Genomic DNA, 72,089 nt, shown 5'->3' with positions numbered 1-72,089 from the left:
AGGTGGAGGTCTAGTAGGAGAAGAGGAAATCATCAGTGTTCAGGATTCACTATGATGATGCTATCCTGCTAGTTGCTTCTGCAGTTTAGCAATGATGCTATCTCTGTTCCTTACCTCTTCTTGAGCATTAGTGTAAGCCTTTACAACTATCTCCAATTTAACTTGGAGATCTACCTTTTCCTTAGCTTCCCTTTCTGCCACTGCAACACTAAATTTAGCAGTTTCTAATACAATGCTAGCAGCTTCCACTACTCTAGTAGTCTGCACCCTCTTCACCACCATCCCCCCAAGGTAACTTGACATTGAGGTTTCGCTTTTCTTCTTATTTTCATCTCTTTTCAGAGACCACATAACGAATGCAACATTGTGTTTATTGAAAGTGACTCCCTCCATAGGTTTAGTCTCCTTTCTTACTGCTTCCAAGACTAGTTCTGATGTGATGAACTTGTCATCAGCTAAGAAATCTTGACTGGCTCGCTTGATCTCAGGGTCCCATTCTTGACCTTTGAATTCACTAGTGGTGATATTCATTTTAGCAGCTAGGGGCTCTTCTGCCATTCCTTCCTCTACTTCATCATAGTTGCAGGCAATTTCCCCTAGACTGCCTAATTGCAATAGTTGCTCAGCTACTGCCTATTCATCTCCTATATGGATAGGTGATTGTGATGGGGAATACACAGGTTCTTCAGGTTGTATCTCTTTTCCCACTCTTTGTTTCTTTGGGCTACTAGGGATGTCAATGACATCGTGTATCTTCCTTTTCCCTTTAGAGGCAGAGGGCTCGCCTGAAGCAGGCATAAGTACACTATTATTAGACTTCTTATGTAACATATAATTACCTGGAGGGATCGGCCTAGCAGATGAAGACCTAGTCAAAATCAATCTTGCTTTCTCAGGGTTATTCTTGATTACAACCTCCCTCTTTTCTTTTAGTGTTTGCATCACCTCCTCAAAACTAAGAATCAAAAACTTCATCTTGTCTGCAAAGGGGTAAAAGGTAGACAAAGGGTCATAGCTTATGTCAAGTAGGTGCACCAAGTCTAAGGCCTTCTTATAGGCTATCCACTTTTCCTTTCTTAGCTCTTGTTCATCCAAATCAAATTCATTCCTGATGAGATCCTCAGGGAACTGAAATTGATGAGGTTTGGCCTTGCATACAGCCCTCTTCCTAAACATACCATTGAAGAAATCTTCGAGGTCAGTACACCGAGAGACTGCAGTTGATAAATGATATGGCTGGACGAAATCTCCAAAACATTTCCAACCTCCTTTGGTTATTACAAATTGGTGTGCCACGGTAATTGTAGGGAAAATTGTCCATTTGCCTCTACCTGTCAACTCTACCTCTTGCACAACACCGATTTGCCTAAGTATCTCTGCAATTCCTACTTTAAGAGGGACCTGATAAGGTAACAAAAATGGGGTACCTGTGAAACCATATATTCTAAAAACTATTGAAATAGGGTATAGGTAGATATCACCCCAATTGTGGACAATTTTTGTGTCCTCTACAAACTCTTGTGGCCTAATGAATTTGAAAAGCACCTTAGGGACTCTTGGGTTTTCCAAATAGATAAGGGTCCTGATTTTTGATGCAAAATATTTAGGAAACCTTAGGAAGCTTGCATCCTCTCTGTCCCATGACAGAACAATACTCCATAATTGTACTGGCATTTTTTCTCCTTTCTCTTTGACAAGGTCCAATCCACTTGCAAAATAGTCACCACCATTAAATAAAAACAAATGCATAAGAATGGAGTACTAGCCGAAGGGCCTATCTACTTTCCTGTTCCTGATCCCTATCAATCCATTATGAATAGCATCAGTTATAAAAGAAGCATAATCAAAAGTTATTGCCACAAAAGGATTCAAAATCTGAGCAACCATCAACATGTAATGTGTGGGCATACTTTCTATCTTCCCCTAGGATTTGGCAGAGTGACCAGTATAATCCTTTAGCCCTAAGGGTAAACAAATTTAGAGAGAAGAGCTCTTCGGTATTAGGTCCCACAACAGTTAGTCCGCCTATCTTCAAAAAGAATTCTTTGAGAGGCCCATTTCTTAAGTGATTTCTTTGCACATTATACACCTGAGCTGGTGATTTAAAATCAATAGGCTGCAAAAAATTAGTGTATTCACTTAACCCAAAGGCATTCCTGAATTCTTCATTGTTAATTTCAATGAGGGTCTTCCTGTTGATATCCTTTACACTTCTTGAAGTTGGGTCATAGCTATGTGCAATCTGAGTCAGAAGATCTGCATCAAACAAAACCCCTGGAACCACCAACTTTCCAACATCTAATTCCCATATACTGTTATGAGGGGCTAGAGAATTTCTCATACTGAACCTAACCTTGAATAATCCTAACCCAGACATCCCTACTTGGGGGTCTCTTAACCAATTTCCCTGATCATATAAACCCTCTCCTATTTTCAGGCGAGAAGCTCTTGGCACCAATTCTTTCATTTTTGAAGCCACATTAGTTGATAATGTCAATTGCTCAAGGAAATCATCACAAATTGCCCTCTCGTGATAATTGACTTTTCCTGAGAACTCTCTTTTAGGTGCCATCTCTTTTAGAAAATTAAGCAAGTGATTCAACAATTTCTTTCAATTGTTCTATGACAAATTAAAATCTCAGTAAAACATACACAATTAAAAGAAAGATGGCTGAACAAGAGTATAGAGAAACCTGCTTGGACTCGAAGGAATTAACTCTACAATTGAAGAAGTCCACTCTGCAACTGTTTCTTTACAAGTGCTCTTCAAAATGATATCTCAATTCAATTGATACGAGATCATATATGGTGGCTGGGCTCTTAATTCTGACATTGATTCCACATGCTTGGCCATTCTTTCAGAATTGAATTCATGAAAGAATTCAAAGTTTTCGCTCCAACGGGTCACAACGCCCATGCATTTTTCTTTTTGCTATTTTGCAAGAATTAATTTCTTGGCAACTTTACTTCGCGAAGTAACGCAGGCCGTCCGATCAAATGAGAGTTGATCGGCCTTTACACTAGCTTAATACTTACATCCTTTTCACTAAGCCTTATTTCGTTTCCCCATTTCGCAAGTGTTATTCAGTGAGCACTTTTACCTTCGCGAAACTACGCCGGGTGTTGGATGGGACCTGAACTGCATGGCCTTTAACCTTTACCTAGACAGTTAACCTTTTCACTAACCGTGCCTTCACCTAACATCTAACGGTTTTTCGCTATTTTGCATAGCTTAAATTGCATTCAACTTTAGGCCATGAAACAGTGCCAACCGTCGGATCAAATCATACTTGATTTCCCTTTAAAAGAATACTCTTACACTGACTTGCTTACTCTGCTTCTCCTTTGGTTACTGGATACCACCTGGCACCCAACCTATGGCCCTGGGGAACTTACTACGTTTAAAATCTGAGTCAGCCGCATACTGTACCCCTTTTTAAAACTGCTGGTCCCACCCTTGCACCTTCAATCACTGTGGAAGACACGTGCTCATGTACACGTCACCGTTTAGCCTGGCATAGAAATGAATCTCCTTTACTTTCGCGATTTCGTTGAGCATATCCTTCAGGCATCTTACAAGCACGAAATAGCGCCAACTGTTAGATCAAACCATACTTGATCATCGTTTACACTTCATGTTTATTTCGCCTTTAAGAACGAAAAACCTTTTCGCCATTTTGTGGGGGGTTAACACGTGAGCACTTCACCTTCACAAAATAATGTGGGCCATCCAAACAAATGAGAGTTGATCGGTCTTTACACTCTAAACGTTTCCCTGCAAACGTGGGCCCTCTGACTTGACTTTGAAAACCTGGCATCCAGTCATCCTTCAAGCTGATATGTCAATCTTTGATTTACCAATAAAAATATCGAGTTCCTCTCTATTTTCATCACCTGTATCTGTCAGGATGCCTTTATATCTCATGGTATCTTTCTTCTCTAGGACCCGCCTTCTTTGAAACTATCGGACCCACTTCACTGACTGTTGCACTTTCTGCCACATGCCATCAGCTTACTTGCCCTCAGGACTAGCCAGACCATCTGATTGGAATGCCACATCATTTCACCATTTCACGGGTCTTAAACCACGAACCATTTTGTCTTGCGAAACAACGCAAACTGTCTGATCAAATGAGACTTGATTAGCCATTACACTAACAGCCTTGCTTCCGCACTGGGTCCCACTTCTTTATTGACTACATGCTACCACGTGGCACTCGACCACTAGCTTAAAAAACCTTTACTATTTGACTCAATGTTGACTACGTGTCCTTTTTTATACTGTCGGTTCCACCTTGGTGGGCCCACAGCTTTCTTCTAAGACCACGTGTCCATGGACACGTTACCATCTATCAAGACACATGGATGGTCCTCATTTACTTTCGCTGTTTTGCAAGGTATAAAACACAAGCATCTTACCCTTGTGAAATAGCATGGGCTGTCGGATCACCTTTTAGTTGCTTGGCGCTTAACCATCTAAATAGACTCCAGGAGGGGTGGGCCCTCTGACTTAACTTTGAACACCTAGCATTTAGTCACCCTTCAGAGTTGACATGTCATTTTTTCATTCACCAAGAGAAAGCACTGGGCTTTGATTAATTCTTTGACACCTATATCTACCAGGTCACCTCCCCTCCTGCGGTCTGACTCACCTTCGGGACCTACCTTTTAACTTTTAATCCCGACTTGCTAATTGTTGTAGGTAGTGCTACGTGCTACCATTTTACTCGCCTTCTTAACCAGCTAGACCCCCTAGGTGGCATGCCATGTTAGTTTCGTGACTTTGTTGGTTTTAAACCATGCGCAACTTCACCTAGCAAAATAGCGAAAACCATAGATTGATCTGCGAGATGCACACTACTTATTGGGGCTGACAACTTTAGGAGGGATACACATAAAGCATAAATTTTTTGTGATTAATTCACATGACCACCCAGGCAAAGAAAACAAAGGGGGGACACTTCCTACGATCCCATGACCCATTACTTAAGTGGATAAAGTAATGAATTAATAGAAACCAGAGGGTTTTTTATCAGATATTAGGTGATTTAAAATCAAAAAACCATAAACCCTTGAGGCCTAAAACAAAGCTGAAGCAATTGAAAATGCGCCTTACTCAATATTTCAAAAAAAAACATAGCCAATTATGAGAAAAGAAAAACCCATTTTTAATCAGTGATAATAGCGGCTCTAACTAGGGATGGTTGATCGCAAGGTCAACACAAGAAAACTCAGAAACTCTGGAGAAACAGACCAAAACACAGACCCAAATAGAAAAGAAGGAAAGAAACAACATATGTACAAACAAAGGACCTACTGTGCATGGACGTTAAGAGAAATAATGCTTCAGGAATTGTCCATGCATTGGGAATTCCTGTATTTCATCATTTATATTCTTCAAGAAATATGAATCCTTACCATTTAAGTCACAAACCACAAAAGGGCCAATCCACATTGATTCAAATTTCTTGTGCTTTCCCTTATCCTGTCCTTTTGCATTCCACTGAAGAACCATGTCATCAATTTGAAATTTCCTTAGTGATGTCCTTTTATCAAAAAGGTATTTTGACTGCAACTAGATCTTCTGATTTCTCTTATGGGTAGAAGTTCTAAGCTCTTCCATCTCTACAATTTGGATCATTCTATTCTCCATTGGTTCATATATTTCCATGTCCTCATTTTGCAAAAACTTATAAACTGGAAGAAGATTGTTTACTGGCAATCTGGCTTGGGCACCATAGACTAGTTCAAAGGGTGACATTCCGATGGATTTCTTAACTGTTATTCCATCTACCCACAGAGCTAACTTCAATTTTTGATCCCATGATCTTTTATTCTCTTCCAGGATTTTCTTAATGATATTCAAAAGGCTTTTATTGCTGGATTCTGCTTGTCCATTCCCCTAAAGGTGATAGGGTGAAGAGTATGACATGAGTATACCATGACTGGTACAAAAGCCTACAAACTCTTCTGATCTAAAACACATGGCATTATCCATCACCAATTTTGCAAGTGTACCAAATCTAGTTACAACATTATCCATCAGGAAATCAATGACAACTTTACTAGCAACTCTTCTTGTAGGGATAGCTTCTATCCATTTTGTGAAATAATCAGTGGCCACTATGATCCATCTATGACCTCTCCCTAACTTCTCAATAATCTCTCCAATAAAATCAATGCCCCACTGGACAAAAGGAGCTTCTACAGAGATTGGATTTAAGGGTAAGGCTCCTTCATACTTCAGCTTGGATGAGAATTTCTGACATGGGTCACATTTCTAAACATATGCATGAGTATCCTTAAATAGAGTGGACCAATAGTATCCAACCCAGATTATCTTACCAGCACTAGTCTTAGCAGAGTAGTGACCTCCACATACTTTGTCATGCATTCCAGTCAACACCCATTTAACTTGGAATTCATCCAAACACATTAGTAGCTCTCCATCTCTTTTCCTCCAGAAAAGATCACCTTGAATAAGCACATATTTTTGGGACTTGAGTTTTAGAGTTCTTTTCTGATTATGTGTCATTTCTTCTGGGAATGTAGTACCTCTCAAAAATTGGACTATCTCAGTGTACCAGGGTTGCCTCTCAATACTAGTGACTAAAGAATCTCTAACCTCAACATTATGTACTTCTATATTCATGAGATTAGCCTCAGTCATGAGCTTGGCCAAACCTAAACCTCTCACCAATTTGGTGATCTTTATTTCCAAGTCAAAGTCTTGAATTCTGTTAATCCATTTGCATCTCTTCCCGGTAACCTCAGACTGAGACAAAATATCCTTAACTGCAGCATGTGGGACATAAATATGGCCTAAAAGCCTTAACAGCTTTAACTAGAGCATAAGCTTGTTTCTCCATGGTCTCATATTTCAATTCTGCTACTTGCAAAGACTTGCTGTAGAAGGCTATAGGATGTTCATAACCTTCCTCATCCTTTTGTAACAATACTGCTGCTACTGTATGATATGAAGCGAAGGAAAACAAAGAAAAAGGCTTACTGTAACTAGGAGATTTCAACACTAGTGCCTCTTGGATTGCTTTCTTAATTTCAACAAAACCTTTTGAGGCTTCTTGATCTCAATAAAATTTGGTATCCTTCTTGAGGAGCTTGACAATAGGCTTCACTATCTCTGCAAAGTTTGCAATGAATCTTCTAACAAAATTTATTTTGCCTAAAAAAGATTGAATACCTTTCACATTTCTTGGTTCAGACACCTTATTGATTTCTTCAATTCTTTTAGGGTCTATCCTTACCCCTTCCTTGGAAACTATGTGTCCCAATAGCTTTCCTTCAGTGACCCCAAAATGACATTTCTTGGGATTTAGTGATACACCAAATTCCAAGGCTTTATTGAACACCTTCTCTAGATGTCCACAATGATCATCAGCCTTCTTAGAGAAACAAGTTAGGTCATCTTGATAAACCACCATGATGATGTTAATGAATTCTTTAAAAGCTACATCCATAGCTCTCTGAAATGTAGCTCCAACATTTTTTAATCCGAATGGCATTCTCACATAAACATAAGTTCCCCATGGAGTAGTGAAGGTTGTTTTAAATTGTTCATACTCCTTTACTAACACTTGATTATATACTGAGAAACCGTCCATCATGGATAAAATATCACATCTTGTCACTCTCTATAGCATGGCTTCCATATTTGGGGATGAGTAGTTATCCTTCAAGGAAGCAACATTTAAATTCCTAAAATCTACACACAATCTGATGTCCCCATTCTTCTTCCTTACTGGGATCAGATTGGAGACCAATGAAGAATGCCTTATAGGTTTGATAATCCCCCCTTCCCTTAATTTAGTCAGCTCCTATTGCATCTTAGCTTCTAATAAGGGATTAATAGGTCTCTGTTTTTGCCTAAAAGGCTTAGCATCTGGAAGTAAAGGAACCTCATGCTGAAAAAGATCTTGTCTATATGCCTTTAGGTGTTCATAAGACCAAGCAAAAACATGTTTATACCTTTTCAATAAATTAATAAGGTTAGTCCTAACATGAGGAGGTAATTTTTTGCCAATATATACTAACTTAGGGGATGACTCAGTCCCCAAGTTTACCTCCTCCAACTCTTCTAATTTAGTGGTAGATTGCTAACATAAATGACTATCATTGTAACTGAACATGCTCTTTAGCTCTACCAACCCTTTAGGTATTTCATTAGTTTCCAACTGGACCACATCATTTCCAAACACTGTCTCTCTATTGTCTACCACTTCCACCAATGCATTACAATCAATCTTTTGTCCATCATAATCATCAACACATTGAATAAACCTAAGAATGTCTTCATCATCAGCAAAAACTTGCCAATTGTACACATTGTCAGGAATAGCAAGCCTAGATTTTATTTCCATAGTGGAGATACCGGTTAGGGATGCATCATCATTTTTCAAAGCAACATTAGCTAGGAAGTCTGCCATAATATTCTTTGCTCACTCTATCCAATTAATAGAAAATGCATCAAAATGCTCAATAACATCCCAAACAACATGCTTATACTGCTTTAATCTATCATTCTTGGATGCATATTTAGATCTGACCTAAGAGACAACCAATTCTGAATCCCCCATTACTTTCAACAGTTGGATTCCATGCTTTTTTGCAACTTCAAGTCCCAGTAATAGGGCTTCATATTCTGCAGTATTATTTGTGCATTGGAAGGCTAGCAAAAATGAATATTTAAAAGTTATACCTAATGGGGACACAAAAAGAACCCCTGCTCCTGATCCTTCCTTGGAGCAAGCTCCATCAAAATACATCTGCCATAGTCCACACTGTTGCATTTGTAATTCAATCACAATAGGGCCAATATTCTTCAGTTGAGGTAAAATTGGTTGAAGCCTAAAGTTATCTAGATCTATATATATCATACAATTGAGCATACTAGGGTCTACATTTTCAATTACCCTAGGAGCTCGTGGCTCTCTGTACAATTTGACCTAACTTCCATTGATTGGAATAGTAGCATAGGATAAGTCCAGTTGAACATTTCCACCTACTGCTGCTGCCCACTGTTTGGAAAGTAACATACCATAATGGGGTTTAGTGTCTGTAACAATAACATCCATTTTGTAAGTGGCATCAGGGAATGCTGCTATTTTTACCTCAACATCTTTCATTGTGCCTATCACAGGCACTTTTCTGTTATCCATGGCATAGCACTTCCCATACACAGTGGTTACTGATAATCCTAATTATTTCATAACACCATAAGGCATTACATTAGCAACAACCCCTAAATCTATCATGCAGTTTTTAATCAGCCGATTATTGACTAATAGGGTAACATAGAAGGGATCTACCTATGAGGGCTCTTGAGTGATAGTGGTTCCAACATAAACCTCTGGGGTTTGGAACTCTTGATCCTTTCTCACTCTAGCTAAACCGGTGGGTAAGACTGTGTCACTGTCAGATATACTAGAGAATAGAGACAAAGCTGCATCCTTATGTTCTTTAATATTTAGTAATTCTACTAAGGGAACAGTGACCTTCATTTGAGTAAGAGCTTGGGCCATGTCAAATGTAGAACTATTGCATGTTTCAGTGTTAGTTCTAACCATTTTTGTCTTGAACTGGCTTGCCTTTTTCACTGTTGCTGCTCCTTGTACATCATCAACATTTTTATCATTTTTGCCTTTGGGTACCTCTTTAACTTGTTCCTCTTTCTCTTGACCAACCTTGGGAACAATGGTAGCACTACTTGATGCCCCCCTTCTTAGTGACCTCCTTTACGAACATAGAACCCGGCTCACCTTGATCAGTATCTCTCTTAGTGCTTCTCAAGTTATAATTGTGTTTTGCTTTGGCAATTGCAGCTTTAGTGAGATTTCTAACTTCTTCCTCACTAGGCCTCCTAAGATGAACCTCTTCATCCTCAATTGTTACCACATTCAATGTAGGATGCCAAACTAAGGTTAACTGTCCTTGCACTAACCTTTCATTATCCAGCACATCAGTGTATCCACTTTGCATAAATTCCTCATCACTTTCTATGATGGTTTCAAACATATTAATGTCAGGCTCTGCTTTTGGTCTCATAGATTCTTCTAGAGCCTGAGCCACTACACACTGATGAGGAGAATGTGGTCCATCACAAGCAATACACCAAGGAGTATTTTCTATATTGTGAACAGTTTTCCCTTTCAAGGGATCTAGAGTGTCTTGACTTTGGGCAATTTTAGGCTTCTCAATTTGGGGCTTGCCATCTTTCCAATTGGTATTATATGGCATATCATGCAATCTAGGAGGTATATCTTGCCAGTTATAATGAGGTTTATCATTTTTGTTAACCTTGGCAGTCAGATCCTTCATAGCAGTAACCAATTTCTCTATCTTATCATCGTCCTTAGCAACCTTATTGGGTTGCTATTTTGTTTCTTGCCACAATCTACCATCTGTCCTTCTTCCTAACTTCTCAGATGCTTTTCTATTACTTTCTACATTAATGGCAATTATAAAAGCATCTCTCAAGTTATGTGGGTTCTTGTCTCTCAAGATATAGGCCATCTTAGAATCAAATGCATTGTAATATGTATTAAGACACATGTTATCATCTAGCCTCATCACTTGATACAATCTGTGCATGGCCTTCTGGAATCTGGCATTGAAATCAGTGACCATTTCATTTTTAGATTTTCTGATATTGTTGAATTCATTTAGCATGAAACTCACATTAGTCTTGTCACCATATTGCTCTTGAAAACAATTTTTAAAATCTTCCCATGACCCTATACTATTAACTGGGAGACCTCTGTACCAATCTCTTGCATCATCAACCAGGGATTGAACAAACAGTTTCATAATAACATCTTCATCTATTATCTCATAATCATTTATTAGATCCCCAAAAGATTTCAGATGTTCCTCAGCACTAATTGCATTTTTCCCAGCAAATTTATGGAGTCTGTCTCTTAACTCAGTGGGAACATGATTGGGATATCCCAGGATCCCATCAAAGAACAATTGTCTATATTGTTCTAAATTGATTGGTCTTCTTTGAAAAGGGGTAGTAGCATTATTATTTCCCATGGTCATTTTAGCTTTTGGGATTGGAGATTGTGGTATTTGAGTGTACTATTTATTTACAGGGATTTGGCTATTAGTTTGCACTGCAGGTTGAGTATTGGCCTGAGGAAGGGAAATGTGTTGAGGATTAGGCTTTCTAAGATATTTTGATGGAAATGTAATGGGGGGAGCCTTTAAGTAGTTGATTATTCTTTTTACGTCTTGATTAGCTGCTTCTAACTCAACCTTTTCTAATTCCATTTGGAGATCTTCCTTTTCTTTCCTCATCTTTTCCATTTCTCTCTCATGTGCCAGAAGCTTATGAGATATCTCTTCTGTAGTTTTAGATTCTATTCCATCATCTACCCATTTCTGTTTTCCTTTATCCATATTAGCTTTAGGAAGCTGGGAGTCATTGAATACTTCCCTAGTTGGCTGAATTACTGATTTACAAGCTTGTTTAGTTCTGGGAATTAGAATCTCTCTAATCACAAGGCCTTCCTCATCACTCTTTTCTTTCTCCTTAGCAAGTACTTCAAGATCAGCTATCTGTCTAAGGAGCCTATCCCTTTCCATTAATTTGGCTTTGACTTCCTTCTCCTTATTTGCTTCCTTTTGGGCTCTTAGGGAGATTAAGTGATGGACTCTTCTATTTAAGTCTTCAATATCTTGAGACACTTTATCCTCATTAGGGAAGTTTTCTTCAGAGTCTGATGCATTAACTTGATCTATGTCGATCAAACTATTGTTCCCATCAATTGTCCTAGAAACAGAGTGTCTAATTGCATTTGAACTGGCTCTATCTCTTGCAGAAACACTAACATGAGATAAATCTTGATTTAAAATAGGGGCATCATCAATATTTCCAAACAATCCTGAATGGAAACCTAATATATCATGTTTTGAATCTCTGGAAGATGAATTAGACTTTGCATAAACAGGTCAATCAGGCATCTTACCAGTATTATTATTTTTTTGTATCCAAGCAGCATTCGATGGTTCATGCAACATAGATCTTTTTTGGCCTCTCTGTGACTATTTTGGCAGACCTTCTTGCAAGGTTTCATGAGGATGTTTCTTCATGAATGATCTTGTGCTTTTTGCTCCTTGCATCTCGCTTGTCTTCCTTTTAAAAATATTTGTATTTGACAAGGACAGGTTCAAAAGTAACAAAGTTGCCACCCACAAAACTATGGGAATTATGAAAACAAGCAGTCAAATCACAAATACACAACAATTTTCTTTATAAGCTTCAACACAAATCTGTGTTTATATCCTTATTGTGACTCTCCCCAGCAGAGTCGCCACTTTTGTTGTCTTCAAAATTTGACTCACTTCAACACCCTTATAATAAAATGATCAAACTCTATGCAAGAGGGATGTTAAGGGGAAGGAAACTCTTAGGACAACATATGACAAGGTTTAATTCAACCTTCTACACTTTAGACTTATTTAGAGTCCAGGTGGGTATACCTTTGTGAACCAAATTCACACTTTCAAAAGATAAATCCATGGCAAACTAGTCCAGAAAACCAGTGGATCTATTCACCTTGAAACTAATTGAAACAAAGGAATGAAAATTATACTCAAATTCAGTATTTCGATCAATAAAACATGCAATAAACAACTTCAATCAATACCAGTGCCTTATCCAAGGTCACAGAGTCATCTAAAACTTAGATAATACTCCTCAAACAAAATATCTTTACGCATCCCATTGGCTTGGTTTCAATTAATCCTTATACATGCCTAACACTTATAAGAATTTATGCATCCCAAATTAAACTATGATCATCAATATTCAAAGTTTCTCCCAAATAATTTACTGGTATGAGTGATCCTCGCATCTTTAATTTCCCTCCTAAAGAGAAAAGCCAGCGAACACATCTACTGAAAATAGCCTCGCCACCCCATTCAAACAAAATAACCCTGGATTATTCAGAATAAAAATAGTAAACAAATTGTAAGCACACTCGAAGATGACACAAAGCTTTACTCAAAATTGATGGTCTGTATATTGATATTATATTAAAAAAAATATTACAAGAAGTTTTTGAATATTCCCCATTAGACTCAGAAAAGCTCATATAAATTTTTCCAGCGTTTTCTTACAATTCCTTTTGCGATCCCTTTTCCTCTAGTCCTGGTATCCATTTATAACAACATGGATGCACAAAGCTTCGGACTTCTCGAGGAGAGTTTGTTACAATCATTTCTTTCAAAACAAAGAAGTTACAAGCTTTTCACAAAAATAGTTACAAGCTCTTTTTGGCCTCTGTAGTTTCTTCAACAGGCTGTTCGGTTATAACTTCTTCTACCTTTTCAGGGGCACTCTCCAACTATTCTGAATCATGGGTGGCATACTTAGTTGTCCACTCATTATACACATCATCGGTCGGCCATGAGAATTTAATCACTTTAGCCTTATCTTTGGTCAACCTTTTCCAAGAGTTTCTCATTTTGTTGACTTTTGAATTGAGAAAACTATAATGTGCCTTAGTTTTCTCTATCTCCTGTATTGTTATAACAAAGAAAGAAGCATCATCTAGATCAATAATTCATTTAATTCTTGCTGATAGTTTGGCTTCTATCTCCTTAAGCCACATTTGTTTGTCCTTCAGTTGATCCGGGCTAGCAAAAACTCCTGGGAGCAACTCAAAAACATGATCAGCATATTCCTTTTTGTACAAATTAAATTTCCTATCAACATTATCCACCCTTGCTGCTAATTGTACTAAATCTTTAGTGATGTCAGAAGTGGATCTAATGATAGGATTAGCCTTTGCTTCATCACAAGATACACACATAAACTCTAAATCTTGCTCCCTAGGCCTCCATTTGTCAAAAATAGGTGTCAATATAGCCTTGTCTCCCCTGAGCTCATTCCATATATCCAAAATTTTACCTACATTATTGTATAGCAATGAGGCATTCACGGTATTTGCAAAACTAGTAATAGTGGCCTTCACTCTATCCTCATATTTCTTTGCATACATGGCTTGTGCGTGTTTTAGATTCTCTAACTCTTGAGGAGTAATCTCAATCATTTGAGAGCTAGAAGGTGCTAGAGATGGTGGGAACTCAATGATAGGGCTGGTAGGTGGAGGTCTAGTAGGAGAAGAGGAAATCATCAGTGTTCAGGATTCACTATGATGATGCTATCCTGCTAGTTGCTTCTGCAGTTTAGCAATGATGCTATCTCTGTTCCTTACCTCTTCTTGAGCATTAGTGTAAGCCTTTACAACTATCTCCAATTTAACTTGGAGATCTGCCTTTTCCTTAGCTTCCCTTTCTGCCACTACAACACTAAATTTAGCAGTTTCTAATACAATGCTAGCAGCTTCCACTACTCTAGTAGTCTGCACCCTCTTCACCGCCATCCCCCCAAGGTAACTTGACATTGAGGTGTCCCTTTTCTTCTTATTTTCATCTCTTTTCAGAGACCACATAACTAATGCAACATTGTCTTTATTAAAAGTGACTCCCTCCATAGGTTTAGTCTCCTTTCTTACTACTTCCAGGACTAGTTCTGATGTGATGAACTTGTCATCAGCCAAGAAATCTTCACTGGGTCACTTGATCTCAGGGTCCCATTCTTGACCTTTGAATTCACTAGTGGTGATATTCATTTCAACAGCTAGGGGCTCTTCTGGCATTCTTTCCTCTACTTCATCATAGGTGTAGGCAATTTCCCCTAGACTGCCTAATTGCAATAGTTTCTCAGCTACTGCCTGTTCATCTCCTATATGGATAGGTGATTGTGATGGGGAATACACAGGTTCTTCAAGTTGTATCTCTTTTCCCACTCTTTGTTTCTTTGGGCTACAAGGGATGTCAATGACATCATGTATCTTCCTTTTACCTTTAGAGGTAGAGGGTTCTCCTGAAGTAGGCATAAGTACACTATAATTAGTCTTCTTATGTAGCATATAATTACCTGGAGGGATCGGCCTAGCAGATGTAGGCCTATTCAAAATCAATCTTGCTTTCTTAGGGTTATTCTTGATTACAACCTCCCTCTTTTCTTTTAGTGTTTGCATCACCTCCTCAAAACTAAGAATCAAAAACTTCATCTTGTCTGCAAAGGGGTAAAAGGTAGACAAAGGGTCATAGCTTATGTCAAGTAGGTGCACCAAGTCTAAGGCCTTCTTATAGGCTATCTACTTTTCCTTTCTGAGCTCTTGTTCATCCAAATCAAATTCATTCTTGATGAGGTCCTCAGGGAACTGAAATTGATGAGGTTTGGCCTTGCATACAGCCCTCTTCCTAAACATACCATTGAAGAAATCTTCGAGGTCAGCACACTGAGAGACTGCAGTTGATAAATGATATGGCTGGAGGAAATCTCCAAAACATTTCCAACCTCCTTTGGTTATTACAAATTGGTGTGCCACGGTAATTGTAGGGAAAATTGTCCCTTTGCCTCTACTTGTCAACTCTGCCTCTTGCACAACACCAATCTGCCTGAGTATCTCTGCAATTCCTACTTTAAGAGGGAATTGATAAGGTAACAAAAATGGGTACCTGTGAAACCATATATTCTGAAAACTGTTGAAACAGGGTATAGGTAGATATCACCCCAATTGTGGATAATTTTTATGTCCTCTACAAACTCTTGTGGCCTAATGAATTCCAAAAGCACCTTAGGGAATCTTGGGTTTTCTAAACAGATAAGGGTCCTGATTTTTGATGCAAAATATTCATCAAACCTTAGGAAGCTTGCATCCTCTCCGTCGCATGATAAAACAGTACTCCATAATTGTACTGGCATTTTTTCTCCTTCTTTCTCTTTGACAAGGTCCAATCCACTTGCAAAATAGTCACCACCCTTGAATAAAAACAAATGCATAAGAAGGGAGTACCACCCAAAGGGCCTATCTACTTTCCCATTCCGGATCCCTATCAATCCATTATGAATAGCATCAGCTATAAAAGAAGCATAATCAAAAGTTATTGCCACAGAAGGATTCAAAATCTGAGCAACCATCAACATGTAATTTGTGGGCATACTTGCTTCAGCATCTTCCTCTAGGATTTGCCAGAGTGACCATTATAATCCTTTAGCCCTAAGGGTAAACAAATTTAGAGAGAAGGGCTCTTCGGTATTAGGTCCCACAATAGTTAATCCACCTATCTTCAAAAAGAATTCTTTGAGAGGCCCATTTCTTAAGTGATTTCTTTGCACATTATACACTTGAGCTAGTGATTTAAAATCAATAGGCTCCAGAAAATTACTGTATTCACTTAACCCAAATGCATTCTTGAATTCTTCATTGTTAATTTCAATGAGGGTCTTCCCATTGATATCCTTTACACTTCTTGAAGTTGGGTCATAGCTATGTGCAATCTGAGTTAGAAGATCTGCATCAAAGAAAACCCCTGGAACCACCAACTTTCCAACATCTAATTCTGATATACTATTCTGAGGGGCTGGAGAATTTCTCATACTGAACCCAACCTTGAATAATCCTAACCCAGACATCCCTACTTGGGGGTCTCTTAACCAATTCCCCTTATCATATAAACCCTCTCCTATTTTCAGGTGAGAAGCTCTTGGCACCAATTCTTTCATTTTGGAAGCCACATTAGTTGACAACATCAATTGCTCAAGGAAATCATCACAAATTGCCCTCTCATGATAATTGACTTTTCCTTAGAACTCTCTTTTAGGTTCCATTTCTTTTAGAAAATAAAGCAAGTGATTCAACAATTTCTTTCAATTGTTCTATGACAAATTAAAATCTCAATAAAACATACACAATTAAAAGAAAGATGGCTGAACAAGAGTATAGAGAAACCTACTTGTACTCAAAGGAATTAACTTTGCAATTGAAGAAGTCCGCTCTGCAACTGTTTCTTTACAAGTGCTCTTTAGAATGATATCTCAATTCAATTGATACGAGATCATATATGGTGGCTGGGCTCTTAATTTTGGCATTGATTCCACATGCTTGGCCATCCTTTCAGAATTGAATTCGTTGAAGAATTCAAAGTTTTCGCTCGGATGGGTCAGAACGCCCATGCATTTTTCTTTTCGCTATTTCACAGGAATTAATTTCTTGGCAACTTTACTTCGTGAAGTAACGCAGGCCGTCCGATCAAATGAGAGTTGATCGACGTTTACACTAGCTTAATACTTCCATCCTTTTCACTGAGCCTTATTTTGTTTCACCATTTCGCAAGTGTTATTCAGTGAGCACTTTTACCTTTGCAAAACTACGCCAGGTGTTGGATGGGACCTGAACTGCATGACCTTTAACCTTTACCTGGACAGTTAACCTTTTCACTAATAGTGCCAACCATCAGATCAAATCATACTTGATTTCCCTTTAAAAGAATACTCTTACGCTGACTTGCTTACTTCGCTTCTCCTTTGGTTACCGGATATCACCTGGCACCCAACCATTGGCCCTGGGGAACTTACTAAGTTTAAAATCTGAGTCAGGTGCATACTATACCCCCTTTTAAAACTGTTAGTCCCACCCTTGCACCTTCAATCACTTTGGAAGACACGTGCTCATGTACACATCACCGTTTAGCCTGGCATCGAAATGAATCTCCTTTACTTTCGCCATTTCGCTGAGCATATCCTTTAGGCATCTTACAAGCACAAAATAGCACCAGCCGTTAGATCAAACCATACTTGATCATCCTTTACACTTCATGTTTATTTTGCCTTTAAGAACGAAAAAACTTTTCACCATTTCGCGGGGGGTTAACATGCGAGCACTTCACCTTCGCGAAATAACACGGGCCGTGCGAACAAATGAGAGTTGATCGGTCTTTACACTCTAAACGTTTCCCTGCAAACGTGGGCCCTCTGACTCGACTTTGAAAACTCAACATCCAGTCATCCTTCAAGCTGATATGTCAATCTTTGATTTGCCGAGAAAAATATCGAGTTCCTCTCTATTTTCATCACCTGTATCTGTCAAAATGCCTTTATCTCGCCGTATCTTTCTTCTCTAGGACCCACCTTCTTTGAAACTATCGGACCCACTTCGCTGACTATTGCACTTTCTGCCACATGCCATCAGCTTACTTGCCCTCAGGACTAGCCAAACCATCCGATTGGAATGCCACATCATTTCGCCATTTCGTGGGTCTTAAACAATGAACCATTTTGTCTTGCGAAACAATGCAAACCGTCCAATCAAATGAGACTTGATCAACTGTTACACTAATAGCCTTGCTTCCGCACTGGGTCCCGCTTCTTTATTGACTACGTGCCACCACATGGCACTCGACCATTGGCTTTAAAAACCTTTCACATTCGACTCAACATCGGCCATGTGTCCTTTTTTATACCACCGGTTCCACCTTGGCGGGCCCACAGCTTTCTTCTAAGACCACGTGTCCATGGACTCGTTACCATCTATCAAGACACATGGACGGTCCTCATTTACTTTCACTATTTCATAGGGTATAAAACATGAGCATCTTACCCTTGTGAAATAGCACGGGCCGTCGGATCACCTTTTAGTTGTTCATCACTTAACCATCTGAATAGACTCTGGGAGGGGTGGGCCCTCTGACTCAACTTTGAACACCTGGCATTCAGTCACCGTTCAGTGTTGACATGTCATTTTTTTATTCGCCGAGAGAAAGCACTGGGCTTTGATTAATTCTTTGACACCTGTATCTGCCAGGTCACCTCCCCTCCTATGGTCTGACTCACCTCCGGGACCCGCCTTTTAACTTTTAATCCCGACTTGTTGATTTTTGTAGGTAGTGCCGCATGCCACCATTTTACTCGCCTTCTTAACTAGCTAGACCTCCTAGGTGGCATTGCATGTCAGTTTCGTGACTTCACTGGTTTTAAACCACATGCAAATTTGCCTAGCGAAATAGCAAAAACCGTAGATTGATCTGCGAGATGCACACTACTTACTGGGGTCGACAACTTTAGGAGGGATACACATAAAGCATAAATTTTTTGTGATTAATTCACATGACCGCCTAGGCAAAGAAAACAAAGGGGGGACACTTCCTACGATCCCATGACCCATTACTTAAGTGGATAAAGTAATGAAAGAATAGAAACCAGAGGGTTTTTTATCAGATATTAGGCGATTTAAAATCAAAAAACCCTAAACCCTTAGGCCTAAAACAGAGTTGAAGCAATTGAAAATGTGCCTTACTCAATATTCAAAAAAAAAAAACATAGCCAATTATGGGAAAAGAAAAACCCATTTTAATCAGTGATAACATGGTCACCTAGAAAGAATGAACCACCACTTGTGCTCTTTCGATCATCAATTCAACCTACCCAATCAGCATCAGTGTATGCTTCCAAGATAAAATCTCCTTGTTTAGGATACCACAAATCATAGTTGAGCATTCCTTGTAGGTACCTAAAATTCTGCTAACAACATTCATATGTGACTACTTTGGTGTAGCTTGGAATCTGGCCACCATACATACTGCCTGAACTATATCTGGCCTTGAAGCAGTTAGATACAATAGACTGTCTATCATGGATCTATACAAAGTTTGATCCACCATTGATGATTCACCATTCTTGCTCAATTTGCTGTCAGTCACCATGGGAGTACTTACTGGTTTACAATCTTCTAGTAGGAATTTCTTCAATACTTGATTTGAGAGATAAAGATTCCTTTATCTTGCTATAATATCTGCAAACCAAGGAAGTATGTCAATTCGCCAAGCATTGACATCTCAAATTCTGACTGCATTTGATTAGCAAAATCCTTGTAGAGGGTATCCTTGTTGCCTCCAAAGATAATGTCATCTACATACACAACCACAATGATCATGTGGTTCTTATCTTTCTTTATGTACAAATTGCTATCGACACTTCCCTCTTTGAATCCCTGCTCCTTTAGGTACTAATCTAATCTTGAATACCATGTTCTAGGAGCTTTCTTTAGACCATACAAGGCCTTCTTCAGCCTGCACACAAATATCTTATTATCATGCAGCTCCATATACACTTCTTCCAAATTTCCATTTAGGAAGGCAAATTTTACATCCATTTGTTATACTTTATAACTTTTGTGGGCAGAGAAGGCTAGAAACATTCTAATTGATTCTAATCTAGCTACCGGTGCAAATGTTTCTTCAAGTCAATTCCCTCTACCTGAGAGTATCCTTTGCACACTAGTATAGCTTTATGCCTAACAATTTTACCTTCTTCATTCATCTTATTTTGGTAGACCCATTTTGTGCCAATGATGTTCTTGTCTTCCATTCTAGGGACTAATTCCCAAGTCTTGTTCTTCTCAATCTGTTGCAGTTCTTCTTCAATGGCATCCATCCATTATTGTCTTATGTTGGCCTCATTGATTATTTTGTGTTTAACTTTAGTCATGTGGAATAGGTTGACTTGTTCATCATTCCAAGCAAGTCTTCTTCTAGTCTACACACCAGCACTCTTATTTCCCAATATTTGCTCTTTCGGGTGATTCAGCTGTACATACTAGTTGGGAGTCTTCTTGGATGCTACCTTTGGTTTAGTATCTTACTGAACTTCATTATCTTCATCACCGGAGTCATCATACTAGTTAATCTATGTTTGACATCCTTTGTGCATATCTTCATCAACTTTAACATGCACACTCTCAATGACTCTTCTTAGTCTTTTATTGTAGCATTTCTAGGCCTTGCTACTAGAAGAGTATCCAAGGAAGATTCCTTCATTACTCTTGGATTCAAAACTTCCTAGACCATCCATATCTTTCTTGATAAAAAACTTGCTTCCAAATACTTTGAAGTATTTGACTAATGGCTTTTGGTCATACCACAACTCATAAGGTGTCATTTTGTTGTTTGTTCTTAATTGAACCCAGTTTAAGGTATATGTAGTTTTATGAACAACTTCTTTCCACTATGTGTCCGACAAAATGGCCTCATTTAACATGGTTCTAGCCATCTCCTTGACTGTCATGTTCTTCCTTTCTACCACACCATTTTGTTGTGATGTCCTATGAGCAGAGTATTGCCTTCTAAGTCCATGTTTTTCACAATAATCTTCAAATTTATTTGATGTAAACTCTCCACCCCTATCTGATCTTAGGAATTTTAACCTGTACCCACTTTCCTTTTCCACTATCTTTCGAAAGATCTTGAATCTCTCAAATGCTTGTGATTTATCTTGCAGAAAGGTGACACCATGTCATTCTTGAGTAGTCATCAATAAAAAGCATAAAATATCTTTCACCTGCAAGTGCTCTTGTCCTAGTTGGACCACACAGATCTGTATAAACAATTTCAAGTGGTCTTGAGGTGTTGTGCTCTTTTGTTCTGAAGCCCACTTTAGTTTTCTTACCTTTTACACATTCATCACAAAATATATTTACCGGTTTTATGATAGGTGGAATATCCCTCACACACTCCTTTTTCCTTACTACAACTAGGTTATCAAAATTTATGTGTCCCAATATTTGGTGCCATAGCCAACTTTCATCTACTTTTCCTAACATACATTGGGACTCATAGAATTCCATTAGATTATAGACATTTCCATATGTTCTCTTACCTTCTTCTACAACTTTACCGGTACTATCTTTCTTTATCTGGCAACCGGTTGACTCAAAGGTGAACTCGTAACTTTTGTCACACATCTGACTCACACTCAAAAAATTGTGCTTTAGGCCTTCCACATAATATACATCAGGTGCCTTCAGTTTTCCATCAATACTTAGAATTCCTTTTCCCTTTATTTTGATGGAAGAATTGTCTTCAAACCTTACTGATCCACCATTCCAGTGTTCAAGTTTAATGAGTTTATTTTTGTCACGAGTCATATGGTTTGAGCAACCACTATCTACCACCCATAGATTTTTCCTTTCAGTATGTAAAGCAGTCTGTATACTATGAGACTTGATTCTGCCTTTTCCTTTTCTTTTTCAACTTGAACTGGTTTGGTCTCCTTCTTATTGTCAGTTCCTATATTTAGCTCAAGTTCAGTTACCAGCTCTTGATCAGGATTTGTCTTCTTCTGCTTGATCTTTCTATGTTTACATAACTTTGCTATGTGTCCAAACTCTTGACAGTTATAGCATTTTACATTTTCATTTAAGGGGATGTCCTTAAAATTATTGTAGGGTACTGGTTTATTCTTCCTAGAATCAAAACTCTTATGATCATATCCATTGCATTGATAGAAGACAACATTCATATCCTGGAGTGCATTAAATGGATTTCTATTTTCATAACTCATAGAGGGCTTATTGATTAATCTACAATCAGCTATTCTATGCCCAAATTTGTTGCGTCGGTAACAGTAACCATGAAAGTTTGGAACATACCAGTTAGGTTGTCTTGGTCTGTTAGAGTAATTGGGTATTTACTTGATTAATTGAACAATATTTATTTAATTCTTTAAGTTCCCTATTATCTTTTTACACTTAAGCTAACATTAGGTGCATAATAATTAATTCTTTTATTAATTATTATGTGCATGCCTAGGTTTTCCCTTTTAGGGTTTCTTGACCTATTATAGGTTATTTTTCTTTTCTTTGTATCATTATGTCATTACACATTTTGGTGAATATTGAGCTCTCCTCTTTTGAGCATATCTTTTTTGTGTTTTGTTCTTTAGATTCTTTTGCATCATTGCTTCTCCTTGTGACAAATTGTTTTAGCTTGTAGAAGATCTTTAGGCTCTTGTGGTGTTGTGTTTCTCAACTCCAACATGGTATCAGAGCTCAGATCTGCAGCTATCTGTTCTTGTTTTTAATCTAAATGTCAAAGAAGCCTTTTGTAGGTAGTGAGAATCCCTCCAAGCCTACTCCTAAGTCTGAATCTAAACCATCATTTCCTCCCAATCATGGGAAATATTCACAGTGTGGTGAGTCTTCCTCCAAGACTAAGAAGAAATCAAGAAATACTTGCAATTTTTGTGGCAAGGAAGGACATCCTGTTTCCAAGTGTTGGAAACATTTAGAGGCTTTAGAGGAAGCCATGCAACAACATCACATCTCCTCACCTCAGACATCTTCTCCTTCCACAGGGAAAGGTCATGCTTTCACTGCTCGAGCTTCAACCTATGGGTCCACATGGATACTTGATTCTGGTGCTTCTCACCTTTTGACTCACACTCAGCAGTTGGTTACTTCTCTTTCCTCTTGTGGTACTTCACAGATTGTAGTGGGTGACTCAGTTCATCTTTCAGTCTTGGGTTCAGGTTCTGTCTCATTGGATGGGGGTACTCTATAGGATGTTTTGGTTGTTCCTAACATCTCAATGAACCTCTTGTCCAATTATCAGATTTGCCACTCTAGCTCTGGTAAGACTATTGAGTTCTCACAACATGATGTGGTTATTCGGGACCTCCATGACTCTGATTTGGTTGTGGCTATTGGGAGTGTAGATACTGCATCTTGTCTATATAGATTTGATAGATTTGAGCCCTTTGTGGGTGCTGGTTTGTCTCTTATAGCACATGCAGATTCAGTGAGTAAGCTTTGGTATGAGCGCTTGGGCCATGTCAATTATCGATATCTTTAGCAGTTGAGTACACAAGCACTTGTTCTTGGGCTCCCATAGATTTTTTGCACTGATGGTGTTTGTCATGGTTGTATGCATGGCAAGCATCACAGAGATCCCTTTCTGAAGGAAAGAGCCCCTCGTGCTTTGGCATCCTTGGAGTTAATTCATAGTGATCTCATGTCATTTCCCACTCCTTTTTCTGGGGCCAATTATGTGCTCACTTTTATTGATGACTTCTCCAAATGCACATGGGTGTACTTTCTTAAGTACAAGTTTGATGTCTTTGATTCATTTTGAATCTTCAAGACATTTGTTGAGAAGTAGTCAGGTTGTTCTATTCGATGGATACATATAGATAATGGGGGGGAGTATGTGAATCAGGCTTTCAGATATTTTTGCATTGAGCATGGTTTGCAGCATCAGTTTACTGTTCCCTACACCCCTCAGTAGAATGGTGTCACTGAGTGTAAGAATAGAACCTTATGGGAGATGGCGAATTGTATGATTCAGTCCAGGTCCATGGATTCATCTTTTTGGGCTGAGGCAATCAATTGTACCAACTATATTTAGAATTGGATGCCTCACAAGGCTATTCAACATATGACTACTGAGGAGGCTTGGTCTCATGACAAGCCCAATGTTTGTTTTTTCCGAGTGTTTGGCAGTGAGGCATGGGCTTTTATTCCTAATTCTTAGAGGAAATCCATGGAGTGGAAGAGCCGACCACTCAGTTTTGTTGGCTACTATGAGGATGTTAAGGCATATAGGTTGTTTGATCCTGATTCCAGAGAGGTCTTGTTTTGATGAGATGCTTAGTTTGATGAACACCTTCCCATAATGGATACCCCAACTCCAGTGTCTACTCCTCTACCTACTCCTTCCACTTCATCTCTTCAGGATCTTTTTAAGCATGATTCTGATGATGGTGTTGATGATCCACCATCCCCACCTCCACCTGCTCCACCTCAGATACCCAAGTGGGTTCACTTTACTATTGAGGCAGCAGGTCCTCTGGCCAGTGATCCTTCAGATACTCATTGGACCCGTTCTCATACTATGGGTTCTAGTCTTTTGAGTCATGCTATTTCAGATGATCCTCAGAAGTTTTTAGAGGCTACTGGTCATCTTGAGTGGGATTCTGCTATGGAGGAGGAGTATTCTTCTTTGATGAGGAATCATACTTGGGATCTATGTCCTCTTCTTAAGGGAAGAAAGATGGTTAGGTGCCGCTGGTTGTATTGCACCAAGTATGTTGTTGATGGTTCCATTGATAAGTACAAAGCACATCTTGTTGCGAAGGGTTTCTCATAGGTTGAGGGTATTGATTACTCCGAGACCTTTGCCCCTGTCACCAAGATGAACTCTATTCACTTTGTACTATCTCTTGCAGCTTCTCGGGGTTGGCCTATTTTTCAGATGGATGTGAAGGGTGCCTTCTTACATGGGGATCTACAAGAGGAAATCTACATGGAGCAGCCTCAAGGATTTGTGCAGGATAGTTCTTTGGTTTGTAGACTTTGGCATTCATTGTATGGTCTCACACATGTCCCTCGGGCTTGGTATGAGAAGATGGATTCTTTCTTTCTCTCCATTGGGTCCACCCGTAATCATTCTAATCACACAGTGTATATTGAACTTCTTTAGGGTGAGATCCTGATTCTTGTGCTATATGTTGATAATCTCCTCATCACCAATAGCTCATCCTCTATGATTCAGCATACTCAGTGAGCCTTGATGGATCAGTTTGAGATGATAGATCTTGGTCTTCTGCACTATTTCCTTAGTCTTTAGGTGATTCAATCTTCTGATGGGATCTCCATTTACCAGCAGAAGTATACTCTTGACATGCTTCGGCGCTTCGACATGCTTGATTGCAAGCCTTCTCCCACTCCATTTTAGTTAGGGGTTGTTTTGATCTCTGTTGGGACCAATTAAAATTCAGTCAAGTTTAGAGGCCCAATCCAAAAATTTGCTTTGCATACCTAAATGAGTCAGTTTGAAGGGCCTAGTTTGCGAGAGGGTAAAATGGAGCCAGTTGATTTTCAGGAGGTAAGGCTCGGGGTTTATGTCCCACACATTTCATTTGGCCTATTCAGTGATTTAAAACTTTCAGAATTCAATTTGGATAAGTTTATGAGGTACTCATTTTGAGGGGTGATCTGAAAGTGCATTTTAGGCATCAAATGCAGATTTTATTGAGTGGCTTACTTTGAGTGATTACATCTTTTGCCCTATTGATCATCATGGAAAAATTCAAAATGGATTAAATTGTATGCATAAATGTGAGTTAGTCTACAAAATTTCAAGTCCTAACAAATCCATTTTCTCAATTTTCAAATCCAAATCCGTTTGCAGTTTGTGTGGTTTGACTAGTCCTTGTTTCGACAGCTAGTCGGAGCCCTGTTTCACATAAGTGTGAAAGTTGCCTCAGTAAGCGTCATGTCAGAATGTTTGTTCCAGACTAATTTTGGTACAAATGATGAGCTACGTTTCAAATTTCAAGCCTCTACCAATCCGTTTGATCAGTTTTCAAAAGAGCTCATTTAGCTATCATTTTCAGTTATCTGCACTTCCATTATTATATCAGTTAATGTAGCCATTTTTGTGAGCACGCTGTTTGCATCCTGTCAGTCTGGTGATCAAACTGAGAACTAAAAGATTTAATATGTACTTTAAGGTACCTATGTTCCAAATTTGAGGACCTACGGAGGTCGTTTGGTATTTTTGAGAAAGGCATCATGTGTTGCCAGGACATTGACTTCATCAGGTCCACAGTGTCGACAAAGCCAGTTGGGCATTTTCAAAAATTAATATCTCTTTGCTCGGGACTCATCTTGAGAAATCGTTTGGTAGATTTAATGCTTGCATATCAGAGTACGTGCCTGTCAGATGGCGAGCTCCAGAAAGGTGTTTTGACAAGTTTGAAAATTACGTCTTCGCGATTAAATGCAAAAATGTGGCATAATTGCCTAAAAGTCGCGAAACTCAGTTTAATGATCCGAAAATGATGCCGATCGTTTCCAGAGGTGTGTTTAAAGTTCCTAAATCATTCCAGAGGTCAGTTGCATGAAATCAAAAATTTATTTAGTAGGACCCACTTTGGGGCCCGACCTGGCTCATGCTCACAAATTGATTTTATTGGCAACTTTGTTAAATAAAAGATTTTCAGAATATCTAAATGCGGATTTTGATTATGAGACATGTTATAAGAGTGATGATGATAAAATTCATCTCCTGTGCAGTCGCAATAAAGAGGCACATTTACTAAACCAAATTGCAAATTTGCAGTTAACAAAAGAGACCGTAGATACTCCCAGGCAAGTATGTGACAGAGTAAAGATATTATTGGGCATTGTTGCAGTAGTGTGATAATAAATGGAGTATTGCAAGAGAAAGGATGATGCCTCAATAATTATGTGATAGAATCCTTCCTGGTTTATGAGTGGCTGTCATCAGATTATCTTTAAATTGTAATCTTCCAAGTTAAATTCTAATATGATAGATTTTAATCTATTCTATGCAAGTGGTTGTGTAAAAGGGCGTTGGTATTATCAGAAACCAAGTCCTCTATGTGGTGTGGTCTCCCATCTTCTCTTTGCTGTGCATGGCATGTGAGAAAAGCAATAAAAAAAAAACTTTCAAACCAATGGCTAACAGTTAATCCTATCTTCCTGGAGTTTTTTTTCATGAAATGGGCATTTATAAACCAAGACCAAATGCAGTGAGTAGCAAATGGAGAATATGGAGGATTTTAATTAAACTTCTCACCAAATGTAATATGGCAGGTATAAAGTGGAGTTTATAGAAAGCAAAAAAAAAACTTTTAAGCATATGCTTTAAACTACAGTCTCTCCTCCATCCCGTGGTTGTTTGGAAGTCAATAAGATGCAATGGCAATTACAGTTAAACTCATCTCTCACATGCCCTCCTTTCTCTCCTTCAAGTTGTGTGTATTTTTTGGAAGGCAAAAACTACAGCAAGTAAATTACTGCAGGCACTGTGGTAGACAAGGAAGCGAATCAGATTTTAATCATGCAAATGGTGTTTTCTGCAGTTTTCCTTCCATCACGTGGTCTCCCATCTACCATCTCCTTCCTGCTAGACGTGGTTGAAGACAAGAACCAGGAGAAGTCATTAACAAACAAGTTAATGGGAAGAGAGGGCAGTGTTGAATTTTAAAACCAAGGTGCAATGTCATCGATCTTTCCCCAACGTGGCTTTGGCAAAGGGCTACAGAAGCTTTTAGAGCAGATGTAAATGGTTCGAACTCCCCCATGTGTTGCACAAAAACAGTTCATGAATATTAATCATTGAGCTGGAGATGGTATAACATGTGCAGCTGCATTTCTTGGGCAACATTCACAGAGGGTTGTAAGTCAATTGCAGCTGGTATAAATGCAATGGAGTTAAGACATTAACTTTCAAATAAATTGTAACTGGTTCCTAGTCACATTCTCCCCTCACGTGCCTCCCCTCTGCATAGTATTTGAGCACTTAGGACTTTCCTAATAAATTAAAAAGGGCATTGAAGATTTTAAGCAAAAACCAGTCGCCATTAAACTCAAGGAAAACCTCCAAAGTGTAGTCCCAAGCCAAGTCTTTTATCCCACATTGGCTGGGAAATGAACTTTTTTGATATTTAAATATAAAGTTCCACAGTAGTAATATGTCTAAGCCATAAAGGCTTTTGATGGATGGTGCCTATGGGCACCCAAAGTGGACCCACGTGCAAGCATAGATCCCGAGGTGACTGAGGAGGTGACTGAGCGGCGACCAGGTGGACCTCACGCAAGCATGCTTCCTAAGGTAAACAGGCAAAATTTTGTAGAGGAAGGCTAGCTTAATGAGTGAGCAAGTTCGAGATGGATCAACGGTGTGCATAGTTTCACGAAAGCGAGATGCACGAAAGTTAAGCCCTGCAAAGTTGCGAAAAGGGTAAACGTTGAGCATGTTAGATGGAGATCGACGGCCCACATGGTTTCGCAGATTGAAGATGCACGAACATTAGACCCTATGAAGTTGCGAAAGCTAGGTGGCGCACAGGTGGTGGGTACAGTCAGCAGTCCAGCAGGCGGGCCCCGGTGAGGTGGTGATGATGTGGTGTAGAGATGGCGATGACGTGGTGCTGAGGTGGTGTACACATGGCAGCCAAGTGGCAGTGACAAAGCAGATGACGTGGTAGTGATGAGGTGTCATCCCAAGTGGCGTCTGGTCAACCCCATCGACCAATCAGAGGCCGCCACGTGGAAAAGCGTCAGGACCAAATGGAGGAAAAAATCAAATTTAAAATGAGTAAATGATATAGTCTAAACTATATAAAATTTCGAAAAATTTAAATGATTTAGCACATTGGGGAATTAATTTGCCTAGGGTCTAAATTTTGGCCAAAATATAAAGTGTTATATGTTTTCGGAAAGCTCTCAGAGTGAGGAATCCGATTATGATGTTAATTTTGACAAATGTGGGATATTTTGGAAGCAGTTTGGCCGGGAGTAAAATTCACTTAGAGGGAAGATATTTGATATTTTCAGTTGCAGATTTGATTTTCTTCCCTCCTCTTTTTATTCCCAATTCTTCTCAGCTGTAATGGTTCCAGAAATTTGAAAAAATGCTCCAGATTTGATGGCTTCCACTTTTTGAATGTCATGACCTAAGTTTGTAAATGCTTCTGTTTGGTTTCAGGGTATAGAGATTGCAGGGCAGTGCTGTGAATGTGGTTTTAGTTGCAGGTCTTACTTATGTCAGGCATGAGTAATTTCCCATGATATTGTCTCTATGTATGCATTTAATTGTTATGAATTGAATCCTCAAGGAGGCTTATAATTTGTCATCTCAAAGAGATTGTATGATTGTTTGTAGGCATTCTTCAATGAAGAGTTTAAATTCTATAATCAGTCATAAACAATGGAATGTGTCCCAGATCTGATAATTTTATGAATGGATTGAGTAATGCATTAGTACAAGGTATTAATGCAGGGATATGCTGTAAGGAAAACCAATTTGCATCTATGATTCATATTTGTAGTTCTGTCGGTGACTCTATTGCCCAATGAACAAGGCATTGGTCTTGCTAGTTTGGGGATGGTTTCAGATATACATTTAAAAAGATAAATCTATTTCCCTTTGTGTTTAGGGGTGTGTGTTCCATTCTTTCCAAGCTCTGTTTCATCCTATTGTTTGTACAGATCTAGCCAATCTGTAATGTTTCCTAATATGTTGAGCTTGTGAAATGATCTATCTGCTTAATGTTAATGCCGTTATGTGTCTTTAATTGTTGTATTTAGTGCATCAAAAGGGTGTCCCCCCCTAGGTTTAGCAGAACCTGAAGTGCAGGAGGATCAATTAGGGTCCTATGTTATGTTGTCCAAGCCCTGATGTGTTTTGTAGATTGAAATTGGCCATTTCATAGAAATATTTGCAGGTGTTCTTGGGTTATCACTTTTGGTGAACAACAATCTCCACTTGCCCCACTCCTTCAGTAGATTCTACACTTTACAGGCAGTTGGTAGGCAGTTTGTTGTACCTGATTCACACCCGTCCTGATATTTCCTTTGCGGTTGGCCTTGTCTCTCGATTCTCCCATGATCCTCATGAGAGTAATTGGCAAGCAGCCAAATGTATTTTGTGGTACATTCAGGGCTCTAGTTCTCATGGCATTCACTATACATCAGGGGACCCTCACATTGTTGGCTACACTGACTCAGATTAGGTTGGTGATGTCACTAATCGAAAGTCTACTTCTGGCTTTGTTTTATATCTTTGCTTTGGTCCTATCACATGGTCTTACAAGAAGTAGACTGCTCATGCATTATCATCTACAGAGGCTGAGTACCGAGTTGTTATGCTCGCCAGTCAGGAGATCTAATGGCTTAAGCAGTTGATGACTGAGTTTGGTTTTCATCCTGATAGTCCCACTATTCTTTGGTGTGACAATCAAAGTGCTATTCATATTTCCCGCAACCTGGTAGAGCATCAGTGGACAAAGAACATTGATCTTCACATGCATTTCATCCACCAATTGATTCAGGATGGTGTTCTCATTTTGGAGTACATTCCCACTGCTGAGTAGGTTGCAGACATCTTCATGAAACCTTTTGCATCGCTGCACTATCTTTAGTTGCACTCTATGCTTGGGGTGAAGGAAGTTGTCCTTGGGGGGTCTTTATGAGGCCTTCCTTCTTCTTCTTTCAGCATGTTCTTTTATCTCTTTTTGGAGAGGAGTTTTTTCCCACTGGGTTCTCTCCTTTGTCTCCATCTCATAGAGATTTCATTGTATTTGGGTACCTGATCAGGCCTTGTTGCCGGGACCCATTTTTCCTGCTTTTAGTAGTTGTTCTAGGTTTTAGCTTCTCCCTAAGTCTAGCTTAAGGGGGGGTGTTAGAGTAATTGGGTATTTACTTGATTAATTAAACAATATTTGTTTAATTCTGTAAGTTCCTTATTATCTTTTTAAACTTAAGCTAACATTAGGTGCATAATAATTAATTCTTTTATTAATTATTATGTGCAAGCCTAGGTTTTCCCTTTTAGGGTTTCTTGACCTATTAGAGGTTATTTTTATTTTCTTTGTATCATTATGTCATTACACATTTTGGTGAATATTGAGCTCTCTTCTTTTGAGCATATTTTTCTTGTGTTTTGTTCTTCATATTGTTTTGCTTCATTGCTTCTCCTTGTGACATATTGTTTTAGCTTGCAGAAGATCTTTAGGCTCATGTGGTGTTGTGTTTCTCAACTCTAATATTCCTGAATGGAACTGCCTCATTTGAGGTCTTCCCTTCATGTTTTTGAGTTTGGTGAATCCTTCACAGTCAATTCTTGCATTTCTTCTTGGATCTGCATGTTGGTGCAAGAAGTGTGAGCTTCGATTTATTACCGTATACCGATTTGAGTGGTGATTTCCAACAACATCTGCATCTGTCTTTTTGTCGGTATCCTTTCCTATAGTGAATGTCTTCTTTTCTTCACCTTTAATTGAAGAGGTGAACATTATTTCTTTGCCGAATTTATCTTTGTGGGTTGAACTTTAACCTTATTCAAAGCCTAAGCCACCAGTGTATTTGGATTGCTTCTGTTTGCTCAACATCTTATCTAAGGCCTTGGTGCCACCTTCATACTTGCTCCTTATTTTTATTTCTTCATTACTTTCTTCAAGATCCTTTCTAAGTTTTACCATTTTTGCTTCCAAATATTGACTCTCCTTTTCCTTATTTTTCAGATCGGAGGCTGTAGCTTCACACATCCTTTTATTTTCTTCCAGTTGTAATTTCAGCTTAGATATAATTTGACCAGACTCATCTAGATATTGTTTCAAGAGATCTTGTTCATCTACTATAGCAAGCTTGACCTTTTTGAGTTCTCTTATTATTTTAATCAATTCTTCAAGAGCACTGATAAGCTCACTCGCCAAGTCCACTTCAGCTTCAATATCCTCCTCTTCCTCATTTTCATCAACTGGTTCACCAAGTGTCATGAAGAGATTTATTTTTCTATCATTTTCATGGTAATCATCTTTGGATGCATTTTCATCATCTGTTGTGTCATCCTCAATAGTACATAGGCTGTTCTGATTTTGGTAGCCTCTACTTCCTTGGCAGTAGGTATTTCTTTCTCTATCTTTGCTAGTAGATTTGCTAAACTCTCTTGACTCATCTCCACCAGTTTCTTTATGGGGGTATTTTGCAAAAAAGTGACTGACCTTTCCATAGTTGAAACATTTGAGTGGGAGCTTCCCTTTATACCGGCCAGATCCTCTCTTGAGCCTCCTGACAAAATTAGCTACTTTAGCATCAGAGTCTTCACTGGATTCTTTATGAGAAGTTGCTTCTTTGCCCTTTTTGGTGATGTTGAATGATGCTTCTTTTCTTAAGGTAGTATCACCGGTTGTTCTCATCTCATAGGCTATTAGAGAACCAAATAACTCATCCATTGTAAGTCTTCAAATCCTTAGCTTCTTCTATGGCTAACACCTTAGTATCATACTTGGGTGTGAGAGATTTAAGAACCTTCTTGGCAAGAATCTCATCTGTAATCTCTTTACCAAGTCCTTTGATGGTATTCACAGTTTCATGAAGTCTATGAAGATAATCTGCAACCTTTTCATCATCTTTCCTCTTGATACTTTCAAGTTGGCCCCTCAGTGCTTTCAGCTTGGCCTCTTTGACTTTTGCATCTCCTTCAAACAACCTCTAAAGTTTATCCCAAGTCTCCTTGGCTGATACATAGTGCATGACTTTGACAAACTCATTATAAGACAACCTGCTCAAGATAGCATATTTGGCCTTAGCATTGTTCTCATACTCCTTTTTGGTATTCAGATCAGTAGGAGGAACACTAGGCACAACATATCCATTCTTGATAGACATCCACACATCAAAACCCATGGAGGAAATATAGGTCTCCATTCTTCTACTCCAGAAGGCATAGTTAGATCCATCAAACATAGGGGCTTTAGAGGAAGCAGACTCATTTCTTGTCATTGTGTTCAAAGTGTAGAATCTACCCACAGTTTAAAGATAACTGGGAACATCGGCTCCGATACCAATTGTTGAACATAGAGTATCACTGAGAGGGGGGTGAATCAGTGATTCCTGAATCTTTTTGACTTTCAAATCAACTTCTAAATACTAATTAACCACTCAATCTCTAAGCACCCAAACTGGTAAAGCAAAAAGGAAAACTAAAGAGATCAAACACACAAATGCAACTCACAACATCAAATATACAAGGAAAACCCAATATGGGAAAAATCTCAATGAGAAATGTTGTTGGAGACTACTGCTCCAATCCAGCCTCACAAGTAAAACACTGAATTACAAGATTTAGGGCACCAACCCAAGGAGTTCCAACCCCTACACTTTTAGGGCACCAACCCAAGGAGCACCAACCCCTGCACCAAGCTTCAACTTGGTGTTGTATATTGAAAAATAATATTTGAATACAATTAAGGCTTCTTGTTGCAAATGAATTCTGCAACACTTAGATCAAACAACTTACTGTCAGTTGATAGTCTTTCCTCCTCCACTGAATTTCACACTACCGGTTGTGAAATTACTTTCTTCTGATTCTTGGCCTTTGTTATATTTTTCTCCCTCTCTCACACTGTCTCTCCATACACTGTGTCACACTTGGATGCTACTTCCTCTGCCACACCTTGCCGGTTAGGCTCAAAATACAAAACTACAATTATGTCGGTAGAATCATCTCACTGGTATGCTTGCTCATACACACTGCAACTTTCTTAAAAAAATTTCTAAGGCTAAAAATTCTTCTCCTTACTAACTCTCACTTGTCTCTTCTCCTTCTTCGCTACATCATCACTTCTCTCTTGAGATCTCATCTCTTATACCGTGATTTCCTGCCAGAAGGCAATTCAAACTTCAAAGTGGTTAGGGTTTCCTCTTCCCGACATGATCTTCATGAGATCCGATCCAACCTATCTTGGATCGATCACCTGTCCTTGAAGGATGCATCTATACATGGTTTTCTTTATCCAACACACATTTTCTGGATAAAGCAATCTGGAACAAGATCTTCTGCCTTGAAATCTATCGACAAATAAAACACTTCAATTTTTTCCTTTTCAAGCTCTTCCTAAATCGGATTTCCCTTACATTGATCCAGGCGCCAACTACTCCCTTATCTTCCTCTATCATTCTTTCTTCCTCGAGCCGCAATGGTCAATTATAGTCCCGTGATTTATGACTATTTCATTTATATCGATAGACAGTTCAACCAACCATGTCGATGATGGTTTTATCAACCTCTACCTATTTGCCACCTTGACTCCACATGGCATTCACATGGACATTCCTTTTATTCACCGACACACAGTCGGTGCAAAATTGAACATTCAGCAAACCCATACTGGTACACTCCTTTACTGGTAAGATCTTTTTCTTTTGCTAAGAGGTAGTGCACACTATACCGGTTTCACCTCCATTGGTTTGAGACAACTTTAGGGCAAGTGCAAGGTAAAGAGTCACAAATTCGCAGAAGTCTGCGCATTGGAAAATGCGCTCTTATAAACGGGGGCCCGTTTTCAAAAAACGGGGGCCCGTTTGTGCTTCGGGCTCCCGAGCCGAAAGGTAACGGGGGCCCGTTTTGTTTAAAAACGGGCCCCCGTTTTGCTATAAAACGGGGGCCCACTTTTAAACAAAACAGGGGCCCGTTTTTTAGAAACGGGGGCCCGTTTTAAAAAACGGGGGCCCGTTTCTAAAAACGGGCCCCCGTTTTGTTTAAAAGCGGGCCCCCGTTTCTAAATGGCATTTTTCCTTTTTTTCCACAATCCGCCCTTGTTTGAAAATGGGGGCCCATTTTGTGGAAGTTGATTCCACAACCCGCCACTTGGCTCGGGATTAGGCCCGGGATAGGCCTGGGATGGCCACACCTAAGACATGGACCTGCAAATTCAAATCTCCATGAATGAAAGCACAAATATGAACTTCAGAAATAGTTTACACGCCTCTAATTAGAGAATTTTTATACAAAATTAAAACCCATTTCAGATTATACTGTTTAGATTCTAAATATGTAAATTTATTTAAAAATTGATTATTTTAACTATTTTTCATTTAATTTATACTAAATCAGGTCCATAAATTTGAAATATTAACTAATTTTGTTAATTTAATAACTTTTTTATTTTAAAGAATTTTGGAAAAAAAATTATATGTCATCAATCTACACAAAATTCTTTTGTATTTAAAAAAAAAAAAAATCAAAAAATGTTAAGTTTACATCAAATTATGTGGGTCGTACACGTCAAATTTTTAAAAAGATAATTACGGCAATTAAAAAATTAATTAAAAAAAAAATATTAGAAAAAAAAATACAAAAAAATATGCTCATCAATCTTCAGTGTGTTACAAACCATTTCCCAAAACGGTTTGAGAAAATAATTTTAATTGTGTCAAAAAGTGTGGGTCGTACACATGCATGGTATGGTTCTGAAACAGGCATTTTTAAAACATAGTTTTCAGAACTCCATTTAAAAAGTTATTTTTTATTATGTGGGTATAAAATTAAATTATATATTTGGAAACTATACTCAGAGGGCTATCTTTTATATTACTGACTTTTTCCAAGATTCAATCTCTAAGTGTTTCAAAATTTAAGCTCAAATGAGACAAAATCTGAAAATCAAGGAAAACACTTCCACTTTTTGGCCAAAAAGTGGACTCATCTTCTTGCACTGACCCTTTAACATTCTACCTCTTCATCATAAACAAGCAGCTATCCTTCAGACCGGTTTATGCCTTATCAGTAACCCTTCATTTTGTCTGCTCACACTCATGCCGCTATCCATCATGCCGGTTGACATCAATGACAATTTAATGACAAAATGCCAACACAAAGATTGCGATGGTTAAAAGAAAGACTATCATGAAAACAAGAACCATTCCATTTGATCCACAACTTAATATCTTCCCAAGGAAGCCATATGCTTTTGGGAACTAAAGTTCCCTCTATGTGAACAATATCCTTCATAATAAGGAGGGTTTCAAAACCAATTTCTTTTCAAGTAGGCTTGTGAACTAGATAACTTAAAGAGATACATGTCTGAGATGAACTTTCCAAGCTTTCAAGACAAAAATGGCTCGTATGATCCATTTACCAAATAGAGAAGGCCCCTTTTTTTGTGTAGAAAGCAGACCAAGGCCACTAGATTCTCGAGGGAGACAAAAAAAGTTCCAAGCGACTCTGTCAAAGCTATAATTTGCATGGGAGGAGGTCCATAAAAAGTTTGTCAAAATCTTCTCAAGCTTCAGATATGAAGATTTGAAAGGAGCCCAAGAAGAAGAGTAATACACATGGATGGTGACTAGAACCTTGGAGAAAATCTAAAATTTCCCTATAAGAAAGAGGGGCTTAGTGATCTAGTAAGAAAGCTTCTTCTCAAATCTAGCAAGGACCACATTCCACAAATCCATTGGGGATCGTTGAAAGGAAAAAGGGATACCCAGAAATCTGAAGACTTCACCATGATTATGCTGGCAAGAGACACCATACCGGTAGAGATGAGTGTTTGGGAGTTGTCATCGATGACAACCCACTTTAGATATTTCATCCGAACTATATGGATTCATCCTATCGGAAGTCATAAGTCCAATTTTGCTTAAGTCTAGAAAGTGGAACATAGTGGTTGACAAAATGAGAATACTGATAAACTTATAAAGTACTGAGAGGGGGGGGGGGGTGAATCAGTGATAGCAAAAATAATAACACTTTAAACCTAGACCAGTGAAAAATTTAACCAGTTTACTTAAGACCTTACATGCAATCCAAAATGATATACAAGCATCCACAATAAGTAAACCATTCACCATAACACAAGTGTTTATATGCGGAAAACCCAACTGGGAAAAGCCACGGTGAGATGGGACTTACAAGTTAACTATCTATAGAAATAGATAACTAACTGGTTAACGTCTACAAAGTGCTCTACTAGGAGTGAATCCTGTTAAAGGTCCCAATGCACAATTAGGAGCTATACCCGATTAAAGGTAATACCCTTTTAGGATTAACCTCGATAGAGGATTTCAAATCCAAGCTAATGGATCACCTGGTTAGAGGATTTGAACAATGAAGCTTGTTAGAGCTTACTCAGTTAGGGGATTTAATTGTTGTAGTGATTAGCAAACAATAGGTGGTTGATCTAGAAATAACACATCTTTCTTATATAGATCCTTTTCTTCTCACTCAATTCTGCATCACCGATATACTCTACAACTCCTTCAATAAATCACATCAACTCTAATTCATAACATCACTTGCATCTTGTATATCAAAATAACTCATCACAATGTCTTTTTATAGACATTAGATTTCATGTTGGCTCAAGAACCTCAACACAATTTCCTAGGTGCAGTGAATCTAGACAATCTTCCATAAGACAACACAAATCAATACCAAAAATGTTAGTCATAACTCATCACGACTAGTGATAACTCATCAGACAATCTATGAAACCTGTTGGAACATCAAATATCGGTTGAGAGTTAATCGCTTCCAACTCATATACCGATTGTCTCCATGTGCCTCCTTGTCTCTCTCTATTGTATCTTGAAGCTGGTGTTAGTGGAATAGATCAAAACTAAATGTCTTTACTGCAATAGAGAGAGAAGGGTGGGGAAAGAATGGAAGAGAGAGAGAGAGAGAGAGAGAGAGAGAGAGAGAGAGAGAGAGAGAGAGAGAGAGAGAGAGAGAGAGCTAAGAGAGAGGGAGAGAGGAGTGAGAGTGAGAGAAGAAGGGGAGGAAGAGAAGGAGAGAGGGGAGAGAGAGAGGGATGGGGAGTGAGGGAGAGGGAAAGAATGGGAGAGAGACACCTAAGAGAGAGGGAGAGATAGAGAGAGAGAGAGAGAGAGAGAGAGAGAGAGAGAGAGAGAGAGGGAGAGATGGAGAGAGAGAGACAAGGAGAAAATGAGAGAGAGAAAGACACCTATGAGAGGGGGAGTGAGAGAGAGCTAGAGATAGAGGGCGAGAGGGAGAAGGGGGTTGGGAGGAAGGGAGGTAAAAATAATTAGAGGTAAAGAGATAGAGACCATATGGTGTCCTAACGGGTCATATGGTGTCCTATGACCTCTCATATGAACCCTTAGGACACCATATGGTGTCGTTATGAGTTGTATTGTGTCCTAAGGGGTCATATGGTGTTCCATGATCCCTTAGCACACCATATAGCCCCTTAGGTGTCATTAGGGGTCATATGGTGTCCTATGAACCCTTATGACACCATATGGCATCATTATATGTTGTATGGTGTCCTAAGGGATCATATGGGGGTCCTATGACCCTTTAAGCCACCAGATGACCCCTTAGGACACCATGTTGTGTCATTAGGGGTCATATGGTGTCCTAAAGGGTTATATGGTGTTCTATGACCCTTTAGGACACCATATGATACCTTAGGACTCCATATGGTGTTGTTATGGGTCATATGGTGACCTAAGAGGTTATATGGTGTTTTATGACCCCTTAGGACACCATAAGACCCCTTAGGATACCATTTGGTGTCAATATATGTTGTTGTTCTATGTTGTATGATGTCCTAAGGGGTCATATGTTGCTCTATGACCCCTTAGGAGACCATATGACCCCTTAGGACACCATATGGTGTTGTTATGGATCACATGGTGTTTTAAGGGTTCATATGGTGTCCTATGACCCCTTTAGACACCATATGACCCCTTATGCGTCATTAGGGTCATATGGTTGCCTACGACCCCTTAGGACACCATATGACCACTTAGGACTTCATATGGCATCGTTATGGGTCGTATGGTGTCCTAAGAGGTCATATGGTGTTATATGATCTCTTAGGACACCATTTGGTGTCGTTATGGGTTGTATGGTTTGCTAAGGGGTCATATGGTGTCCTATGATCCCTTAGGACTCCATATGACCCCTTATGTGTCGTTATGGGTCATATGGTGTCCTAAGGGGTCATACAATGTCCTATGACCCTTTAGGACACCATATGACCTCTTAGGTGTTGTTAGGGGTCATATTTTTTCCTTAAAGGTCATATGGTGTCCTATGAGCCCTGAGGACACCATACGACCCATAATAACACCATATGGTGTCCAAAGGGGTCATAGGATGCCATATGACCCCTTAGGACACCATATGACCCATAACAACACCATATGGTGTCCTAAGGGGTCATATGGTGGTATATGACCCATTACGACACTATTTGGTGTCGTTATAGGTCCTATGGTGTGCTAAGGGATCATATGGTATCATATGACCCCTTAGGTGTTGTTAGGGGTCATATTGTGTCCTAAGGGTCATATGGTGTCTTATGACCCCTTAGGACATCATATGGTGTCATTATGTGTCGTATGGTTTCATATGACTCCTAGGAGACTATATGATTCCTTAGGACACCATATTGTCTCATTAGACATCGTATGGTGTCCTAAAGAGTTATATGGTCTCCGATGACCCCTTAGGACTTCATATGGTGTTTTTATAGGTCGCATGGTATTCTAAGAGGTCATATGGTGTTGTATGACCCCTTAGGATACCATTTGGTGTCGTTATGTATCATATGGTGTGCTAAGGGGTTATATGGTGTCTTATGACCCCTTATGTGTTGTTATGGGTCATATGGTGTATGACACCATATGACCCCTTAGGACACATACATGGATCCCTAGGATACCATATCTCTTGTATCTCCCTCTTAGTCTCTATCTCTCTACCTCACTCTCCTCCTCTCTTAGGTGTATCTCTCTCCCATTCCCCCCTCTTTAGGGTCATATGGTATACTTAGGGGTCATATGGCTAGGGATCCATGTATGTGTCGTTATGGGTCATATGGTGTCCTACACCATATGACCCTAAAGAGGGGGGAATGGGAGAGAGATACACCTAAGAGAGGAGGAGAGTGAGGTAGAGAAATAGAGACTAAGAGGGAGATACCAGAGATAAATGTGTGTGTGTGTGTGTGTGTGTGAGAGAGAGAGAGAGAGAGAGAGAGAGAGAGAGAGGTGGATGGAGGGATTGTGAGAGAAAGAGAGACCTAAGAGGTGGAGGGAGGGAAGGAAGGTGAGATAGAGACCTAAGAGATAGATGGAGGGAAGGTGAGAGAGAGATAGAAATAGAGGGTGAGAGATAAAGAGAGTCTAAGTGAAAGAGAGGAAGGGATGGAAGGAGAGTACAAGAGACTAGAGAAAGAGAGGTGGGAAGAGAGAGAGAGGGAGAGAGTGAGAAAGAGAGGTAATGAGAAAGTGAGAGAGGGATGGGAAGGAGAGAGGGAGAGAAAGAGAGAGAGAGAGAGAGAGATACACCTAAGAGAAGGGGAGAGTGTGATAGAGAGATAGAGTATGAGAAGGAGAGAGAGAGAGAGAGAGAGAGAGAGATACACTTGAGAGAGGAGGAGAGTGAGATAGAGAGATAGATGCAAAGAGGGAGAGAGACTTAAGAGAGAAAGAATGGGATAGAAAGAGAGGGAAAGAGAGTAAGAGAGAGAGAAATAATGAAAGAGAGGCACATCTAATAGAAGAGGAGAGAGAGATAGATAGATAAAGGTTGATAGCCAGAGACTTGATAGAGAGAAGGAGAAAGACTTGAGAGAAAGAGAAATGGAGAGAGAGGGGGAGAGAGAAAGATAGTTAGAGGGAAAGAAATACTTGACATAGGAAGAGAAAGGGAGGGGGAGAGAGAGGGAGAGAATGGGAGCAAGAGACATTGAAGAGAGGGGGAGAGAGAGTAAGAGATATAGATATTTGAGAGAGAGACGAAAGAGAGAAAGAGGGTGAGGGAGATGAGAAAGAGAGGGAGAGATACCTAAGAGAGAGAAGAAAGTAGAGAGGGAGAGGCCTAAGAGACAAAAAGGTATGGGTTAAGGAAGAGAGGGGAATATAGGGAAGAGACGAGAGAGATAATGTTGATCCTAGCATGTTGATTACTGAAATTTGACTAAGTTTGAAATTTATAAGAATACTCAAAAAACTAGAATTTGCATTATAACTCTTAGAGATCTAGAACCACTCTCAAACATCTTGACAATATATACATAAAATATAACTTTTAACATATGAATTCCACTTATACTTAAATATTATATTTTATGTATATATCTTGTCGAAAAACCTAATGGAATGCTAAATGAATTACATACAAGTCCATATTACTAATTCAAATTTTATTGACAGACAAACACATACATAGTTTACAAACTAAAACCGCATACAGGGTTTTAGTTTCTAAACCACGTATGCAATTAGTATACTTTAAACCCCATATGTGGTTTAGCTTTGATTAGGCTTAGCAAAATGAGGTTAAAGGTGTACGTGGTTTTTTTAATCTGAAATAGCTCGTGCACGTTTTGTGTTTTTTCATGTTTTTTTTGGGGTGTATCCACTTTTTTGCACACCATCTTGGTACATACACTCCTAGTTGACTTGAGATCTTATTTTCATTTTTGTCTTTTGTGTTGTGTGTCTTTTGATTTTTGTCTTTTTATTTTGTCTTTTTCTTGTGTTTGTGCCCTTGCATGTGATTGTGTGAGTTAAGATCCTAAGATTTTGGGGTTTCTTCCTCGAAATCAGTGATGTCTTAACTCCTTGGGATTGCGCTCCTATCTCTCATCTTTTATTTACTTTACCATGAGTATTTCCATAGGCTCATACTCCCATTAAAGTGGGGGCTAAATGTAGCATCATAAATTATCATTGGTCCAAATTTACACCTCATGTTTGTGCTTCCAATTAAGCGTGATCTATCCTCATCCCATCTCTAGGTCCAATTTCTACTAATTACCCAACTTTGATGTCATGTGAACTACCTATTGTGGGTCTCACAAAGTGGTACCCACCTCCCTAACACCTTATTTTGGTCCCCTTTATAGTGGCATCGGGGTGTGGTACATCCTAGTCTAGACAGTGGTGCCCTAAAATGTTATGGTACCCCTCAAAGGGACCCAATTTTTAAATAGGGCAAGTGTTGTATTTCCCTGGTGGGAGTTCATGCCCACAACTATACTTGACCATTAGAGGTCAGCCTAATCGATAATTTACCTTGAAAACCCTATATAAAGACATTATACCATTTTAATTTATATCTAAGTCTCCATCTACAAGCAATCTAACATTTGTTCATTTGTTAAGCATTCATCATGCATTTTTAGAGATATTCAAGGCTACATATTAATCATTCAACCATCATAGAGCAAAATTATACCAATCTTATGCAAGCATGTGTGTGTGATTAGAGTTTTGTGTTTGTCATGTGATTTCATACATTTGTGATCACATCCAAAGAGAAAAGAATCATCATCAACAATTGCAAATCTAAGGTATATCTATTTAGCATTTATTTCAATATTTGCAAATTATTTCATTCAAGATTAATTTCTAAACTAGGGTTTGATTTAGGCAAACCCCTATTCCCAACAATTTCCTTTTTCTTTCTATGTGTAGGAAACAAGTACAGAGCTACGTTCAAGAGAATCGACAAAATTCATAGAGATGGTTAACTTTAAATTTTGATGACGAGAAATTTGAAGGACCATGGCAAATTGATACTACTTGGTCTAAAAAAATTAGGCCAAACTTTTGGGAACAATTTTGAATTATATTCTTTTTCCCAAATCCAAGTTGGTGGCTTCGTACGAAATCTGTAGCTCACTATTTCTATCAAGTCCTGCTTCAATAATCACCTATTTCTCCCTAATCTTTAACAATCAAATTCAATTCAACTGAAGGAGGATAAATCCCTATCAAAAGTAATGAGGAATCTTATCAAAATCTTGGTCTTGCAAGCCTAGATGTATTAGATTTCTCTCTTTAATGTAATGGTTAAATAGGTAATTTAGTGATTTTATTATCTTAGTTTAACCCTAACCCTAATTTTTTTAATCCAATCACTAATGTTTTGGATCTGATCATGCTTAAGATTAATCTCACCAACACAATCTCTTGAATATTCATTAGGTGTCATAACTTCCACTTACATTGTAGGTTCTAGCAACTTTGAGCTTGTCCTTCTCATTGTTTTCTTGAAAGTGCCACAATTTACAAGTTGGAATGCTAGTACATTATAATTTGCATCGAGATATGACTAATCTCTAAGGATAATCTTTGACCTCCATAAATTTTTTTGAAACAACCAAATTTTCCCACACCCACACACTTAAATATTGAATTGTGGTCCACCATCATACATAATAGTGTACTCATGTGTAGCTTAGATATAATTTACGATTCTTCCATCATAAAATCCTTTTGTCAAGAGGCCACCATGTGTGGACACATGTACCGATACCATTAGATGCAACTATATTTGCACAATGATCAATAGAGAGGAAATAAATATTCATGGTGAAAGCTCCATTTGAAGTCTCTTTGAGACCACAAGCATTATGTAGATATCCATTTTGCAAGGATCTTGAAACATTTGTTTTCTTAGGCCACAATTTTATTGCCACATCCAAACACAACCTTTGTCTACTAGGTTTTGCTCCTAGAATACATTTACAATCTATTGCACCATACTGAGATTGTTGATTGGTACCAAATTTAATAATTTGGGACAAATTCCTTTTCATTATATTACTCTTGGCAAACACCCCAATTCGTTGTGTCACCATGCCAATTCTCGTGTCACCAATATTCTACCATTTTTTAAGCTTGACATTAGATTGGCAATTATGATCAAATATATGATAACTTGTTTTCTTTGAGGGTTACATCAATGACCATTCATTAACAAATCTCACACAAATAGAAATTGGTTTTATCCCACTCCTTCATGTTCCAAAGTTTTTTTGTTTTTTTAATAAGTTTTATCACCAATAACTTTTCCAACATACTTCGTTGAGAGTTCGAAAGTTCCAACTTAAGATTAAAAATAGCCATCTTTCAAAAACCAAGTTTGGAAGAGGTTGATATTATTGAGTTTCAGTAAGCATCATAAGTGTAGATGAATTTTAATGAATTGAAAAGATAATAAGATGTCGTTTTCTACACTCTTTCTTTGGCAAAAATATGAGGGATTGGAATACGGCATTTATCCTTCCCATTGCATTTTCTTGAAAAATTTAATAGCGTTTTCAACAAATCTATAAATGGTGAGATCACATTTCTTTGAGGCGTGCCATGTCATACACTTCATATGCCTTGTTTAAGCTTCCACATTTTGAAAACCCTGCGGTCACGACTGCAGTCTTGAAACGTGAAAATTTCTTTGACAGCACAAACTAGGAGGATGGTGTTGCAAGTCACGAGTTTTATTTGCATTTTACTAAGAAAATTTAAAACATTTCCAATACCGTCTCAACTCTGTGATCAATATGTTCCATGAGATGACATTCTTTGAAGCATTTTGTAAAACAATTCAGGTGCATGGGCTGTGATTCCACATTTTGGATAAATGTCTGCTCGAGCTATTCCAACCATATTATCTAATAGAAATCAACTACACCATTTTGCTTCGATGAATGTTTATAACCTGTTCCAAAGTCAGGGTATGTTCGAGAATGCTGCATAAACTCATGAATTTTGAGAGCTTCCTTGCGAAATCCTTGTATTCTATGAGATGTCATCTCTTTGAGGCATGCTGTCAAACAATTTGGGTGATTCCACAGTTTGCATGCACATCTATGATAGCATTTCCAACTCTAATATCTGACAAAAAATTTCCTTCAGATATACTTCATACCTGCTATTGCATACTTTTGAAAGTTTCTAAAACTCTTTTATTCACTATTTGTAGCATGTCCCTATTTCAAAGCTTCCGTTTTGCCATCGGTAGAGGAGACGTGGGAAAGGTGGCAGATTTAGACTTTACACCTGCTGGTTGCCTTTTCTTGAAAGTTCCTTCAGCCTGTTCAACGAATCTATTTTTACAAATCTTGCGATCATTACAGTCGATGAATCTCTTCTAGGCATTCTGGTAAAAGTTCATTTGTCTTTTGTCTTCTCTATTTTCCATATTGTACATGCATGTCCACCTAGACAATTGCAACTATATATAACATCTGATATAAGCTTCATCCACTATGCTTCGATGGGCATCCATACTTTGTTCAAAGCTGGCACGTCCACGCAGGAAAGAAAGTTGGCGCAAACTGGTAGACTTTACACTTGCCAATCCCATTTGCTTGAAAGTTTCTAAATCTTTTTCAACATTCCAATTTTGTGCTCAATCTTGTAATCATTGCATTTCATTCGATGGCATCTTTCCTTTAACGCACACTGCTAAACAGTATATGTGCTTGGCTTGCGGCTTCCCACATTTGCATGCATGTCTACTGAGTACTGCTAAAACAACTCAGGTGTGTTGGTTCTATTGTGCACAACATGTGTATGTTTTCAACGGTGATCTTATCGGCTTCTTTATGAACTTGGCTAGGTTGTCGATCATAAGCATGTGGGTGTTTTGGAAATTAAGTTCTCTCACAAATGAGTTGCAAACTGAGTAAATCGGCCTTTTTGTAACATGAAACAAATCACTGCATTCATTCATTAGTATTGTCGAAAACTTTACAAACTTTACAAAATGATCGACAATGATTTTGACTGTCGATAAAAACTAACAACTTTTTTAACGATGGCTTTCATAACTACATAAACTTGCCGTTAACGACTTCCTATTTTACGATGGCTTTCATCACATAGTAACTTACTGATTACACTTCATGATTGATAAATTATTGAATGCAAGAGTTGTTAATTTTGTTGAAGCGCGAAGAGTAATGTGACCCAAAATTATTGTTGTGCTTAGCTGTAAGTGCAAATAAATTAAAGTTATTCACTTTCATACCATATGTGTTTTGTGAACACCTATAGAATGTCGAAATCCATATTTGGGAATATATATCACATGAGGTGATATTAATTTTCTCCTTTATATGCCTATTCTCATTGTGTTCCATGAGATGACATATCTTCAAGATATGTTGTCAATCAATTTTGCTGTTTTGTCTGTGATATTGTATCTAACAAAACACTTGTATATGCAATATTTGAAGGAAATGTCCTTATAAAGGGTTTTCCACTAAACATGACGAATCTTAATTATTAATTGTTTTCATAACTCATAGCAATTTGCATTGTTATTTTTAAAGGTCGAAATTGAGATGAGTGATTTTGCTTTAACATGCCAGGAGTCTTAGGACTTGCAAATGATTAGGGGTATCATTAACTAGGAGGTTTTTAGTACAAGATTTGACACAAAAGTTTAAAATTTCTTGAGTTTAAAAACTACGTCAATAGGAAGCTAGCAAGGATGAAAGTATAGAAATGGAAGAGAAGTTGAATCGGATAGAGAATAATCAAACAAAGAAGAATTAGATAATTAAATTGGTGCCTAGACTGGTAGATAAGATAAGAACTAAGTAGGTGTTTCAGAACAAGATAAATGAAGATGGAGAAGTCAAAAGAAACAAGGCAAGATTCATTTGTAAGCATTACTCATGAGCTGAAGATATAGACTTTGAGGAGACATATGCTACGGTAGCAAGAATGGAGACTATAAGAATGTTTCTTAGATTTGTTGCTCATAAAAACTTTAAGGTATATCGAATGAATTTTAAGTCAACATTCTTGAATGGAGAACTTGAAGAAGTATATATTGAACAACCGGATGGGTTCAAGTTGTCAAAAGATTTGAATATGGTTTGTAGATTCAAGAAGGTACTTTATGGACTTGAGCAAGCTTGAAAGGCTTGGCATGTAAGGTTGGATAGGTATATTTTGTAAGATTTCAAATAAGTTACTTCGAATAGCAATCTTTATTTTAAAATTGAAGGTGACAAATTGTTAATTATTGTTGTTTATGTTGATGATATTATACTTGGAGGAGATGATAGTGTATACCAATTTTTTGGAAAAGAAATGCAGAAGGAGTTTGAAATGTCTATGATAGGTGAACTATCATTCTTCTTTGGTCTTCACGTAACTCATTCAGAAGATGGTTTTTTCATTTCTCAAACCAAGCATATGAACGACATGTTGTTGGCATGGAGAATTGAAAACCGGTTGCAACCCCTATGGCTATTGGTTATAAGTTAAGCAAGGATAATGGATCTCTAGATGTTGTTCAAAAATAGTATATCTATGATTGGAGGATTGCTATATTTGACTTCTTCAAGACTGGTTATTATGGAGGTTGTTTGTTTGGTTGCTAGATATCAAGCTAACCCTAACAACTCACATGATGAAGTAGGTAAAAGGATATTCAGATATTCGAAAGGGACTCCAAACTATGGTTTATGGTATAAGAAGGATGATGATTTCACTTTGAGAGCATATACAAATGTTGATTAGGTCGGATATGCTAATGACAGGAGAAGTACAAATGGTGGTGCATTTTTCTTGGGATACATATTGGTCTCTTGGTTAAGAAAGAAGTAGGATTTAGTGTCATTATCTACTACATAAGACGAATATATTGTAACATCATCCTTTTGGACTAAATTCATGTGGATGAAGCAAACCCTTAGAGATATCAAGGTGATATATGATGAGGCAATTCCTATTATGTGTGATAATATAAGTGCAATTAACATTTCAAAGAATCTGGTGATGTATTCAAGAACTAAATACATCTCTATCTTGTATAATTTCTTAAAAGAGAAGGTTGCAGAGAAGGATGTCAAATTAGAGAATATGCCTACAAAGGAATAGATTGCAAATATTTTCACCAAGGCTTTCACAAAAGATACTTTTGAGTATCACCGATTGAAGCTAGGGTTTATTTCCCCTCTTTCAAACTAGATTGATTCAAGTGGTGCATTTTTCCAGGGGGAGATTTATAGTTCATCTTTTGTCTCCTATATTGATGTGGTTGTTGCTCTTAGCAGTAGCAGTGTAGTGTGTGCTATTTTATGGTTCCAACTGGAGTTTGCAATGATTAAAGTTATTCCTAAAAGAGAGAAAGAGAGTCGAGATGAAAGGGAGAGAGTTTGATAAAATAGTTGTTGTTTGTAGTAGTGTGCCCTTTGTCCTTGATGTCAAATAAAGAGATATTTCAGTAGAGGAAAGTATTTTTTTTGGTTGTACATGTGCGGCCATCAATGACAAATGGGGAGACTATTGGAAATATGAGTTATACTGAATTCTATTGTCATTGATGCTAAATTTGTCTAGTGTTTGTTGTATACACATGAAAATGGCTATGAGAAATTAAATAAATATTTAATATTTATTTAATAATTATTCTTCTATAAATAGTTAATTTGAAAAGATTAATTTATTTAATTCATTTCATGTCCTTCTATTAATTAATTTAATTGAAACATTTTATTAATTAATTCATTATATATTTTTCTTCTAATCATTTAATTAAATATTTAATATTTAATGGTTATTCTTCTATCCTATAGTCTCAAATATTAAATAATTTTTTAATTATTTAATTCATTTCCAACTCACCTTTCCATCTCCACTTCATCTTTCCTTTGCCAATTCATCCATCGTGTGGTTAAATTAATTCAACAAAATTAATTAAAAGAAAAACATTTATTAGCCACTTATCTCCAACTTCCAAAATAAATGAAATATTGTGTACGTAGACATATTTCCTAACCTTCTTCTATATTGTCTCCAACATCCCTATATCTTAGGAGGACTTGAGTCCATTTGTCCACTCATTCCTACATCTTCTCCAACTATCCTATATCCTCTCAATTCTTCAACTCAATCAAGGTGAGATGAGTGACACTTGTCTTCTCCTTCCCCCTTTCTCTCAACCTTCAGCTTCTTACTCATAACCATCCAATTTGCAAGATTTGATCATGACCGTTGATCTCTGCCACCTAAGCTCATGCACTCAAAAATCTATAAAAAGAGGTCTCCTAAGCCTGTTTGAAACTAATAGACCAATAGCTAATCATATAGTCATTCTAGGAGTCTTTATTTTGCATCCGTGATTTTGAGTTTTAGAAGCAAATAGCATTTTAGAGTTTTTGAGCATAAATCATTTTCATAGCATTTTAGCTTAATATCATTTGCATAGCATTTTAGCTTAATATCATTTGCATATCATAGTATCAGTTAACTATCATTCCATTCTTCATATGCCATCTTGGAAGCTACTAGTGCTTGTTTGAGAGCAAATCATCTGCAACCAGGAATAGTGGAGTTAGGACACAATGAGACTTAAATCACAAAGATAATAATGTTTTTATTTTATTTTCATTTCATAAGTTTCATTGGTTGAGTTTGGATTTCCTGTAGTATTTCTTTTGTATTTTGTGAAGCTAATATGTTGTAGGTAGTATTCTAAAGATGAATTTCAAATCAACACATTTTGGCGCCCACCATGGGGCTGGAGTCTGGCATATATCTTTCTAATATCCTTTCTAGTTCTCGGACAAATAAGTTTAATGGATTTGTAATCCAAATTCACGCTAATGTGAATTTTGACAGCACAATCATTTAATAGATTAGCGCTTTCATCTCGTAGGATAACACATTTGACATTTAAGTTAGCGCTTTTGTCTGCAAATCAATGCATAATCCTCAGATTAGCACTTTTGTTTCGCAGGTTAGTGCATGTGACATTTAGGTTAGCATTTTGGTTTGTGAGTTCACGCAATTAGTCCGCAGAGCAGCGTTTTCATTTATCAAGTTCACGCATTTGTCACCTAGGTCAGCGCTTTTGAGGTGGAAGACAACGCATTTTCTAAGATAGCGCTTTTATTCTCAACTAACAAGCTTTTCTGTAGGTCCGAATGTCCAAGAACTAAAAATTTCAAACTACTAACATATCTATGTGCAGGGTTATTTTAAAACAAATTTCATGCATTTCCTCACATAGTTAATTAGGAGTTTAATTTTGGAGAGTAATATATCATATCTTGCTCATTTAGCTTAACTAGGGGACAATCGACAACATGCAACTTGCATTTTGAGTGACTTCTTTAAAGTAGTTGCACATAGATTATAGAAGGCTAAAAATAAACTTGTGTATTTTGTGCTTGATGAATTAGTAGGCGAGTATGCTCTCACCCTCATACAATGATCAAAAAACCAAACCTACTCTCTTTTATGTGTAATCTTTAGAGGGCCTACCTTCCCGAGCTTCCTTGAGGGGACCAATGAGAGGGGAACAACCCAAGTGGAAATGGGATAATACCGAGTCCTTCTGATCCACTCTAAATAAATCGTGTTTGTGATGAAAGTCATAAACAACATGTGCTGATAAGTTCATACCGACACTATATTTCCCCATAAACCTTATGGAGCGTAACCTCTATAGGCTGGGAACCTTCTGTATTTACAAAGTTGAAAATGTCGCATGTATGGCCACCTGACTGAAAGCCTTTACTAAAAACCACTTGTACTAGTTGCCAAAATCACTCTAATTGTTGGCACAGGAGATTGGACCTCTGAAGTAGCTCACACACATATGATTCTTAGTAGAGATATGAAGTTGTCCATGGAGAGTTTTCATGGAAACTGGTGCTTGGTTTCCCTAGAGAAGTGAATGTCTAGGGTGGAGCCAGTGGGGTCAAGCATCCAAATATCTGCTCTGAATAGCGTAGCCTTAGGTAAAACCCCATGTGAGGTTCAACAATTATGGTATCAACCTACCATAGGATTCATGCTTAATTGTGCATTTTGTTTTTCAAACATTGTGTCTTCTATGTCTATAACATACTTAGAATGGTCAAAAACTTGAAAAAAATCATCATCTAAAAATGAGCAAAAATCTAACTTGCTGGAAAATTTGAAAAATCCTTATAACATATTCAAAACAACGCTTTTGTGGCATAGAACCACGCATTTATTATGCAAAAAAAAGCATTTGAACAATAGTACAGTTCTTTTATGTCATAGGTTCATGGATTTGATCAATGGATTAGCACTTTTAAACATAAAACCGCGCTTTTGTAACACAGTTTTCCAGTTTTACTGTCACAGGGCAGTGCTTTAAAGCAACAAAGTAGCACATTTGTCCCATAAGTTAGCGCTTTTGACCAAAAGGTTAGCGCAAATTATTTCTCATATTTGAGACAAAGGGCACTTCTATATATCAGACCAAAATTTCAAATTCAGTCAAAAACCCTTCTTAAGTAGAGCTGTCTTTAAACTATCGCAGACCTTCAAACTAGCTCGATAATCGGGTTACCAATCCAACAGGTTATTTAAAAAAGTTTCCATAAGCATAAGACATTCAACAAGCTAGTGATTCAACCATCTTAAGTACAAAAATCAACATCAATATCAGTTTCTCATCAAGATGTATCAAATCCTCTATCACAAAACTTGATCATATTCACCTTTTGTTCATTATCTTGGATATGTCGTTCCTATTTTGAACCTAGGTTATATCAAAATCAGAAGTGCGCTCACATTGGAATCAAGCAAACTTGTAAACTATCATATGCTTATATGACTTTTAAATATTGCCTTAAGAAAAGAAAACCCAATTATAAAGCTACTTCGAAGAGGATAAGATTCTCGTATATCAATCACAAGATCTTGTTAAAACATAGGACATTCCTACACCATTTTTGTCACTATTTACGTAGCTGCGGGACAGAATTTGATAGAGAACTTTTGCAAGGATGTGCTTTTCAACAAAAATATGCTTTATCACAACGAAGCAATAATAGTGGTAAAATCAACAAAGCTTATCTTCCTAAACCAATAATCACACTATTAAATTGTATTTACAAGGTCAAAACTTGACAATTTTTTCGAAGCAATCACATTCCAGTTTGGACTAGAGCTCAATATGAGCAATTTAGAAAACAACAAAAATAAATGGAAGAAGATAATTCAATGTTTCAAACTTTTGGGTATACGGATGTTGATGAAGAAGCGGTCAATAACCCCACTAGAGAACTTGAGCAAGATTTTAAATTTTACAAACTAATGGAAAAGTTATTGGAGAAACAAAAGGAAAAACACCTTCTAATGTTGGAAAAATCAAGAGCTAAATTGCCACAAGACTTTAACGTAGAAAGTTGAAACAAGATGCAGAGACGAGTAATAATCAAAACACAAATGATCCAAATAACAAGGATGTAAATAAAGTAAACCACGAGAAAAAAAGAGGAGATAAAACAAGAAAAGACCATGACGATACAAGAAGAGAGAATGGTGATAGATGAACTTATGAGGATACAAGGAGAATCTGTATGGATAATCCTTTGTTAACTCTCGCTCAACAAATGCAAACCTTACAACAACAAATACAGGATATGCAAAATGGAACGAGTTCCAAGAAATATTCATTGGCGGATATCTGTCCATATCCTTTTGACAAAAGTCTAAATATGATACCATTCCCACAACATTGTGAAATCCCTAAATATGATAAATACGATGGGAAATCTGATCCTCAAGATCACATTAGGTAATTTTGCACTATGGAATTTGCACATGATGAAACTTACCCAATGCATCTATTCCCTAGGAGTCTAAATAGACAATCAATGCAATGGTTCTCAAGACTACCATATGGAATTAAATGTTTTGAAGAACTTGTGAACAGATTTATCTCACAACACTCCTACAACGTAAGAAATAAGATAACAATGTTGGATTTATGCAATGTTAAGCAAAAGAATGGTGAATCTTTCATGGTCTTTTTACAACGATGGAAATGAATGTTTAATAGGTATCCAAGAGATGTAATTGATCAAGAGAAAATGGTCATATTCATTGACAACCTTATCAGTGAAATGAGTTACCATCTAAAAATGCAATGTCCTTCTTTTGCTAAGATGATTGAAAATGGTTTAAAGATAGAAGACACAATGGTAAAGAAAGGAGAGCTAAAGCTTTGCAATAATTCCTACAATAACAATCACAACAACAACAATAATATCATTAATAACAATGACTAACCTAAATTATGGTCAAAGAATAGGAATGTTATCATTGGAGGAAATGATGACAATAATGCTACAAAACAACAACCAATCTTTAATTTATCATGTCAAATCCCAAGTAATATCAATAAAGAGAATAGTAAATTCAAGTCTTTCTTCTCCAATCCTCGCAGGAAATTCACAAACATTGGAGAACCCTTGGAATCAGCTTTGAAACCTCTTCTTGCAAATAAATTGATTACTTTACTAGAAGCAAGAAACTATGAACCACAAGTCAAACCTAATTGGTGGAATCACAATCATTTTTGTAATTACCATCAAAACAAAGGATACCAAACTAATGATTGTCAAAGATTGAAGCACCTTATTCAAGATTTAATCGATAATGGAACTATCATAGTGGATAGTCATAAGATGAACGAATCACATCTAGCATTCAAAACTCTACTTCCAAACTATGAAAAAGGTGAACAATCTAAATCAAAAGATAACAAAGGCAAAGCTAAAGTAAACTACACTTATGCGTATGATGATGTGGTAAATGTCATCATTGTTAAAGATAACACACCTTCACAACCAATCAATGCCATTACGAGAAGCAAAGTGAAGGCTACATTTCTAGGTATAACAAATGAATCAACATCCACTTCATGAAAATACAACTTAGTGAAACAATTGCAAAGAATACCAAGTCAAATATCAATTTTAGAGCTCCTCCAAATTTCACCTATGCATAAGGAAATTTTGGAAAAAGCTCTAACGGAAACAACAATTTCAAAAGACCTGGATGTGGATCAGTTCCAAAACATGGTGGGACACCTTATAGCCACTCATTGCTTATCAATTTCTAAAAATGATAACGCATCCTTGTAACATCCTCACAATGCTCCCTTACATGTTGAAGTCGGCAGTCACAAAAATTGTGTCAAACACGTACTCATAGATGGTGGAGCTAGCTTAAACATTTGTTCATTTAGTTTAATAAAGGCTTTGGAATATTCAGAAAATGTAGTAGATCCAAATAAGAAAATAACCATTAAGGCTTATGATGAAGAAGAGTGTTCTTCTAAAGGAACTGTGGTGTTACCAATCAAAATAGGACCTGTGGAAAGGAATACATTATGTCGGATTTTAGATTTGAATCTATCTTACAACATTCTTCTGGGAAGACCATGGATTCACAACATGCAAGCAGTTCCTTCTACATATCACCAATGTGTAAAGTTTCCTCGTGAGGGACAAGAAGTCACTATAATCACAAACTCCAGCCAATATTGTAATAATCTAAAACCAACACAAGATATAAGAGTTCCACATAATAGAGAATCAATCTATCCCACCAAAGAAATTAAAGAAAAATTATGGGAAACCTTTGAGAAAAACTTCAAATTAAATGATGAAGGAATGGGAAAATATTCTTTGCATAGATTTCCACTTTCACCTAAATCATATTGAAAGCCTACAAATGTTCAACCACGGATCTTAGAAAAATTAGTAGAAATGTTTGATGGAGCATTTGTTAAAGCTAGAACACTTGTAGAAGAAACCAAAGACAAGGACATTCTTATTTGGTTATACAAAAATGAAAATGAAACTATAGCAACAGCTATAGAAGTCAATATTCCCATACAAGAATATGGAAATGACTATAAGATCATGCAAAAATGGGATATGAAGGAAAATAACCAATTGGTAAGTGACAAGAAGGTATTTCAGAACCTATTTGTCCTCACTCACAATATAAAGAAGATAAATCAGAACTTGGATATCCAAAATCAAAGCAAAAACAACACAATTATCAACAACAAAGGTGGAGAAAGAAAGCAGTCCCTAAAGAAGAACCATGGCAAGAAAAGATACACCAAGCAACAGAAATAGTAGCAAACAAACAAAAACAAGAAGAATATGAGAAACAATAGGAAGAACTAGCAATCAAATGAGAAGTATAATCTTGCAAACAAGTTCAAGGAATACAAACAAGTGTTGAATATGAGAAAGATATTCCAAAAGCAATGAAAGAAGAGATGGCTAAAATCAGAGAACTATTTGTACCATACAATATTCCTGTATGGTATAGTGGTGTAATTCTAGACAATGGTTCAAAGACAAATTCAAATGAATATGAATGGGGTCCAAATCTATCATCTAGTATATCAAGTGAAGAAATAGATGAAGAGCAAGAAACTATTATAGATGAAGACTCATCTTTCACAAAACAAAGAATAGAGTTAGAAAGAAGATAAGAAGAATTCATAATTAAGAGGAAAGAGGCATATACAAAACAACAAAAGAAAGAGGGTGAAAAAGAACAAGAAGTAACACCACAAGAAACATAAAACAATTATTGATCAAATATCAAGAAAAGTTAGATTTGTATCAAATGATGAGCAAAATGTACCAAGGTATGGAAGAACCATGGAAGAACTAATAGATAGTCATGTAAGATTGACTATTAGTCCAGAAGAAGTTGAATTCGAGAGAAGACATAAGATAGCAAAAGAATCCTCGATGTCATGTACACAACTATGTCAACACCAAAATACAAGTGAATCTATTGAAATTAATTAAGAAGGAACTTGCAACATTAAAGATGTATGTGTTGATATAATCCATTCTTTTGAGGGACAAACGGCAGATGAAGAGTCACTTGATTATGAATCACAAAATACCAATATTGAGTTCATTAGAAATGATTGGAGAGCACTTGGGAGAGACTGTCCTCAAGAGAGTTATATCTATGGCATTACCTACTCTATGCCAAATTATGACTATTATGTTATGAACCTTGAAGCACCTAACAATGATGATGACTATGACTTACCCCTTCTTCATATAGAACTAATTGATTGGGATAACCTAGAAAACCCTGAATTGGATGTCTTTTCCAATGACCATGACTTAGTTGTATATATTAATGTTTTCAAACCCATAACACCTAAGATATCTTCCATCGTGGAATCAAGTAACATTTTTTTGCAGTCAGGAGAATGTCAAACTTTCCAGTCGCGAAATTGAAATAAAACAAGGAAAAAGACCTAGTGCTAAAAACCACTTTTTGGCAACACTAGATCAATCAAAAGGAAAAATAAAGGACGTATCTAATGGTGAAAACCTCTTTGATGCGCCAAAAGATGGAAATTTTGACATCCTCCCTACATATTTTCAAGAAAGATCTACTATTATAATAGAGCCAATAGAAGCAATAAACATTGGCACAACAAGGATCCCAAGATGGTTCATCCTGCTAGATCATTATCAGATGAAGAAAGGAAAGAATACATAGAATTCTTCAAACAAAGACAAATAAATTTTTCTTGGTCCTATGCAAACATGCCAGGACTTGATCCAAATCTTATCATTCATCCTCTCAATGTGGAACTAAAAGCAAAACCAGTTAAACAAAAGCTAAAGAAGATGCATCCACACATCGCTCTCCTTCTAAAATTTGAGCTAAAGAAACTATTGGATGTGGGTTTCATAAGACCTATTGCCTATCTAGAATGGGTTTCAGGCATTGTTCTAGTGTCAAAGCCAGATAAAAGCATAAGAGTCTGAACCAATTTAAGAGATTTGAACAAGGCATGTCCCAAAGATGATTTCCCACTACCCAACATTGATATAATCGGGGACTTATCAGTAGGACATGAGATGTTTTCATTAATGGATGGATTCTCAGGGTACAATCAAATAATAATTTCCCCTAAAGATCAATAAAAGACAACATTCACCTGTGCATGGGGTACTTACTACTAGAATGTTATGCCATTTGGGCTTAACAATGCAGGAGCAAATTATCAAAGAGCCATGACAACAATTTTCCATGATATGATGCATACATTTATGGAAGATTATGTAGATGATATACTTGCAAAATCTCATACAAGGAAAGATCATTTGAACATCTTGGGCAAGATCTTTGATAGGCTCGAATAATATCAGTTAAGATTGAATCCAATGAAATGTGCATTTGGAGTAACTTTTGGAAAACTTCTTGGGTACATTATATTAGCTCATGGAATTGAAGAAGATCCATAAAATCTCAAAGATATCATGGAAATGGAGTCACCTAGAAACATAAGTCAATTGTGTTCTTTACAAGGAAGATTGCAATCAATCATAAGATTTCTCTCTCAATTAGCAGATAGATGTCATCCATTCACTCATATTTTACATAAGAATGTTCCATTCAAATGGGATCAAAAGTGCAAAGAAGCTTTTATGAAAATTAAAGAATATCTGATGAATCCTCCAAAACTTGTATCACCAATCAAAGGGAAAACATTGTTGCTTTACATATCAGTGACAAATGTATCACTAGGAGCTCTTTTAGCACAATATGATGAAGGTAAAGAAAGAACAGTGTATTACATCAGTAGAACACTTGTAGGCTATGAATTGAACTATACATCAATTGAGAAGACATGTCTAGCAATTGTACGCACAACTCAAAAATTGCAACATTATATGCTGACTCATTCTGTGAAACTGATAGGAAAAAATAGATCCACTAAAGTATTTGTTGAACAAGTCAACTTTGACAGACAGACTGGCAAAATGGGTTATGGTACTAAGTGAGTTTGACATAGAATATGTTGATTGAAAAGCTATCAAAGGACATGTCATTATTGATCAATTAGCTGAAGCACCCTTACAAGATGACATACCATTGCACATTGAATTTCTTGATCCAAACATTCTGACAATAAGCACAAAGTTTTGGGAGTTGTACTTTGATGGTTCCTATACATAATATGGACCAGGTGGTGGAATTTTGTTCATCACACCTCAGGGACACACAATTCCAAAATCATATAGACTGTGATTTCCATGCATAAACAATACTGCAAAATATGAAGCATTGACTATTGGGATCAAAATGGCTATTGAATGGAACATTAAGGAATTACATGTTTATGGTGATTCACATCTCATAATCAACCAAATAAATGATGATTATCAAAATAAGGATGACAATATTATGCCCTACAAATAGTTGGTAGAAGAGTTTAAAGAACATTTTGAAGAAATATCATTCCCTTAGATCCGAAGAAATTAGAATAAAGCAACAAATGCAATGGCTACAATAACATCTATTTTGCAAAATTAGGAGAATAAAAAATGTCATGAATTCCTAGTGGAAGATATCTTGAAACCTATCATTGAATCCTAGCATACTCACATGATTCTCCATATATCTGGAACTGATCAATCCTTATACGGTCATTTGAACTTATCAATGCTTAAAAGAGAATATCCTTCATCCTGACCTACCTTGCAATCAGAGAAGAAATTTTATCCATTAGTCATCCCTCTATACTATTATTGTTGATACCTTATATATGCAAGGTCTAGATAGCACTTTATTGAGATGTCTCGAACAAGAAGAATCTGAGAAAGTTCTTAACGAAGTTCACATAGATATTTGTGGCACACACTCAAGTGGATTAACGTTGGCTAAGAAACTTATTTGTATGGGTTATTATTGGCCTAGTATGGAGAGAGATTCAATCACATATGCCAAGAAATGCAAACAATGCCAGATTGATGGGAATCTCATCCATGCACCAACACAAGAATTGTATCCTATGGAAGGATCATGGCCATTCTCCCAATGAGGTCTTGATTTGGTAGGTAAGATAAACCCTTCATCCTCTAATGGACATATGTTCATTTTGAATGCTACTGAGTATTTCACTAAATGGATTGAAGCAGTACCTTTGACTAAAGTGACAGGAAAACAAATATCATCATTCATCTTGAATTATATAATCTGTCTCTATGGAGTCCCTATGACCATTATCACTGATAATGGATGATCTTATAAGAATCAAGATGTTAAGGAAATATGTGAGATATTCCATATCCAACATAGGTTTTCTACACCATATTATCCACAAGGAAATGGTCAAGCTAGGACATAAAATAAAACAATCTTGAAAATCCTAAAGAAAACAGTCAATGAAGTTGGTAAAGACTGGCACATTCAACTAAATCCTTCTCTTTGGGCATACCGAACTAGCATTCGGACACCAATGGGGGAAAGTCCATATTGCTTAGTCTATGGATCAGAATTCATATTACCAGTAGAAGTAGAGATACCTTCTCTATGAGTTTCTTTAATTGGTCTTATACCAGAAGAAGAACAACGAATCTCTAGACTTTAATAACTTGATCTGATTCAGGAACGTTGCCAAAATGCAATAGATCATTTGAAGACATATCAATAGAGAATGGTGAGAAGTTATAATCATAGAGTCAAGCCACACATTTTTAGATTGGAGATATAGTTCTAAGGGAGAATCCAAGAAATCAACAAGACCAAGAAAAGGGAAAAATTTGAACCAAATTGGTTAGGTCCTTTTGTCATAGTAGTAGCATATGGCTTAGGAGCATACAAGTTATCTACCCCCGAAGGTGATTGGTTTGATGAACCTATCAATTCCATCCATCTCAAGAAACTATATGCTTGAGATATAAAGTCCCAAAGAAATCAGTAAAAAGCATATAAAGTCCTGAAGAAATCAGTAAAAATCAGAAAAGCAAAAAATCCCTAAAAAGCATAAAACAACGAAAACCGAAGAAAAAAAAATCAAAATACGGAACAAATGCAATAAATTTAGACAAGGAAAACCTGGTAAACAGGTGTTATCTAAAAGTGAGTTCTTCCATCTATGAGATTGCTTCACACACCTATCCACTCCATCCTATCACATCTATCGCTTCCATCTATCCTAGCTCATCCATTTCATCTTTTGCATTCATTGCTCTAAACCATTAGTAGGAAATATGCAACTTACCAATGATTATCAATCTTTGACATACCTGTCATAGTCATTGTCTTAGATTTTATCAGAATCAATCAATCTACATTTTATCCCACCATGGTTTGGATCCCATAATAAAGTTTTGTTTCCGTTGGGGGCAAAATCCTAATTCCTTTTTGCTAAGGTGATCTTTTGAATCTTTGAAAATCCAAAACATTCAGAAAACTTAGGAAAACAAAACACATAGGGGTTTGAAATAGATAACGAGCAACAAAGCAACGAAGATCAAGGCATTTTGTAACAAAAGAATTGTGAAATTCAGAAAATAAAGAATCAATCAACAAGTAATAAAGGATTATCAATGATCATTCATCAATATAATTATATCAGTTAATGACCATGAGAACATGTGATTGACATACAAGATTCATTGTTTATATCTTGATTTTATTTCTAATCATGTACTCTATGCAACTCAAGGATGTCCATGACTAGAGAAGCTATGATGGGGCATGATTATTTTCTTCATTTGCTATCTATGATTTATCTCTTATTCAGATATGAACTTGTCTAAGGATATGATTAGAAAACGATCAAGGAGGAAATTTTGAGTCATGCATGAAAGGGGATAATCCTTGTCTGTTATGTAAGAAATACTCGGGTCAGCTTGATTCATCATATCAAGTGTCTTGTATAAACTCGCTATATCAAAATCCATGTAAGAAATACTCAGGTCAACTTGAATCATTATGTCAATTTTCTTGTATTTTCTTACAATATTTTTAAAGGTCAATGATGAAATCAAGCACTATTATAAGACAACATATGAAGAATGGAAGTATCATTTTAGTTAGATCATTTTATATCAACTCAATATTCATCTGCATTATAAGCATTTCATTCCATTAAGAGATCAATGATCATAAATAAAGATTGAGTATACTTGGACAAACAAAAACAATTTACATTTGATCATTTTAGGTTCATTCATTTCATTAGGTTTGCATTTTGATCATAATCATTTGCATTGCATTAGTTTGCATTCCATAAAGTGCATTTCATTAATCATGTAGTGTATGGGTAAGTGCACAAAGATGGTGGTCAAAAAGGGGGGTATAAGTGGACACTTTTTTTTTCTGAAACTAAGTGAACTTGAACTTGGAGGCAAAATTTGAAAGTCATCCACTCAAGATATGAAGATAATCAAAGAACAAATATTGTAGTACTATGAATCTAGTCTCCAAACTACTAAACTTTTTCAAAATTGGATAAGATTAAGGGGGTCAAATCCTTCGCGCATGAAAAAATGACCCTAATTTTTTCTGAAAAATATAACATAGTGTCTAACGTGCGCATCAAAAAAGTCATAATTAGATTTAGTGTTTTGATAAATCCTTTGGTAGAAAGATAGTTAACAGTGAGCACTAGAAGATGTGTACTTTTTTGTTGAGTATTTTGTTTTTTATGATTTTTCCAATCCAGTACATCCTGAAAATTAGATACCTGTTCATGTGCGAAGCATAAGTTGCACTAAACAAATCAAAAATACATTTTTTTTTTAAATTGTAAAAAATCAAGTGCACTACAATAATATATAAAGTTTTTTAAATTTGGATAAGTATATCAAAAGTTATTCAAAAAATGGTGCACCTATGTCTGTGAGAACTATGGAGACACTAATAAAAGAAATTCAATAATAATATGTTATTGTTGTTTAAATTGAAAAAAAATTATATGGTTAGAAAGCTCAGAAGATGGGTGAAAATATGGTGGCAATTTTAGAAATACCCACTTTATGAATTGTAAACCTGATGATGACAAAGTCGATAAACCAAGTTGATAAAATAAAACACATCAAAAATGAGAGAAATGGAGGGAAATCAAACTTCTAAACCGTAGCTTTGTCATCCAGGCCTATTTCCAAGCCTAAACAATCAAAAGCGCGTATGGGATACTTATGGTTTAAAAAGTGCATACGGGGTACTTATGGTGTAAGAAGCACGTACACGCTATTGTATAATATGATATTATATATATAATATGTGTATATATGTATAATATATAATATTTATATATATATATATGTATATATATATAATATATTAAGTATATATATATACACATGTAAGTGTATGGTCTCCCCATCTCAAACGCATACAAGGTGCCTCTCTCTCTCTCTCTCTCTCTCTCTCTCTCTCTCTCTCTCTCTCTCTCCTCTCCCTCTCTCCCCTTCTCCCTTCCTCCCTCTCTTCCCTTATCCCTTCCTCCATACCCCATCCCTCTCTCTCTCTCGCTCTCTCCCCTCCTCCCTTCTTCCATACCCCATCCCTCTTTCTCTTCTTCTCTCCCTCCCTCCCTCCATACCCCACTGCAACTGTGTCTGCACTTCCATAGAAGTAAGTGAATTTATTTCTTGTCTCCAACTTCTTTGATTTTTATCATGTATGCTCTCCTAAGAAAATTGATTGATGGATTTGTGTGTGTATATTGAATAGGAGGAATAGGGTTTGAAATTGAACCACAAGTGTATTACTGTGAAAAATAAGCAAACCTGCAACAATATTCTTCTCGAATATGTTTCTACTGAGCAAAGCAGATGTGGAAAATAGTGTCAACAAAGCAACATGATGAGTTAGAGTACCTACAATATGTTTTTTAGAAGGAAACAACTGGTAGGAAGAGAAAGAGGGAGAGTAACATAGATGATATTCTAGAGAATGATAGTGGTGGGTATGCAAGAGTTCCCATGTTGTTATGCAACGCCTGTCACCTAAAGAAATTAAAGTTTGTTGTATGAATGATAGTGGTAGTATATGATGATCATCACTTGTCAAACAACTTGGAATGATACATACCCTTGAAAGAAATCAAGTGTGTAATTCCTGTAGTCACAATCGAGATCAATCCTATAACCTTGGAAATTTAATAGCATCATATGTTTTAGAATTTAGGTAGTACTCTTAGGATTAGGTCAAGCTCTTACACTTGCTTTTTAGCGAAGCCTCATTGTTTGTTTGCATGGAGTCTCGTTGTATGATGTTCTATTCATAACTTTAAATTTAATATATCATTTTATTAGCCCACCATATGACCCTTTAGGTGCCATTAGAGGTCGTATTGTTTCCTAAGAGGTTAGGACACCATATGACCCCTTAAGACACCATAAGACCCATAACAACACCATATGGTGTCCTAAGGGGTCATAGGGTGTCATATGACCCCTCGGGACACCAATGACCCATAACAACACCATATGGTGTTCTAAAGGGTCATATGGTGTTCTATGAGGCCTTAGGACACTATTTGGTGTCCTTGTAGGTCCTATGGTGTGCTAAGGGATAATATAGTTTCATATGACCCCTTAGGACACCCTATGACCCCTTAGATGTTGTTAGGGGTCATATTGTGTTCTAAGGGTCATATTGTGTCCTGGATTCGATCTCTCTTCCTCTCCCTCCCCCTTCCTTCTCTCTCTCTCTCTCTCTCTCTCTCTCTCTCTGTCTCTGTCTCCCTTCCTCCATACCTCATCCCTCTCTCTCTCACTCTCTCCCCTTCTCCCTTCCTCCATAACCCATCCCTCTTTCTCTTCTTCTGTAATTCCTATTAGCCCACCATATGACCCCTTAGGTGTCATTAGAGGTCGTATTGTTTCCTAAGATGTCATATGGTGTCCTGTGACCCCTTAGGACACCATATGATCCCTTAAAACACCATACGACACATAACAACACCATATGGTGTCCTAAGGGGTCATAGGATGCCATATGACCCCTTAGGACACCATTTGGTGTCATTATAGGTCCTATGGTGTGCTATTTGGTGTCTTTATAGGTCCCTCCCTCCCCCCTCTTCTCTCCCTCTCTCTACCTTCCCTCCCCCTCTCCCTCTCTCCCTCTCCCTCCTTCCCTCTCTCTCTCTTCCTCTCCCTCCTCCCCTCCTTTCTCTCCCTCTCCCTCCTCCCCTCCCCCCCTCTCTCTCTCTCTCTCTCTCTCTCTCTCTCTCTCTCTCCCTCCCTCCCCCCTCTCTCTCTCTCTCCCTCTCCCTCCTTCCCTCCTTCTCTCTCCCTCTCCCTTTCTCCATACCCCTTCTTCTCTCCCACCCTCCCCCCTCTTCTCTCATTCTCTCCCTCTCTTGCTCCCTCTACCCTTCTCCCTCTCTCTACCTTCCCTCCCCCCTCCCTCTCTCTCTCCCTCTCTCTCACTCTCCCTCCTTCCCTCTCTCTCTCTCTCCCTCTCTCTCACCCTCCCTCCTTCCCTCTCTCTCCCCCTCCATACCCCGCCCCCTCCCACCCCCCTACTCTCCATGTCCCTTCCTCCATACCCCTTATTCTCTCCCACCACCCCCCTCTTCTCTCCCTCCCTCCTTCCCTTCCACCCCCTCCTCTCTCCCTCCCCACTACTCTTCCCCCCTCCCTCTCTCTCTCTCTCTCTCTCTCTCTCCCCCTTTTCATTCACATTTTTTCTACTACCAATAGCATGTACGGGGTACTGAAACTATTAGTTCACTGCCTTGCCATAACTTTTTTAAGGCATAGGAGTGCGTACACGGTACTTATTACTTGTAAGTACGTACGAGGTATGAAGCCCATTAGTCGCTACCCTGCGATAACATTTTTTAGGCTTAGGAGCATGTACACGCTACTTATTAGTACAGAATGGGAAAAAAAAACCCGTTGGGCTTGCCAACATTTTATGGACTAATAGCGTGTATGCACTTAATCTTAGTTCCAAAGACAACTAAGAGGGGGGGGGGGTGAATTAGCTATCAAATAAATTTAAACCACAAACAACTTATCCAAACTTAATGCCGGTAGATAGTTTATTAGTTAGTTGCAGTACTGGTAAAGATTAATGCATGAAACAGAAAGACAATATCATCCACAACACATAACACCAATATTTGTACGTGGAAACCCTGGAAGGGGAAAAACCATGGTGGGAAACCTTACCCACATTCAGATGATACTACTGCAGATAGTATGTGTATACAATAGGGGGTCTACACATGCAGAAAGGCCAAGCACCTAGAGTTCATTACTCAATCACAAATAGGAGTCACACTGACTACAATTGGATGGTTAAATCTAATAATGATGTACTGCTCAAAATAGCATTTTCATATGCTAGATTCAGTACCGGTTCAGTTCTGATATGTCTTCACAAAGACCTTCCTTCAACCTTCAAATGATGTCTGTGTGTATAGCTTTTCTTATTCTTGCATATACCTTATTACAATCCTTTTTCAATCACTTATCGATCTTACAAATAAGATCTTACACATATACTGAAGCCTAGGACCAAAATGTATAGGTCGGCTTTACAAAAGATATTACAATAAAAAATAATTTACAAGTAAAACAATAACCGATGCAATATCTGATTCAACATGTCGGGTTAATGCATTTACAACAATAATAAATCATCTCCATAGTGTGTTGTGTTGATCTGGAATAGATAAGCCTGTCGGTGCTTATCTTGGACCTGTTTGCTAGTAACAACAAATATGCAAACATGAATATACCAAAGAACAAATGTCCAAAGGATGTATTCGACATAACCAAGTGTTTTCCATGTCATTCCAAGTGTCGGTGAACAATATATCCTATCGGTGAACAAAATACCAGTGACTGTGCATAAGTCAGTAGCTTGTCGGTGAACATTGTCGATTCTCCAAGTGCTAGAGTTGATAAGTGTTAATAGGTGTTGACATCAATGACAAAACCATATCAACATATCCAAAATATGAACAATCTTCCCCTTTGGCATTGATGGCAACACAAGATGGAAAAGCCATCAAAGTGCCAAAACAGAAATGCAAAATACCAAAAACCAACAATCTACCAAAAGAGATCAAAACAAGAAATCAAAATTTAGGCACAAAGAGTAATCAATCTCTCCCCCTTTGACATCAAATTCCAAAGTAATACAAAAACCAGGTTCAAATACAAAATACCAACTTATTCAATATACCAACCAACTACTCCCCCTAAGAAGTAGCTCTCCTCATCAAAGCCGAAGTAAAAGATTTCTTTGTTAGTTCTGTCGGTTGATGACAAACATCAACTATCTAAGTCTCTACCGGTGGGGCTATGACCCCAAGCTGATCTTTGAGATATTCAAAAGTCTCCTTAGGAAAAGGTTTAGTGAAATTATCTGCAATCTGTTCTTTAGTATTCACATAAACCAGTTTTACGTCGTTTGCTTCAACATTCTCTTTCAAAAAATTCAGTTTGATAGAGACATGTTTATTTTTAGAGTGTAGTACCGGATTCTTGGATATATCAATTACTACTGTATTATCACAATAGATAGTTATAGGTTCCTTTCATTTTACCTTTATGTCCTTCAACATTTGCTTAAGATATAATACCCGTGTACAGTTGGTTGTTGTTGCAACATATTCTGATTCAGTTGTTGATAAGGATGTGCAACTTTGTTTCTTACTCAACCAAGAAATTAATTTTCTTCCAAGAAAAAATGCTCTGCCGGTGGTACTTTTTCTATAATCTACATATCCTACCCAATTTGCATCTGTGTATGCACATAATTCAAAGTTTTCATCTCTAGGATACCATAGGCCAAGATTTGTAGTGCCTTGTAACTACCGAAAAATCCTTTTTACTGTTGATTCATGATTTTCTTTAGGATTACTCTGAAATCTTGAAAAAATGCATACTGCATTCACAAGATCAGGTCTTGTTTGTGTCAAATACAATAGACCTCCTATCATAGATTTGTACCTAGTCGGATTAATAGGTGTAGATTCATCCCTTAGTGATAATTTGTCATTTGTAGTCATAGGTGTACTTACCGGTTTAGAGTTTTCCATCCCAAATTTCTTCAGTAACTCCTTCAAGTACTTAGATTGACTCAAGAATATACCTTTATCAGTCTGTGAAATCTACAATCCTAAAAAAGAATTTTATCTCTCCAATCATAGACATTTCAAATTTTTTTTGCATTTCAATAGAAAAGTCTTTACATAATCCATCTTCTCCTCCAAAGATTATATCATCAACAAAAAATTCTATAACCAAGATGTCATCATTAGTCACTTTATAGTATAAGTTGTTGTTAGCATTACCTTTAGAAAAACCAATCTTCAAAAGATATTTATCCAATCTAGCATACCAAGCTCTTGGAGCTTGCTTCAACCCATACAAAGCTTTCCTTAACCTACAAACCATATCTTTTTTATCTATTAAAGAAAATCCATCAAGTTGCTCAATGTAAACTTCTTCTTCAAGATCTGCATTCAGAAATGCACATTTAATATCCATTTGATATGCTTTCTAGTTCTTGTGTGTTGCAAAAGCCAAGAATAATCTGACTGCCTCAATTCTAGCTATTGGTGCAAACGTTTCATTGTAATCAATTCCTTCTTTCTGTGAATATCCCTTACACACTAGTCTTGATTTATTTCTGATTGCCTTACCATCTTCATTAAGTTTGTTTTTGAATACCCATTTTGTTCCAATTACATTTTTGTCTTTAGGTCGGGGAACTAATGTCCATGTGTTATTCTTTTCAATTTGTTCTAATTCTTCTTCCATAGCTTTAATCCAATGTATATCTTCACATGTCTCATTAATTGATGATGGTTCAATTTGAGAAATAAGACATACCTCTTCATTTGCCAGTCTTCCTCTTGTCATAACTCCTTGATATTTGTTCCCAATTATCTGATCTTCAGAGTGGTTCAATCTTACATACTAGGGTGTCTTTGTTTGTTGTTGTTCCCCAATTATAGTGGAATTTTCAGATGATACCAGTGTAACTGGATCTTCATTCTGTACTGGTGTGTTCAATGTAGGTTCATTTGTCAGTATCTCTGTTGTTGGTTCAGAGTCTATATACCTTGAAGTTTCTCTAAACTGTTCATCAATTTTCACATTTGTACTCTCAACAATTTTCTGCAATCTCTTGTTAAAACATCTATATGCTTTGCTCTTAGATGAATAACCAAGAAATATTCCTTCATCACTTCTAAGATCAAATTTGCCAATATACTCATCTCTTCTAATATTGCATTTACTTCCAAATATTCTGAAATATTTAAGAGTAGGAGTAATACCAAACCATAGTTCATGAGGGGTCTTACCAGTTTTACCTTTGATGTGAACTTTGTTGAATGTGTAGACTGTTGTGCTTACTGCCTCTCTCCAATATACATGTGGTAGATTTGCTTCTGATAACATCCTTCTAGCTACATCCAAGATAGTTCTATTTTTCCTTTCTACAACTCCATTCTATTATGGTGTCTGGGGTGCTGATAACTGTCTTTTGATTCCATTTACTTCACAGAATGTATTAAATTCCTTAGATGTAAATTCACCTCCTTGATCTTATCTCAGACATTTGATTTTCTTACCGGTTTCATTCTCTACCATCACCATGAATAGTTTGAATTTACCAAGTGCTTCTAATTTTTCTCTAAGAAAAGTAACCCAACACATTCTAGAATAGTCATCAATGATTAGCATGAAATATCTATCACCTTGTAAGCTTTTAGTTCTAGCTGGACCACATAAATCAGTATGAATTAAGTCAAGAACATTATTGGATTTTTCTGGAATACTTTTAAGAGATGCTCTAACTTGTTTTCCAAATTGACATTCTTTACATATTGGATTGTGAGGTTTAACAATCTTAGGTAAATCTCTAACTGCTTTAGTTGTACTGATTTTCACAATGCAATCAAAATTTACATGACAGAGTCTCTTATGCCATAACCAACTTTCATCAATATGTGTAATCAAGCATGTCTTTTCATTGCTATTCAAATGAAAGATATTACCTCTAGTTTGATTATCAGTTGTAATTTCCAAACTAGTTCTGTTCATAATTTTGCATTTTCCACTCTTGAATTGTAACTGAAATCCTTTTTCAACTAATTGACCAACACTCAACATTGTCAGTATTATGCTTACCATCAAGAGATATAATACCTTTACCTTTGATCAAACAAGCTTTATCATCCCCAAATCTTACTAGACCTCCATTATATTCCTGAAAAGTCAATAATTTACTTTTATCACCAGTCATATGATGTGAACATCCCGAATCAATGATCCATTCATCCTTAACTTCAATTTTAGCTATCAGGGCCTGCCCTACCAGTTGAACAATAGGTGTCAGTTGATCTTTTCTTATAGCAACAAAGACCCATCCATTGTCTATTGGATCCTCATCAAAATCATTAGTGACTCCTTCATCAGCAAGATAACAAGACTTGTCTTTATTCTTCTTAAATCTATATCTCTGATATTTAGGGTTAGGCTTGTATGTTCTTCTAGCTTCTTCTTTCAATCTTGCATGTCTATCAGGGTATCTTGAAGCCATATGACCAATCTTATTACAGTTAAAACATTTAAAGGGTGCTTTACCTTCATTCTTACTTCCAACTGGTCCTTTAGGCATTTTCCTTGCAAATAGTGCTTCAAGTTCTTCATTTTCTCTCCCGCTTTCTTCAAGTTCTCTTGCATAAAAGGCTTTCCAATTAGACTTGTCAAATGATGGTGCAAATGATGTTGATGCCTTAAAAGCTAAATCTATCTTTATAGTAGCAACAGGACCAAATTCCTCAATTTCAAAAGTTGAAAGTTTTCCAATCAATGTGTCCCTAGTTACTGATGTATTAGGCATTGTTCTTAACTCATTTATAGCGGTAAATTTCATTTTGTATGCCGATGGCAATCCTCTTAAAACTTTTGAAACAATTTCATCTTCACTTAAGGTTCCTCCACAACATTTAATACCTGAAACAATTTCATTTACTCTTTCCATAAAAGCAAAAATTCTTTCATCTTCTTCCATTTTCAAATTTTTATACCTGACCTGGAAGCTTTCAAGTTTTGCAATTTTAACTATGGAATCTCCTTCATTTAATGTTTTTAAATGGTCCCAAATAGTTTTAGTAGTAGATCTATCTAAAAATCCCATGATTTTCTGATCTGATAAGGTGCTCAAAAGTGCTTCTCTTGCTTTGCAATCATTTTCTTCATCTTTTCCTAAAGTTGGTGGATAAGGCTGACTGGGAGTAGGAGTAGTATAGAAATTCTTTGTAACTTCCCAAATATCCTTTCCAATGCAATTCAGATGTGTCTCCATCCCGATCTTCCATATTCCATAGTTGGTTCCATCAAGTTTAGGACTATCCTTCCTGAAATAGTTAGAAGACATTGGATCTCCTACCAATTGTTAGGTCCCAGAGACAACTGAGAGGGAGGGGGGGGTGAATCAATTGTCAAATAAATTTAAACCACAAACAACTTATCCAAACTTAATGTTGGTAGACAGTTTATTAGTTAGTTGCAGTACTGGTAAAGATTAATACATGAAATAGAAAGACAATATCATCCACAACACATAACACCAATATTTGTACGTGGAAACCCTATAAGGGGAAAAACCATGGTGGGAAACCTTACCCACAATCAGATGATACTATTGCAGATAGTATGTGTATACAATAGGGAGTCTGCACATGCAGAAAGGCCAAGCGCCTAGAGCTCACTGCTCAAACACAAATAGGAGTCACATTGACTACAATTGGATGGTTAAATCCAATAATGATGTACTGCTCAAAATAGCATCTTCATATGCTAGATTCAGTACTGGTTCAATTCTGATATGTCTTCACAAAAACCTTCTTTCAACCTTCAAATGATGTCTATGTGTATAGCTCTGCTTATTCTTTCATATACCTTATTACAATCCCTTTTTAATCGCTTATTGATCTTACAAATAAGATCTTACATATATACCGAAGCCTAGGACCAAAATGTATAGGTTGGCTTTACAAAAGAGATTACAATAAAAAACAATTTACAAGTAAAACAATAACCAATGCAATATTCGATTCAACATGTCGTCTTAATACATTTACAACAAAAATAAATCATCTCCATAGCATGTCGTGCTGATCTAAAATAGATAAGCTTGTCAGTGCTTATCTTGGACCTATTTGCCAGTAACAACAAATATGCAAACACAAATATACCAAAGAACAAATGTCCAAATGATGTATTTGACATAACCAAGTGTTTTCCATGTCATTCCAAGTGTCGGTGAACAATATATCCTATCGGTGAACAAGATACCGATGACTATGTATAAGTCACTAGCTTTCCGGTGAACATTGACAATTCTCCAAGTGCCAGAGTTAATAAGTGCTAATAGGTGTTGACATCAATGACAAAACCATATCAACATATCCAAAATACCAACAATTATTAATGAAGCATGTACGCGATATATAGACATAGTTTTAGTTGCCCAAGAGCCTCAACAACCTCAAAAGAAGTTTTTTAGGTTGTTGAAGGCCCCACTAGAACTATGTCTGCACTTCTATCACTGTTTTATACATAGAAGTAAGTGAATTTTTTGTTTTTTCATGATTTCAAATAATTGAATTGTTGTTCTTATTAGTTTTGTCAATAGTATTATGATTGTTTAATAGTTTGATTCCAAAAAATAGTGATAAGATGCATATTTATGGTTATTTGTTTGTTTATGAACTTTTGTTTACATATATATGCAATATGATTCTATTTAGGGAAACCGATATCAACCATGGGAAAGAACAAGCGAGGAATGATGGAACAACGAGAGGTTGAAAAGGAAAGACAAAGACAACGTATGAAGAAATTACGTGACATAAGAACAATGGGAGAAGAAGGTATGTCATCCTCAACATCTCAATTGAATATACCAAATGAACATAATGCACCTAATGAAATTGAAGAAGAGATATTTGATTTACCGTATGAGTCTAATGCAATTGAAGAAGATACCGCATTGAATAATCAATTAAATGATGAACATACACCTTCTCTATTTGATGAATTGAATGTACACATAATGCACTGATGTTAACACCTCTTAGAATCATTCTTAGGAAACCAAAGTATCTAATTGACATTGATGAGAATATATTGAAGCCAATGCCAATAAAATGAATGAACGAACTTGTAGGAGAATGGTTAAAATAATATGGCAAAACTAATTTGAAAACTTAAATCTAACCACAAGATGTCAATTAATTGTTCAAATGATTAAAAATTTGAATTTTAGAGAGACAATGAAAATTCTAGGCCTAAGATCATCTGAAAGTAACAATGAAAGAACTATTGTGAGAAATCTATTTGATGCATATCAAGATATTGGTTCAAAATCACGTACTAAATATTCTAATGCTACTTGACGTGTCATTACATCAACCATAATCAGCAAGAAAATTAAAAAAAGATCATTTGATAAGCAAAACAAGTAAGTCATTAAATGTTAGTAGAACAACATAAAGTAAAGCATTAAAGAGGCCGGAAAAAATAGAGGAACCTAACAATAATTCTCTTTGGTCATTCTCAGGTAGACTACCATGCAAAGACAAGGTTGTTGTTGATGCACTAAGAACATTAATTGAAATTTTTTGGCATGACAACACAAGAGTTTTTCCCAACCAAAGAGATGTTGTTAAAAGGTGAATTGGGTCTAAAAATCATGAGCCACATGCCAAACACTATTTGGATATGACTCAAACTAAATTTT

This window comes from Cryptomeria japonica, chromosome 8 (genome assembly GCF_030272615.1).
Source record: "Cryptomeria japonica chromosome 8, Sugi_1.0, whole genome shotgun sequence".
Classification (NCBI taxonomy): domain Eukaryota; kingdom Viridiplantae; phylum Streptophyta; class Pinopsida; order Cupressales; family Cupressaceae; genus Cryptomeria; species Cryptomeria japonica.
This window is presented reverse-complemented; position numbering follows the sequence as displayed.